The sequence below is a fragment of the Leucoraja erinacea genome, chromosome 15 (assembly GCF_028641065.1).
Source record: "Leucoraja erinacea ecotype New England chromosome 15, Leri_hhj_1, whole genome shotgun sequence".
In the NCBI taxonomy this organism is placed as follows: Eukaryota; Metazoa; Chordata; class Chondrichthyes; order Rajiformes; family Rajidae; genus Leucoraja; species Leucoraja erinaceus.
This window is the reverse complement of record NC_073391.1, coordinates 3,226,502-3,298,590: the sequence shown is the minus strand read 5'-3', so window position 1 is coordinate 3,298,590 and position 72,089 is coordinate 3,226,502. Positions and strand designations below refer to the sequence as shown.

Below are 72,089 nucleotides of genomic sequence, written 5' to 3'. Positions count from 1 at the left end.
TTGATCACCCAAAGTGCCGGCGGGCAACCTAAATGGCGAGTCATTTTGCCCTTCTTCAGACTGATGGGTTTCAGCCTGAAACGTTGCCTATTTCCTTTGCTCCATAGATGCTGCTGCACCCGCTGAGTTTCTCCAGCATTTTTGTCTACCTTCGATTTTCCAGCATCTGCAGTTCCTTCTTAAACATAATATGTGAATGCTTCATTGAGCATAATTCCGACTGGTAACTACGCACTTCGTCCGAGCATTATCGCCTGTGTCATGCAAACCGTCTTAAATGACCACCTGAAACTGTTATTTGGCAACCTAAAAAGCTGCCTAGGTTGCCCGGCTGGCAACTGCGACAAAATGTTAACATGCCCTGAAGATGTCGGATCACATGTGTGTAAGGTGGCAGCTCCATGTGTGTAAAATGGCAGCTCGCATGCGTGTAAGATGCCGGATCACATGCGTGTAAGGTGGCAGCTCACATGCGTGTAAGTTAACCGTTCGGAATGGTACAAACCCTTTGACCATCCATCTGCCAATCCCCCTCACCTGTATCCATCTATCACCTGCCAGGCTTCGGCCGATCACTCACCTCTCTTCCAACTTTCTTCCCCCAACTCCAAACTAAAAATGTGTCATGAACCAAAGCAACACCTATCCATGGTCTCCAGAGATGCTGCCTGACCTGCTGAGTTACTCCAGCACTTTGTGTCTTTTTTTTCCCATGCAGTCCTTGATCCAGCCACCTAAGAAGGATGATGGCCACATTGAGTATATTTTCTCCCCTCCCTTTGTCTGAGACCCGTTGATTCTGTGGACAAGCTCCGTTTGGTCCTCCTGACGGTTGAGGTATGGCCCATAATTTTACCATAAATAGCAACAGTGCGAGGACCATAATGAAAATGGAGGGCCATTCTCACATTCATACCTTTTGTTTCAAATGGGCTATTCACTTAGCCAGTTCCTGCTGCATGTCCTGGCTTCTCTGAACCAAATTCCAAACAGCTTCTGGTATTTGAACTTGAAGGTTAAGAAAATGAAGCACTAGTGGGAGGTACACAAAAATGCTGGAGAAACTCAGCGGGTGCAGCAGCATCTATGGAGCAAAGGAAATAGGCAACGTTTCGGGCCGAACACCTTCTTCAGATCCGAAACGTTGCCTATTTCCTTCGTTCCATAGATGCTGCTGCACCCGCTGAGTTTCTCCAGCATTTTTGTGCACCTTCGATTTTCCAGCATTTGAAGTTCCTTCTTAAACAAGTATTAGTGGGACACTTTTTACTGCAATTGACACATGCCCTCAAGAACAGTTCAAACATATTGCAGATGTTCATCAGTTTTGGACCAACAATGGGTCCAAGAAGCACGTCGCAATATTTTCTACATATAGGGAATTTACTGTCTTATCTACCTTTCAATGCCCACCAACAAGACAGAGGAGAGAGAATAGTTTTGCAAGAATTAGATTTTGTGCTATGTCCCACCTGTTAATTTGGACTGTGGTCACGATTATCCCTGACATCTATCTCTGCTACATTGACGACTGCATCGGGGCTACCTCCTGCACCCATGCAGAACTCACGGACTTTGTTAACTTCACTACTAACGGGCGGCACAATGGCGCAGTGGTAGAGTTGCTGCCTTACAGCGCTTGCAGCTGTAAGGCCCGGGTTCAAGACCCGGGTTCAATCCCGACCACGGATGCTGTCTGTATGGAATTTGTACATTCTCCCATTGACCGCGTGGGTTTTCTTTGAGATCTTTAGCTTCCTCCCACCTCCAAAGACGTACAGGTTTGTAGGTTAATTGGCTTGGTATAAGTGTAAATTGTCCCTAGTGTGTATGGGATAGTGTTAATGTGCGGGGATCGCTGGTAAGTGCTGACTCGGTGGGCCGAAGGGCCTGTTTCCGTGCTGTATCTCCAAACTAAACAGATTTTCGTCCTGCACTCAAATTCTCTTGGACCATCTCCGACATCTCCCTACCGTTTCTGGATCTCACCGTCTCCATCATAGGAGATAGACTATCGACTGACATCTATTATAAACCTACAGCTATCTAGACTACACTTCTTCCCAACCTGGCTCCTGCAAATACTCTATGCCCTTGCCAATCATGTCGCTGAACAGCTACGCTCAGTCCACCTAAAATGATCTGATCTGCCAGCCACTAACACTTTAACTCCCCCTCCCATTCCCACACCGACCTCTCTGTCCTGAGCCTCCTCCATTGTCAGGGTGAGGCCCAGCGCAAATTGGAGGAACAGCACCTCATATTTCGCTTGGGCAGCTTACACCCCAGCGGTAAAACTTCAAGTAACCCTTGCTTTCCCTCTCTCTCCATCCCTCTCCCTTCCCAGTTCTCTGAACAGTCTGACTGTCCCCGATTACATTTTATCTCCGTTTGCTTTGTTGTCACCTTCTCCTGGCTAACAATGATCTATTCTACATTTTTTTTTAACTTCTTCTCTTTTGATGCCTCGCTTTCACATTTTACCCTTCCTTAGCTATGTGTTTCTCTTTCCGCTGACTCTCAGTCTGAAGAAGGGTCTCAATCCAAAAAGTCACCCATTCCTTCTATCCAGAGATGCCTGTCCCGTTGAGTTACTCCAGCATTTTGTGTCTATCTTCGGTATCTTATTGTCATATGTCCCAAAGCAGAAAAATGAAATTCTTACTTGCAGCAACACCAACAGATATGTAAACATGGTACTCTGTAAACACCATACTAAACATCAAAAAAGTTCAGTACACTGTATATCAAAAAACAATCAAACAACAATAGTGCGTGGTTCAGCCGCGGGCCAGCGGCTGCATCTGCTGGACTGGAGGGCGGCAGCTTCGACCACCCCCGGGCCGCGGTGTTTGAGCTGGCCCGTTTGCGGGCTTCGGTGAGCCGCGGGACTGGTTGTACCATTGCCCGGTGGGGTATCGCCTCAGCGCAGAGGGAGAAGAGGAGGGAAGAGACTGCAGTACTAAGATTTTTGCCTCCACCACAGTGAGGAGGTGCTTGGAGGACTCACTGTGGTGGATGTTAATTTGTGTTTGTTGTTGTTTATTATTGTATTATTGTATGTATGACTGCAGGCACGAAATTCCGTTCACACCGTAAGGTCTGAATGACAATAAAGGTAATTCTATTCTATTCTATTCTATTCTATTCTATTCTATTCTATTCTATTCTAGTGCAAAGGCAAAAACAATGCTCCCAAGTCTATTCAGTTCAGAGCTTATTTAGAGGTTTTAGTGTTGAATAGTCTGATGATTGTTGTGAAGAAGCTGCTCTTGAACCTGGACTTTACAGTGTTCAGGGTTCTGTACCTTCTACCTGGTGGCAGCGGTGAGATGTAGATGCAGACAGGGTGGTGTATGTCTCTAATGATGCTGGCTGTCTTTTTGAGGCAACGACTCCTGTACAACCCTTTGATAGTGGGGTGGTCAGTGCCCATGATGGATCCCTGGACGGTGCAAGACTACCAAAGATCAGGTATGGATTGGGTGACTCACCTGACCAAAAACAAACTTGGCAACTGATTATGGAGATCATCTTGACAGATAGCACAATGGGCTAAGAGTTCGGCTGGCGACCGGAAGGTAGCCGGTTCAAATCCCGCTTGGAGTGCATACTGTCGTTGTGTCCTTGGGCAAGACACTTCACCCACCTTTGCCTGTGTGTAATGGAATGTAATTACGGCGGCAGGCGCGGGCACACCGCGACGCCCTGTGTCTCCCTTTCAAGGGAGATGCTAAAAATGCATTTCGTTGTCTCTGTACTGTACACTGACAATGACAATTAAATTGAATCATTTCATTTCATTTCATCTTAGAATCCAAATTTAACATCACGCAAGTCAGTGATTTCTGATCTTTTCCCTCTCTCTCTTCTGTTTTAGAGTAGTGTGCTTCCTCATGGATTCTGCCATACGTCATTCATAATTTATAAACTGCATATTAAGATACTTTATAAGGTGAATTTTCATATAATGAATGAATTAATTAATTAATAAGTTAATTGGCCAAGTATGTTCACATACAAGGAATTTGCCTTGGTGTTCCGCTCGCAAGTGACAACATGACATACAATAAGCAATTAAGAATAAAACATATAACATTAAACATTAATAATAAAACATTATAGTTTAAACATGTGAATGAAATAAAATACCAGAGCAAAAGGAGGCTACAGATTTTTGGTCATTGAGTAGAGCTACTGCTCGTGGAAAAAAGCTGTTTTTATGTCTGGCTGTGGCAGCTTTGACAGTCCGGAGTCGCCTTCCAGACGGAAGTGATTCAAAGAGTTTGTGGCCAGGGTGAGAAGGGTCAGAGATGATCTTACCCGCTCACTTCCTGGCCCTTGCAGTGTACAGTTCGTCAATGGAGGGATGGTTGCAGCCAATGACCTTCTCAGCTGATCGGACGATTCGCTGCAGCCTCCAGGTGTCGTGCTTGGTGGCTGAGCCAAACCAGACCATGATGGAGAAGGTGAGGACAGACTCTACGATGGCCGTATAGAATTGGACCATCATTGCCTGTGGCAGATAATTCAGTCACACTGAAGCAAGGGTCTTTGTAAAGAAATTAAATGTATTTCTTGCATATTTATTAACTTGTCAATCTGAGCTGTCTTTCCAAATTCTTATAAAAACATAAGAAGAAATAGGGTTGAGCCGTTCGGTCCTGTATATATCTGCTCTGTCATTCAATAAGATTGTGGGTGATATTTTACGTTAGTGGCATTTCCCAGCTGTAACATCATTTCCATCAAAGCAAGAATTTCATTGTCCTATCAGGAACACATGACAATAAACTCACTTGAACTTGAACTTGAACTCATTTGATTCCTTTAGTGTTAGAAAAATACTGGGGTGGGAGATTGCAACCTTCACATGGTCCACCCTGTTTCAACGAATGCAATCAACCTGGCGTGTACAAACAGAAGATCAAACAGAACATGTTGTTTTACACTTTAGGCTGTGCACGCCATACACAAGAAGAAGAAGAAAAAAAAATACTCAGCCACTCAACCTCTTCATGGTGAATTGATTCACTTCCTTCTGGATGAAGACCTTTATTTTCATTGCTGCCATGAACATTTGACCCCTTATTTTGAGACAGCGGCAATTGGTTCCAAACCACAAGTGGAAACATCAAAGCGGCATCTATCCTGCCAAACCCTGTAGGAATTTCATATTTTTCAAGGAGATTGATTTTGGACAGATATGTGCAAAAGAGGACACTACAGAGCAATAAGTTGAGGACTTTGAGAACAATGACAACTCTGAACTATTCCAGTAGGATGAATGAGTAATGAAATAACTTCCAGGATAGACTGATTTTTTTTACCAAGTTACTGATTTTTTTTACCTTCAGAAATTAGAAATTCAGAAATAAAGATAGCAGAATGAACCACTACAGCTGAAACAGTAAATTCACATATACATTGTAAGAATTCATGTAAGACTTTAGAAATAACTATTGGTATCTGGTAGATAAAAAATGCTGGCGTTATGGGCCTGTCCCACTTAGGTGATTTTTCAGGCGAACGCCAGCAGTCACCTGAAAAACAGGCGACTGGAATGGCGACTGTCAGAGTGCCACACACACAGACACACACACGCACGCACGCACACACACACACACACACACCTTCCTTCACCAGCCCGTTATGCAGGCGGGGGACAGGGCAAGTGGGGGGAGCACTGTCTGAGTGAAATTTACATGGTGTAAACCCAATGTGTTACAGACATACACCACGATGAACAGGAAGGTTGGCGTTAAGACGGTGAAAGCACAGTGTACGTGAAGAGTTACGTAAGTCCTTTAAAAGAGGGGGGGGAGGAAGTGGGGTTGAGGGGAGAGAAGGGGGGATAAGGGAAGGGGGGGGGGGGGGGTGAAGGAGGAGTGGAGACAACTTTTAAGAAGCCAGAGATACACGGCTGTGAAGCTCGGCGGACATTTAACAAAACCGGTTGGTTCCTTGGTTCTGAAAACTACTGCTTACCTTTATTTCCCAATGAGCCAATGAAATTCACCGGTCAGCACTGGCTGCAACCTACGAGAACCTTCGACCTCCTGGTGACCCACCTACGGCTCGAGAATTCTCGCTACTCTCCGTGGCGGCTTCATTCTGGTCGCCGCTAATTTCACAACATGTTGAAAAATTCGCGGCGACCATAATAAGGCCGTGACTAGTTCGCAGAATGCGGGAACTCCTCACGACCATGAAGGCGACTCCCCGGCAACCACCCGCGAACATGTGGCGACCGCATAGTCTCCTGCAGTCGCCTAAGTCTAAGTGGGACAGGCCCATTACTCAATGGGATAGGCAGCATCTCTGCAGAGAAGCAATGGGTGACGTTTCGGGTCAAGACCCTTCTTCAGACTCTGGTATTAGTTTATTATTGTCTTGTACACCGGGATACGTTGAAAAACTAACTAGATACATGAAACGCTTTGATTGGGTAGTATCATATTATACATGAATACAATCAAACCATACAGAATACAGTGTTCTAGCTTTATAGTTGCAGATTTAAAAATAGAGTAAGGTCTACAAAGAGGTATGTTGCGAGATCGAGACAACATCCTTAGTTTATTAGCAGTTTACTGCTCAGTTGTCCGATAGCAGTGGGGAAAAAGTTGTTCCTGAGTCTGGTGGTGTGTGCCTTTAAACTTTTATATCTTCTGCTTGAAGGGAGAGAGAGGAGCAACCTTGTTCTGCGTAGGAGCTAGGACCCATGTCTGTGAGTGGATGGCGGGCCACATCTATCGCCATAGTTAATAAATGGAGGTAATAATAATACATACTAACTAAACTTTGACATATATATTTAAGCAATATTAAGTCAACTGAACATAGCAGTTAGTTTGAGACACTGGTATTAAAACTACCCTCACCCCTCTCTATCTGTCTGTTTGTCTGTCTCATAGCAGTTAGTGTGACACTTAGTGTTGTTTTTCGCTCCACAGTCTCTCAATATTAGGTGACAGACTGGAAGAGGCCGTATTTCTTTTGTTTTAGATATTTCTTTGTGTTTAACATATAAACACGTATGTAAACTTATATACGGGCTTGTAACTTCGCTGATACAAAAAAAGTAAGATAGAGAGAGAGTCGCTTTCCGCCACAGCTAATCGTAGTTTTGCCACGCTCGCTGTCTGCGCTTGTTCTAGGATTTTAGATGACAGAAGTCCTCAGAAAAAAAACCGCCTGCGGGCTGGATGATTTTGGATTATGGGCCGGATCGGGCCCGTCGGCCATAGGTTGCCGACCCCTGGTGTAAATGATCTTCATTATGTTGGTTGCTTTCCCAAGGCAGCATGAAGTGTAGATCAAGTCGATGGTGTAGAGGCTAGTTTGTGTGATGGACTGAGCTACATCCACAATTCCCTGCAATTATAACTATTCGGAAGAAATTGAAGTCAAATCAATTAGCTGCTCGTTTTAGTATTGAATTAAATCATCATCTAATATATATTAAAACTGTGTGGCTGCCGCCTGCCACCTGGCGTCCGGCTGCCTTTCTGCCTTTTGATTCGCTGCTCCTTCCTATCAGCTTCCAACATACTTCAAAACAAAGTTGCAAGACAGGAACACTCTGAACTTTTCACCTCAATGGGATATCACAGCAAGTGCTTCAACAGGAGGGGGAGGGCCAATTGGTATTGCAATTGGAACTGCTGCGGCAGGCAGGGAGGTGAAATTGTTTTTTTTTAAATCCACTGCTGAGGGAGGCAGGGGAGTGCTGGAATCTTACATTTGGGAACGGTTGGAGGAGACGGGTGCATGGTGGAATATTGGGTTGGGGGATCACACCATTGGGGGAGCAGACCCAACGGGTCTGCAATTGGTCTAGTATCACTTAAAATCGAAAGAATATCACAGGTCAATATCTTATCCCAGAATTACCACTACACAGATATAACTGGACAAATTTTTAAAAAAGGAAGCTGGCCTCGCCGCAGCGAGACTTCTGACGGGCACCCGTAAAAGGGACCACATCACCCCAATTCTGGCCTCTCTCCACTGGCTGGCTCCCAGTGCGGTTCAGAATCAATTTCAAGCTCCTCCTTTATGTATACAAAGCTCTTAACGGGCTTGCCCCCACGTACATCAAAAATCTGCTTACCCATCATACCACCTCCAGGTCCCTCAGGTCGACCGACTTGGGGTTACTGGCCATCCCGCGGTCTAGGCATAAGCTCAGGGGCGACCGCGCTTTTGCGGTTGCAGCACCTAGACTGTGGAACAGCATCCCTCGTCCCATCAGAACTGCCCCCTCCATCAACTCTTGCAAGTCTAGACTTAAAACATATTTCTACTCACAAGTGTTTCTTGAGGCCCTCTGAGGGTGCGCAGTATGTATGTATTTATGTATGTATTGTTAGATCTATGTTCCACTGTATGTAGCACGTTAGTACCCGCACTGATGTAAAGCACTTTGGTCAACAAGAGTTGTTTTAAATTTGCTATAGAAATAAAATTAACTTGACTTGAACTAGTACATTTATTGCATATGCAATCTCTCTTTTATTGATTTTGTAGCACATACTAACTCCCTCTAAGGTACTGGAAAAATAGTCAGCCATTCAAATAAAAATGTAGAACTTTATTCAGTTAAGGAAAAATGTACATGTCAGGGACAGAATTGTCTTGCAATGCTTTCTCTCCAGGCAGTTAGGCTTTCTTGAGACATTAAACATTGTTGTTGGAACGTACATTGGTCACATGATATTTGATCAGTGCTTTTGAACAACATGAAGTCAAGTCAAGTCAAGTCAAGTCAAGTTTATTTGTCACATACACATACGAGATGTGCAGTAAAATGAAAGTGGCAATGCTCGCGGAACAACAAAACAACCAAACAAATTATAAACACAACCAATAAGGCACACACATAACATCCCTCCTTCAATAAAGGAAAACAATAGGAAAACCATCAAAATAACTATCCATTCTCTGCATATTTTGGTACAAAGACCTCTGGTTGGCTTTCCACACTTTGTCGTGCCTTGGTTTTCCCTGTTCCATCTGTATGTTCACCCGTGAGCTATGTAGCTGAAGTTATGCTTTTATTCAAGCACCCTTCATTGTCATGGCATGGTATACCTTTGCCTGTCCTATTTGCTCTTCTGTACTTATTCAAAGTATAGTGTAGTAGTATACGTATAGGTATCAGAAGATATCTTGCAATGAAATTCACAAGGATATTTTATTTATCTGCTAATTGCCTTCACTTCATAAAGCAATTATCCTGCTTGCATATCTGGGACTGTTATTTCATTTCTGTGCAGACTGCAATGTGTTTGGAATGCATGTAAAGCTTTCTCCTGGCTATTGTAAACATTGTAGAGCAATTTGCATCAGATGTGGCTTGGTTCAATAAAATATTTTAAATAACAATCCAGCTCCCCAGAGCAGAATCTGCCTTTGTGAAATGGGCTGAGTTGGGGATTGGTTCTTGATGGGCTTGAATTTTTAGACTGCCTTCAATTCATATTAAAATTCCCTTCTAAACATCACACATAAAGGCAATATACAAAGAAATATAAAATCTTTGAATTCCAAAAGAAAAAATAGAGAAATCTCACCTACACCTTCAGCCTCTTGATGGGGTGGGAGATTGCAACCTTCACCTGTTTCGACAAAATCAACCGATGTGCACAATCAAATAATATCAAATAGAACAAGTTGTCCGACAACTTTAGGCTGTGCACGCCATACGCAAGAAGACTCTTGACCGTGCCGTTTCACATGGGCTCACTGCTCCCAACATCTTTGGCACAAACAAGGTTATCCTTGATCAGAGGTCAAGCAGCATCTGTAGAGAAAGATAGCTCGTGTTTCAGTTCAATAACCTTTCATCCGAACCCAAAATCCTAAATGTCTGGTTTTTGACCCATGAACTATCACAATTTATCTGCAACTATCAACCAGCTCAATCTCCGATTGTGTTGCCCTGAAGGCCCGTAGAACCCATGCTCCTCTGCTTCCAATGATGCAGCACACGCACTTAACTCCAACAGGCGGAATTGTGAACCAGTATTACAGACACCCTCTAACACAGTGGTCCTTAACCTGGGGGTCGTGACCCCCCTATGGGGGTCATTTGGGCCTTTGCCGGGGGTCATGAAGGGGTCACAAATAACATATCAACTTGTTGAGCCCATGTTTAGGAACCTAACAAGGGTACATACCACATATAGTATTTTGTTCAGGTATGCGCCTACTGGTGCCAAAAAGGTTAAGAACCACTGCTCTAACAGATCTAGATAAGCAACATGAATAAGGCACACACATCACATCCCTCCTTCAATAAAGGAAAGCAAAAGCAAAACCATCAAAATAACTATCCATTCCCTGCATATTTTGGCACAAAGGCCTCTGGTTGTCTTTGTTGTGCCTCGGTTTTCCCTGTTCCATCTGTATGTTCACCCGTGAGCTATGTAGCTGAAGTTATGCTTTTATTCAAATACCCTTCATTGTATACCCTTGCCTGTGCTATTTGCTCTTCTGTACTTATTCAAAGTAATCAAAGTATAATGGAGTAGTATACGTAAACGTAGCAATAGACAATAGGTGCAGGAGTAGGCAATTCGGCCCTTCGAGCCAGCACCGCCATTCAATGTGATCATGGCTGATCAGCCCCAATCAGTACCCCGTACCTGCCTTCTCCCCATATCCCCTGACACCGCTATTTTTAAGATCCCTATCTAGCTCTCTCTTGAAAGCATCCAGAGAACCTGCCTCCACCGCCCTCTGAGGCAGAGAATTCCACAGACTCTCCAGTCTCTGTGAGAAAAAGTGTTTCATCGTCTCTGTTCTAAATGGCTTACTCCTTATTCTTAAACTGTGTGGCCCCTGGTTCTGGACTCCCCCAACATCGGGAACATGTTTCCTGCCTCTAGCGTGTCCAAACCCTTAACAATCTTATATGTTTCAATGAGATACCCTCTCATCCTTCTAAACTCCAGAGTTTACAAGCCCAGCTGCTCCATTCTCTCAGCATATGACAGTCCCGCCATCCCGGGAATTAACCTTGTAAACCTACACTGCACTTCCTCAATAGCAAGTATCAGAAGATATCTTGCAATGAAATTCAGTGGACCAGGACCATGCCTAAAATAAACGTAACGGTAGAGTTACTGCCTCACAGTGCCAGAGACCCGGGTTCGATCCTAACTGTACAAAGTTTGTATGTTCTCCCCGTGACCTGTGTGGGTTTTCTCCGAGACCTTTGATTTCCTTCCACACTCCAAAGACGTACAGGTTTGTCAGTTAATTAGCTTTGTATAAATGTAAAATTGTCCCTAATATGTAGGGTAGTGTTAATGTGCTGGGATTGCTGGTTGGTGTGGACTCCGTGGGCTGAAGGGCCTGTTTCTGCACTGTATCTCTAAACTAAATTTAACTAAATATAATCACAGGGTTATTTTTTCTGTGACAAACTGTTTCCCTGAGTTCCTCCATCTAAGCCTCCGACAAGTGCCATGAAATTCGACTGCAAATGCAGCTGTTCCTTCTCCAGTCGTCCAGGGCATACCAAGAAACCCTCCCTCAGACTGAGTTCCAAATTGACAATTTCCCTGTGTTTTCTCTCCTAATACTTCATTATACTCATCTTTGTCTATGTTATTAATCTCCTGCACTGTTGGCCCAGTTCCTTCTTATCTCGATTCCTTTTAACAGCCGACTCCACCCTTTACAAAGCTGCTGTGTCATTCTTTTCCAATGATGCAACCATTTCTTGTTCCTAGTAATTTTATGCCGTGAAAACCTCTTTTCCCTGTTCACCTCCTGTTCTTTTGAAAATTGTGAAATGGGAAGTAATTCCAAATGCAGGTTAATTACTGAAAATTTAAAAAATCCACATATGCTTGCGTGGGTGGCAGAGAATAGATAAATATGAATTCTATGTTTTTACATGTAAATATTCTAATTATAACTTTGGTTCTCTGAAATTTGTTCAACTCCGGTCAGAGAAGAATAATTGAAACAGACAGTGAGATTCTCGGCTGACAGGAAAGTGATAAAGCATCTGCAGATGAATGAATAAATGGAAAATAAAAGGCAAACTCTGGAGTGAGTCAAATGTGACATTGGCAATAGTTATAATGGTGACTCATTCTTCCCACACAAAATAAGTCAAGCAAACACAACTTCTAAGATTTCGTTTTGTGATAACAATGAGCTACTAAAAGAAGGAACTAAGTTATTTGCAAGTCTTCATTTAGTTAATGACATTTCTCCCCACTGGAAGAATGACTTATAATTAGAATGGCAATTCACTGCTTAAAAATGAAGGGCAGAAAATGGCTCATAATTTGCAGTTGTAATGACAATAATTGTATTACGCAAATGGAAAATACTTCAAACATGGCAAATCTGAAATGAAACCAGGGAATACTGGAAATTCCTTTGCTAGTTAGGTGACATCTGTGGAGGATGAAACAGAATTAATGCTTCAGGTCTATGAAAGGGTAACATTCATTTTCTAAAGGTGTCAACAACTCTAAGATTGTCATGAATGTGCAGTTTTACATAAAAACCTCAGTTACTGGCAGTGGATGAGTCTGTACTTGGAACCTCCCCCATCTCATATCAAAGGGTTGGCTTAGGCCAATCAAATGGAGCTGCATTCACAGATTCAAAGAGTCCACCAGCATTAAAATAAATGTATATCTTGAGCTTGGATACATGAAATCAAAGTCAGTTCTCAATTCCGTACTATGCCTTATCTATTACTTGGTCATAAACGTTTATATGTCTATCTACATATAATTATCGTAATTTCTGTCAAATTACTCGATTTTAATGTAAATCGTTCATTTGTATTTAAGATTCCAGTTTAATCATATTTGCATGTTCAGCACTTTATTTATATTCTTTCCCACTTGAAAATATTGATTAAAACTTGCACTGGGAGGATGCTGTGAGAATGTTTCAGTATTGGGCGATCAGTCGGCTTGATGACATTGCAGCCGAAGAGAGACAAAAAATGCTGGGGTAATTTTGTTTTTTTCGGTTGAAACCAGCATCTGCAGTTCATTCCTACACATGACATTGCAGCAGAGTTTTCTATCTGAATGCACACCTAACAGCTGCTGAGTCGTAGACTAAGAGACTTTCTCGCCAGAATTAATTGGATCTTGGCCTTTTTATAGAACTAGACGGCCGGTGGACCTGTTGGGTCCCTGTCACATGGAAGTGCCGTTCCCCCAACGCAATATTCCACCAAACTGCGCATGCCGCGTTCAAAGTTGTGCCGTTGACGGCAGAAATTGAGGACCCGTGGAGGCGTTTGTAAAATGGAACAAAGCTTACCCATGGAGTCATTGGGTCCCCGTTGTGAGACCAGGCAAGTACAGGCGAAAGGGAAAAAAATGGCGATTTGAAAATATGCAAAGGCCCTAATTGCGCAGGCGCGGATACCGGGCCCACTGCGCACGTGCGGGGCTGACGGGTCTTCCCCAACTGTGTAGGCACGTCCAGCAAGTAGGGGCCCTGTTATAAGTTAATTTAAGTTTTAAATGTCAATAACTTGTAAAATATAACATCAATCCGAATTAAACTTGACTCATGCACATCGCAGGACAATGGTGAGTAAGGTGGGCCTAAAATTGTCACGCTATCGTGTACCATTTCTGCAGAGTTTTGAACACAAATATATGTATACTAGACCAAGTGCAGACCCGTTGGGTCTGTTCCCCCAATGTGCGGTTGTGGGGGGGGGGGGAGGGGGGGGGGGGGGGAGGCGGCATGCAGCGTCACACACACTAACTCTCCCCCCCCGCACTCATTCTAATTACACCCCATGATATTATATTAATATTATTAATTTGCTCCTTTTACCCCATAACCACACTATCTACTGACGCATAGCCCCCAACTTGCAGACACATCTAGAGAAGGGGGGTGGGTGTAGAGAGGGAGGTCAGAGAGAGAAGGGCAGAGGCAGAGAGAGACGGGAGGAGAGAGAGAGGGTGAGAGTGAGGGGGAGAGAGAGGGGGAGAGGAGAGGGGTGCTGAGAGGGGGGTGAGGGGGAGAGGTAGGGAGCAGGGAGGAGGGGGAGGGTGGGGGGAAGAGGGGAGGGGGTGTGGAGGGGAGGGGATTTAGGGGAGGGAGGGAGAGGGGGGGGGTGGAGGGGGGAGGAGAGGAGAGAGAGAGAGAGAGGGGGAAAGAGGGGGAAAGAGAGGGAGAGAGAGAGGGGAGAGGGGAGGGGGGGAGGGGGGAGAGGTGGGGAGCAGGGAGGGGGGGTGGAGGGAAGAGGGTAGGGGGGGTGTGGAGGGGAAGGGGGTTTAGGAGAGGGAGGGAGGGTGGGGGAGGGGATGGAGGGGGGAGAAGGGGAGAGAGAGAGGGGGGAGAGAGGGGGAAGGGGGAGGAGAGAGGGGGGAAGGGGGAGGAGAGAGGGGGAAGGGGGAGGAGAGAGGGGGAGGGGGAGGAGAGAGGGGGAGGGGGGGAGAGGAGAGAGAGGGTGTAGGAGATGAAGGGGGGCCCAGGGGAGGGGAGGGGGAGAGGAGAGGAGAGGCGGGGCAGGGGGGGGAAGGGTGGAGGGTGAGGGGGTAGGGGTGAGGTGGAGGGGGGGGGGGGTTAGGGCTTGGGATGGGATGGTGGGGGAGGTGGGGAGGGGAGGGGAGGAGGGGGAGGAAAACGAGGGGAGAGAGAGAGGAGGGGGAGGGGGGAGAGGTAGGGAGCAGGGAGGAAGAGGGGGGGAGGGGGGGGAGAGAGGGGAGGAGGGGAGAGAGGGGGGGAGGGGGAGAGGGGGGGAGAGGGAGAGGGGGGGAGAGGGAGAGGGGGGAGGAGAGGGGGGAGGAGAGGGGGGGAGGAGAGGGGGGGAGGAGGAGGAGGAGGAGGAGAGGGGGAGGGGGAGGGGGAGGGGAGGGGGAGGGGGAGGGGGAGGGGGAGGGGGAGAGGGGAGGGGGAGGGGGGGAGAGGAGAGGGGAGGGGGGAGGGAGAGAGAGGGGAGGGGGGAGAGAGAGAGGGGGGGTGGGGAGGGAGAGAACGGGATAGAGGGGGGTGGAGGGGGGAGGGAGAGAGGGTCTGTGCTAGGAGAGAGGGGGTAAGGTGAGGGGAGGGGGAGAGGTGGGGGAGCAGGAGGGTGGAGGGAAGGGGTAGAGAGGGGGGAGAGGAGAGGGGGAGAGGGGAGAGGGGGAGGGAGGGAGGAGAGAGAGAGGGGGAGAGGGGGGGGGAGAGGAGGGGGGAGGAGAGGGGGGGAGATGCCATGAAGGAGGAGAGCTGGGGGAGAGGAGAGGGAGGAGAAGGGGGATTTTTGAGCGGGGAGGAGGGAAGGGGGAGAGGAGAGGGGGGAGGGGAGGGGGGCGGGGGAGAGGAGAGGGAGGGAGAGGAGGGGATGGGGAGAGAGAGAGAGAAAGAGAGAGGGATAGGGAGAGAGAGAGAGAGGTGGGGAGAGTGAGGGAGAGAGAGAAAGAGAGTGCCTTTTTACTTCAACCCAAATCCCCCAAACAACCATTTGCAGGCAGTGCTTTTTTATTTCAAACTAACCATATTTTCATTTTCAAACCACATTAAGGGTACTTACTCACAGGTGTGAAGAAATTTGTTCCGTGTCATTCAGAGTGACAGAGACTAATTGACAGAGCTCCATCTTGATGAGAGACTGACTGAGGCACACCACTTCCTGGTTTTATAGTCCCTCCCCCTCCCTCCAGCAGGGGCAGCAGAGAGAATGGGGAATTTTGTAAAAACATTAATATCTCTGTCATTTTTCATCGACGTGCAAAATCCTCAGCACACATGCGGCGGAGGGGGGCTCTGAGCAAGGTGGCCAAAAATGACGGCCGTAGGTGGCGGCGTTCTCTCGGAAATCGCAGCACAGAAGGCCAAAAGCGGTCAAGAACAGAGATTTAGTAAGATAGATAGATAGATAGATAGATAGATAGATAGATAGATAGATAGATAGATAGATAGATAGATAGATAGATAGATAGATAGATAGATAGATAGATAGATAGATAGATATGTACAAACAAACAAGATGATAGTTTTAGTAATAGATGGAGGATGGATGGATGGATGGATAGATGGATGGATGGATGGATGGATTAATATAGTCTGAAGAATGGACCATTGTGGGCTCCACCTTTCCTCAATCATAATTAGGCAGATAGATAGATAGATATAGATATAGATAGATAGTCAGTAAGCAGGAAATTACAACGGCAACGAGGACATTTTAAAATGCATCCTTTCAAGACTGACTACGGTGGGCCAGTTGAATTTCAACAATTGCTCCTTGTTTTTTTTCTTCCCAGACATGGATTTTCAACAAGTTTACTCGTCTTTAATATCTAAAGTGATTTTGTCCCTTGATGAGGCAGTTCAAGTGGGTTTGTGGTGTCAGTGGGATGGATTTACCTCGGCCCCATTTCACCAGTCCACGGGTTTCCAGATACAAATGGGCTAGCTAATGCCCTGCTCAGTTGTGTCAAGCAACACACACTAATTACAGCACTCCCACAATCACATATCCCAGCCCCGCTCCAGTCGCTTCGCTTCATTTGGCTGTAATCCAGGTCACGGATAAAGCTTGTTGGGGCATACACGCGAGCCCTGAGCAAAACATACAGCGCTCAAGTCACTTATTTTAGCTGAAGTAGTTCTCACATGGCGATTTCACTGGGGAACACAGCTGTGCTTTGCTGTGCCACAAAATCTATAGTCACACAGGTCAGCCCTTCGACTCGTACGTTTCCTCCCACGGATCCTTCCATTGATACCCCCTCAGATACCCGCACCCATCTCCATTCGGGGTAATTTGCAGTGGCCAATTAACTTACCAGCTCACACATCACTGGGGCATGGGATGAAATCCGGGTCACGGGGAAAGCCCCATTCAAACAGCACCCAAAGTTAGGGGGTTGTTTAATCAGGAGGAGGAGCCATCTTGGGGAACGGCTGCTAACCAGTCCATCCATTTAATTCACTTTTATTTTGAAGTTTTTAGTAAGTCCGGTGCTTCGGCTGTTGGAGAAATGGACTTTTTAATGTGGGGGGGAAGGGGGTAATTTTACTTCTAGGTCCCTACCTGGTCGGTGAGGCAGCTTTTTCTCCGGGCTGCCCCGTCGTCCCGTCCTCGTGGCCTACCAGCGGGCTTGGAGCGCCGTTTCCTGGCGGGGACCGCCCAGTACCTCGGCTTTGGTGGCGGCACAGCGCTGGAGCGCTATCGCGGAGCGGAGCGGGCGATGCCTTGCCTGGGTCGCCGCGCTGGATCGACGCGCTGGAGCTCTGGTGAGCTGTGACCGCCGAGATCAACACCTCCGGGCTGCGGGTCTGCGGAGCGGAGCGGGCGGCGCTGACTCCAACATCGGGAGCCTGGGAGCTCCAAACCGGTGCGGCCTTGTTGGCTTTGTAAGCCGTGGTCCCCTGCTAGCAAGTGGCCGTTCCAGGTGGCCCAGCCGCTGGGAGGACTCTCCTGACGCTGGGGTAACACCACCCAGCCAGAACGGCCAGGAACATCGGGCCTCCGTAGAGGCAATAGCGGTGGCCTCAATAGGCCTGACTTTGGGGGAACTAGAGATGGGGACTGGACATTGTGCCTTCCTCCCACAGTGGTAACCAGTGTGGGGGGATGATTTTTTTGTGTGTAAGTTAATATGTTAGTCTGTGTCCAAGATGGCTGTCGGAAGGTAAAGTGGACGCTGGCACGCTTTAGCTGCCGCTGCTCTCTTCACATTGTGTTTTTTGATTTTTTGTCTTTGGAGCGATTTCTGTCTTATATTTATGTATTGGTGATGTCCTTATTATTTATTTTACTCCGACTATATGTTTTTTCTCTTTTGTTAATTTCTGTAAGATGTCCCTGAGACTTTGAAAGGCGCCCGCAAATAAAATTTATTATTATTATTATTATTAATTTAGTTTATTGTCACGTGAAACAGCGGTACAGTGAAAAGCTTTTGTTGCATGTTAACCAGTCAGTGGAGAGACAATAGGGAGGTTTCACGGCAGTCGGGTCACGACCCATGACCCGTACTGTTGCTACGCTACTCCAAATGGATTACACGCGATGAACTGCAGGTAGGCACTTACCATTGTTTCCAGCGTAGCGGGCCCGTTAAAACCCGCTGAAATTGTCAATTTTTGTGCTGTAAATAATTATGGATATCGGGATAAGCGTATGAGACATTTAGCCTACTTCAGAATTCCAAAAGTGAGGAGAAATGATGGCAGATTGAAGCAAAAGCTGAAGGGGACAACAACAGCTTGGCGAACATTAGCCGTTTGCTCACTGCATTTCATCAACTAAGGTGTTTTCTCTTGATTCCTTTGGCATCTAAAAAGTTTCAGAAGTGATAAATCTGGCTGTAATTTTTTTAAATCGCCCATAATTCCCGTTGGTTTTTACGAACAAAATGAAAACGCATCTGAAGAAAAATTTACAGCCAGATTTATCGCTTCTGAGATTTTTTAGATACCAAAGGAATCAAGAAAAAACACAAATAATGCCTTACTTGATGAAATGCAGTGAGCAAACGCGATAATTCCCAATATTTTCAATGTTTATCAAGCACTTTAGCTGCTGTTGTCCCTTCAGTTCTCGTTTCTCTATACCTTCATTTCGCTTCACTTTTGGAATTCTGAAGTTGGGTACGTCTCTCACACTTATCCCGACTCCCACAATTTTTTTCAGCGCAAAAATTCAACATTTTGGCCGTTTTTAACAGGTAGGTAAATACGCGTTTCTAGCATTAATAACATGTACCGGAAGTGACGGATGTCCTCCAGTTGGATTTAGCGGATCCGTGCGTCGAGCCCTCTGACCCAGTGACCTTTCGTGTAACCCCCCTATACATGATTGCAGTGTACACATACGTGATAAAGTGAATAACGTATAGTGCAAGATCAAGCCAGTAAAATCCGAACAAAGATAATCCAAGGGACTCCATTGAGGTGGATAGTAATTCAGGACTGGTTGTGGTATGATGGTTCAGTTGCCTGATAATAGCTGGGAAGGAACTGTCCCTGAATCTGGAGGTGTGCGTTTTCACACTTCTATACATTTTGACTGATGGGAGAGGGGAGAAGAGGGAGTGGCCGGGGTGCGACTGGTCCTTGATTATGTTGCTGGCCTTGCCGAGGCAGCGTGAGGTATAAATGGAGTCAATGGAAGGGAGGTTGGTTTGTGTGATGACATGAAATGTCGGCAATTTCTCAATCCTTGCCATGCTACTCGACCCACTCCAGCAAATTGTTTGTGGCTGCAAAAGTCAGGGTTGAACCTGGGACCCGAGAGCTGTGAGGTAGCCGTGTTAGCCGTGTTAGAATTTAGAGTCAGTTGGCAGAACATGGATTCTGACAGAAAACACACACTCAAAATACTGGAGTAACTCGGCGAGTCAGGCAGGCAGCATCCATGAAGGACGGGGATGTGCAGGAAGGAACTGCAGATGCTGGTTTACACCGCAGATTGACACAAAATGCTGGAGTAACTCAGTGGGTCAGGCAGCAACTCTGGAGAGAAGGAATGGGTACACAGTTTGGGTCAAGACCTGTGAGGGGAGGGGGAATGAGAGATATAGAAGGTACAGAACAAATGAATGAAAGATATGCAGAAAGCAATTTGATTAAGGAAAGGTGGAGCCCACAATGGTCCATTGTTCAGACTGAGAGTCACGGGAGAGTATATGGAAGGGTAAGGTATGAAAATGACAGATCAAAGCAGATGATCAAAGGAAATGTAGAACAGTGGAAGAGGACAAGAAGGCATACAATCAGTAACGTTTTATTCAGGACAGTAAAACTTGTCAGACAAATGGGGTGGGGGAGGGATGGAGAGAGGGGGGGAATGCAAGGGTTACTTGAAGTTAGAGAAGTCAATATTCATACCAAAGAGACACAGAATGGTGGAGTAATTTAGCAGGACAGAGCATCTCAGGAGAGAAGGAATGGGTGACGTTTCAGGTTGAGACCCTTCTTCAGACTGAGAGTCAGGGGAGAGGGAGACTCGAGATATGGAAACGTAAGGAGTTAAAATGACCGATCAAAGCAGACGATGAACAAGGAAATGTAGATCAAGGGTCACTGTTATCTATGGGGATGGTGGCAATGATGAGGCATTAAATCAGTAAAAATTAATCAGGAGGACAGTGAAACTAGTCGGAGAAATGAGGTGATGGAGAGCAAAGATATATAAGGTAGACTGCCCCTCTATAATCTTTGATGGCGAGAGAGGGGATGCAAGGGTTAGTTGAAGTTAGAGACGTCAATGTTGATCCCGCTGGGGTGTAAGGTGCCCAAGTGGTGGTGTTGCTGCAATTTGCGTTGGTCCTCACACTGTGACAGTGGAGGAGGCAGCGGACAGAGGTCGGTGAGTGTGCGTGTGTGTGGGACATGGCAACGTGGGGGGGAGGGGGAGGGGGAGTGAGGTGGGCGGTGATGCGGACCCGCGCATGCGCCGCGGCCCGAGATGCGCCACGGCCGGAAGCGCGAGCGCGCGCGGAGATTTGAATTGGTTCCGTCACAGAAAGGCGGTTGGAGAGCGACCGCTCGGCCCCTCAGAGCCCGTCCTGTCCCGTCCCGTCCCGTCCCTTGCTGCTAGCCGCCGCGGAGTCGCGCTCGGCCCGGGCCCAGGCCAGTCCCCGTCACTGTGCCCCCTGCGGAGCGGCGGGTAATGACCTCCAAGAACATCATGAGCAGCCGCCTGGGCTTCGGCTTCGGCAAAGCCGCCGTGTCCAAGACGGACGGCGACATGGAGAGGCTGCGGAAGGAGAACGCGTTGCTGAGGAGGTCCATGGAGGAGCTGAGCAAAGGGCGGTCGTGGGAGAGGGAGAGGAACCGGCTGCTGGAGGTGGGTCCCTGCTCGGCGGCAGGTCTGTCTGTCTGTCCGCTCCGGGGGATGCCGAGGCTTGGTGGGTGGGTGGGGGTGGAGGCCGAGGAGCGGGTGAAACGGGCTGTGGTGGTGGGATGTTGTCGTGTAATACATAGAAAATAGATGCAAGAGTAGGCCATTCGGCACTTTGAACCAGCACCGCCATTCAATAGTCACAGTCAGTACCCCGTTCCTGCTTTCTACCCCATATCCCTTGATACCGTTAACCCCAAGAGCTAACTCTAACTCTCTCTTGAAACCATCCACTGAATTCGCCTCCACTGCCTTCTGTGGCAGAGAATTCCACCGATTCACAACTCTCTGTGTGAAAAAGTGTTCCTCATCTCCGTTCTAAATGTCCTACTCCTTATTCTTACCCCTGGTTCTGGACTCCCCCAACATCGGGAACATGTTTCTAACTCTAATGCATTTCGTTGTCTCTGTACTGTACACTGACAATGACAATTAAAATTGAATCTGAATCTGATGTTTCCTGCGTCTAGAGTGTCCAATCCCTTAAGAATGTTGTATGTTTCTATAAGATGACCCTCTCATCCTTCTAAATTCCAGTGAATACAAGCCCAGTCGATCCATTCTTTCATCGTATGTCAGTCCCGCCATCCCGGGAATTAACCTCGTGAACCAATTTCCCCTCAATAGCAAGAATGTCTTTCCCCAAATTAGGAGACCAAAACTGCACACAATACTCCAGGTGCAGTCTCACTGGGGCCCAGTATACCTGCAGTAGGACTTTAGCTTTCTTCACTGCCATTCGCTTTCTTCACTGCCTGCTTTACCTGCATGCTTGCTTTCAGTGACTGATGCACTAGGACACCCGTTGCACCTCTCATTGTACCTCTCCCCTTTTTCTAATCTGACACCATTCAGATAATAATCTGCCTTCTTGTTCTTGCCACCAAAGTGGATAACCTCTCTCCTAACCATTCTACTTGTTACCTCCTCAAAAAATTCCTGAAGATTAGTCAAGCATGATTTCCTCATCATAAACCCATGCTGACTTGGACTGATCCTGTCACTGCCTTCTAAACGCGCTGCTATAGGGGGGTTGCACGTAAAGTCATCAGGTCAAAGGGCGTGATGCATGGAGCAGCTCAATCCTTCTGGAGTACAAGGCAGCTTCCGGCATACACTGGTAACACTTTCTTACCTGTTAAAAACTTCCAAACTGGTCATTTTTTGCGCTGTAAAAATGTTTGGAATAGGGGTAATGAGAGAAAACCACCAAAATCACTGCTGCTCACTGACTTGCGAAAGAGCAGAGTGCCGGTGGATTGAGGGCAAGTCCCAGCTCACGCCCGGGGCTGGAGGGTGACTGAGTGCTCTGAACCCGAGCACCAAGGTGTAAGCGGCCGAGGGAGCGGATCCCTCGGGACAGCCCCCACTCTCCCTCCGGGGTCAGCGCTGTCTGGCCACAGCTGCCCCGTCTCCCCTTGTGAAGTCCACCAGTGTGGAACCAGTCAGTGTGGAGTCTGGATGCTGGGACGCAAGACGAGCCCACTGCACTGGTAAGTGTTTACATGACGTTCACTGCTTGTACTCCAGAAGGCGTTTCGTGGCAACAGTGCGGGTCACGGGTTATGATCTCGACTGCCATGCAACCTCCCTATTACATCTTTAATAATCCACTCATCTTCCCCACTACCGATGTCAGGCTAACTGGTCTGTAATTTCCTATTTTCTCTCTCCCTTTTTTCTTAAAAAGTGGGGTTACATAATCTCGCCTCCCCCCCCCCCCCCCCAAACTCCAGTAGATAGTGATAAAGACGGCATACAGTATGCTTGCCTTCATTGGACGAGGTATAAGAATCAAGAAGTTATGATGCAGCTCCAGATGGCTTTGGTTAGGTTGCATTTGGAAAAATGAGTGGTTATGTTGCCCCATTACAGTGGAGGTTTTGAAAAGGTTGCAGGTTGACCAGAACGCTGCCAATGTTAGGGGCTATTTAGCTACAAGAAGTCTTTGGACAGTCTGAGAGGAGAGTGGTCCTCATAGGTGTATATAAAATTATGAGAAGCATAAGGTAGACTGCCAAAACCATTTTCACAGGGTAGAAATATCAAGGACTAGCGGGCATAGCTTTAACTTGAGAGGGACGATTTTTGTTTACACAGAAGGTGGCGTGTGCCTGGAATGCACTGCCAGGGGTGATGGTAGAGGCAGATATGCTAAGGGGCATTTAAGAGACTTTTAGAATGGAGGGATCTGGATCATGTGTGGGCAAATTTTATTAGTTTATCTTGGCTTCATATTTGGTACAAGCATTGTGGCCCTGTTCCAGTAAGAATAAGGGGTAAGCCATTTAGAACGGAGATGCGGAAATACTTTTTTACACAGTGAGTTGTGAGTCTGTGGAATTATCTGGCTCAGATGGTGGTGGAGGCCGGTTCTCTGGATGCTTTCCAGAGAGATAGAGTTCAGGAACGGGGTACTGATTGTGAATGAACAGCCATTTTCACATTGAATGACGGTGCTGGCTCAAAGGGCCGAATGGCCTGCTCCTGCACCTATTGTCTACGTACCAGTTATTGTCGGATGGTTGAAGTCGACACACCACGTTTCACCCCCCCCCCGATCTAAGAACTGCTAAATCCCCAAGGTCATCACGCTAGACTCAGTGGGCCAAAGGGCCTGTTTCCACGCTGTTATCACTGAACTAAACTAAGGTGTCTGGATGTCACTGGTAATGCAGAAATCTATAAAAAGTTCAAGCTCTCAGTCCAATGCAGAGATATCTTACATTTGTACTATTACATTAATTTGGAATTTAAACACAATTTTGCCCCACTTTGGCAGGTGCTTCAAAGTTACGCAGACTGTTTCCCTTGGAGAAATGTTTTAATGAAACGAAATATTTTTACATGTGCAGTATTTGATGACACTTGGTGTCATTTGGTGCTTCAGTTTCAGTTTAGTTTATTGTCATGTGTACTGAGGTACAGTGAAAAGCTTTGTTGTATGCTATCAAGTCAGCTGAAAGACAATAATAGACAATACATGATTACAATCAAGCTATTTACAGTGTATTGATACATGATAACGGAATAAAGTTTAGTGCAAGGTAAAGCCTTTAAAGTCCGATCAAAGATTGTCCGACAGTCACCAACAAGGTAGATAGCAGTGCAGGACTGCTCTCTAGTTGTGGTAGGATGATTCCGTTGCCTGATAACAGCTGGGAAGAAACTGTCCCTGAATCTGGAGGTATAGTTTTCACACTTTGAGGTGAGAAGAGGGAGTGGCCGGAGTGTGACTCGTCCTTGATTATGCTGCTGGCCTTGCCGAGGCAGCGTGAGGTATAAATGGAGTCAATGGAATGGAGGTTGGTTTGTGTAATGGTCTAGGCTGCGTCAACAATTCTCTGCTATTTCTTGCAGTCTTGGATGGAGCTGTTCCCATCCGAACTGTGATGAATCCTGATAAAATGCTTTCTTATGCGCATCTGTAGAAGTTGGTGAGAGTTGTAGGGGACATGCCAAACTTTCTCAGCCTTCTAAGGAACTAGAGGCAGGATATCATTTTCTAAATATGAAATTTTAAGACTATAGATTTACAAAGATTTTGTTCCCTTTGTCTCCAGAAAATTCTTGCTCTTGAAACTACAAAACAAAAGCACATCCAAGAACTTGAACAGAAAGATAAGCAGATTCTGTCTTTGAAAGATCAACCGTCAAAATCAGGTGGGAAAGAGGTGACTAGAATACGTAACCAGCTTGCAGAACAAAATACAGATGCCAAAAAGAAGGAGCAACTCTTCAAGTCCTTGAGTGAGGAAACTGAAAATCTGAAAAATGAATTGTCCGCAATCACTTTAAAATGTAAAGAACTTGAAAACAAAGTTCCAACTCATCAACCCTCGGTAAAATAGTTGATTTAACTATTCTTACATTTATAGATGTATCTAAAGCTTTCCTAATGCTGTGTTCTGCTGCTAATACTCAGCCTCTGACAGCCTCTTTTATCCATGGTCTTCATGTAGCTGGTCCAATTGAGCGTCTGGTCAGTGGTGTTGATGGCAGTGGAAATGTTATTGAATGTCAAGGTCAAGGATGATCATTGTCTGGCAATTTTAGTGGAATGAATGTTACTTCCTTTGGATCAGTTCATGCCTAAATGCCTAGTTCTTGTTGTATGTGGGCAGGGCATGTGCAAATTAAATTGAGGATTCTTACATGGTTATTGGTGACATGGTTGAAGATGGCTGGTCCTTGGACATTGTCCTGCGAAACTCCTTCAGTGATTTCACGGGATTGGTGTGATTGACCTCTAACAATCAGAACCATCTTCTTTCGTGCAATGTATAACTCCAGCTACTAGAGGGTGTTCCTTTTTGACATGCATTGTTCACACGCAATCAAAGGCTGCCTTCATTTCCCCTCATTTGGTACATATATGGACCAAGGTTGTAAAGTGGTCGGGTGCTGAGTGCGCCTGCAAATCCTGGGTGGGGTATTAGTGAGGAAGTAAAATTGATAGGATGTCTATGGCACTGATTAAGAGTAGACTTTTGAGCCAGTAATTAACAGTTTTGGACTTGTTCTGCTGTTTGGTGATCAGGGCATATCTGTGCATATTACATGTTGTTGGGTTGGTATCAGTGGTTTAACTACAATGAATGATCTCATGCCCTTAGCTGTATCTGGTGAAAGCTGAGATGAATCATTTATTCTGCACTTCTGGTTGAACATTGTTGTGAACATTAGAGCCTTTGCTTCAGGATGCACATGTTGGGGCCTTTCAATGGGAATGTTCTTTAAGCCTCCTCCTTCGACCACCACTAATCATGACTAACTGTGTGGTGATTGCAGGATCTCAACCTGGTCTATTGGTCCTGTGCGCTTAAAGGATTTTATTTATTGTAATGTAAGATAGAATAGTAACAGTAGAGGGAGAAATTTGATGTGAAAGCTTTTGTGGTACAGTGTCATGATATGGTTGATGAAAATTACAATATAGAATCAACTGCTTGTAGCAAATAAATATTTAATTGCAAGGGAGCTAATATTAGTGAGATCAAGGAGGATTTACAGCTGTAGGATTGGGATCAATAATTGGTAACCAAAGCATCATTGAATAATGGGAGGCCTTCAGAGAGGAAGAACCCTCAGAATAGAAGAGGTATGACAATCGGAATTAGCATGGATTTATTAAAATTCAATGTGTTGGTTGATGAATTAGTGCACTGATGTTGTTTACTTGCTTGTTTAAAAAGCATTTAAATAAGGACATAACAAATTTGTTTGCATATTTCATTTACCTTTTTTTAACGTTTTTTTCTGCTAGACCTACTTTCATCAAAGATTTGTGTGCAATAATTTCCAAGTGTCTGCCCTTGCAGCCTTTTACAGTTATCAATTAATTCACATTACTGGTCCTTATTCTACCGTTTTAATGTGTGTAATTGCATCGATCACTGAATGGTTCCAGAAGTCTGATACATTTCTCTTCAATGACTCCTACAGTGCTATATTTATTTCCTTATGATGTAAAAAACGAGTCAGCTATTGAGTCTATGCCATCTCTCTACCCTTTATTTTCATATAATCTGTTGTTTTATGTACACTGATCATCCTGCCTACAAACCTAATTAACCTACCACCCAGCATGTCTGGGGTTTGGGAGCAAACTAGAGCAGCTGAGGGAAACCTGTATAATATCAAGCAAACTCCACCTGGGCAGCCCCTGAAGGCAGATTCTTGAATTCCGTACATATTTACGACAGTCACAATGATTTGCTTTTGGCTCATTCGTTATTCCATGTTTTTCAAGTGCCACTCGATTATTTTTCTTGGATAAATATTTTTCCTGAAAAGCTTCCCACACCACACCTCATGCCAAGATATATCTCGCCTCTATAAGTAAACAATGAAGAAGCACGACATACATACAATAAAATTAGGCTGGCTTTGACAAACAGGCTGGTGAGTTTAGTTTATTATTATCACGTGTACCGAGATACAGTGAATCTGTGTGCTGTCCAGTCAAAGAAAAGACTATACATGATTACAATCGAGCTGTCTACAGCATACAGATAAAGGATACAACATTTATTGCAAGATAAAGTTCAATTAAAGATAGTTCAAAGGTCTCCAATAAGGTGTCGGAAAGAACTGCAGATGCTGGTTTAAATCAAAGGTAGGCGGATGCTGGAGTAACAGGCAGCATCTCTGGGGATCTTTCGACCCAAAACATTGCCCATTCCTTCTCTTCAGAGATGCTGCCTGTGCCGCTGAATTACTCCAACATTTTGTGTCTATCTCCAATAAGGTAGATGTAAGGTCAGGGTCGCACACTAGCGGATGAGAAGATCGTTCATTTGGCTGATAAAAGTTGGGCAGAAACTGTCCGTGAATCTGGAGGTATGCATTTTCAAACTTCTGTACTTGCTGATGGTAAAGGGGAGAAGAGGGAGTGACTGGGGTGAGACTGGTCCATGATTATTCTGGTGGTCTTGCCATCACAGTGTGAAGTGTAGATGGAATTGATAGAAAAGAGGTTGATTTGTGTGATGGTCTGGGCTACATCCACAACTCTGCAATTTCTTGAGGTCTCGGATGCAGCAGATCCCAAACCAGGCTGTGATGCATTCTACAGGGCATCTGTAGAAGTTGGTGAGAGTTGTTGGGGTCATGCCGAACATTCTAAGTCTCCTAAGGATGTAGAGGCGTTGGTGTGCCATTGATTCGATTGGCTGCGCCTCCCAATTGCTGGTGATATTTATCCTATAAGATTAATCATGAACTTCATCTTGAACCTATGTCCTCGATTCCCCTACTCTGGGCATCGACCCGATCTATTCCTCTTATGATTTTGTGTACCTCCATACGATCTCTCCTCATCCTCTTGCGCTGCATGGAATAGAGACCCAGCCTACTCAACCTCTCTGCCTGAAGAAGGGTCTCGACCCTAAACGTCACCCATTCCTTCTCTCCAGAGATGCTGCCCAACCGGCTGATTTACTCCAGCATTTTGTATCTACCTTTGATTTGAACCAGCATCTGCAGTTCTTTCGAACTGAACCTCTCCCTATAGCTCACACCCTCTAGTCCTTGCAACGTCCTTGCAATTATTTTCTAAACCCTTTCCAGCTTGACAATATCTTTCCTATAACATGGTGCCCAGAACTGAACACAATATTCTAAATGTGGTCTCACCAACGTCTTATATAACTGTAACATAACCTCCCAACTTCTATACGCAATACTGACTGATGAAGGCCAAAGTGGCAAAAGCCTTTTTGACCACCTTATCTACCTGTGACTCGACCCTCAAGGAACCATGTACCCCTGAACATTGAGGTGCCAGTCCTGCCCCATCTCTTAATCAGGTTTCACTCATGGCTACAACGTCCCAATCCAGGCCCTCAGCTCATCGGCCTTGCCCGCCAGGCCCCTTGCATTAAAATACGTGCAGTTTAAACCAACCGTCCTTCCTCGCTCTCTGCCTTTCACCTGCCTGTTCTGTCCACTAACCTTTCCCACACCACCATACCAACTTCTAGCCTCTCACATGCCTCTGTCATGCTTGTTGAATGTTGTAGAACAGAGGAATCTAGGAGTGCGGGTACATAGTTCCTGGAAAGGGTAGTTAATAAGATACATGGGTAGTTAAGCCTTTTGGTATATTGGCTTCATCAGTCAGAGAATTAGGCATGGAAGTTGAGGTCATGCTACAGTTGTACAAGACATTGGTGAGGCCACATTTAGAATATTGTTCAATTTTGGCCACCCTGTTATAGAAAATATGTGAAGGTGAAAAGGGTGCAGAGAAGATTTACGAGGATGTTGCCAGGACCCGAGGGCCTGAGCGAAAGGAAAAAGTTGAGCTGGGCTGCACAGCAGGAGTCTCGACCCGGCGAGCAGCGCGGCAGATGGCTGGCCCTAGGTGCCGCTGCCATACTCGACCGCGGGCGTGGCTTGCCAGCCGTGGGAGAGGGAAGCCACCAAGCCCGGCCCCCATTCGTCCCGTGGACCAGAGAAGGAGTCAAATACAGGGCTGGTAAGCAGACTGGCCACAGGAAGCCGTGCAGTGTTTCGGTGAGTCTGTCGCTGGAGGCTCCACAACAGCCTGGGGTTCAGCTGGACCAGGCGCTTTTCCTAGGAGTCTAGTGCGTGGACTGGCCTGCTGTGGCTCAGCGCGGAAGAGCAGCGGTGAAGGACACGACCGACCTCACTTGGCCAGGCTGGACCCTCAACACCGCCAGGACCCATCGGCCTCCCGTGGTCAGGTTAAGAACGCTACACCTGTAAAAACTGGAACTTGATGATGGTGTCAAATCCAGGAACTAAACTGGCTCAATGTACTAATACTATACAATTGTACTATATCTGAGATGCTTATCTAAGATATATCTAAGTGCTTATGTAAGTACAAAAAAATGCTGGAGAAAATCAGCGGGTGCAGCAGCATCTATGGAGCGAAGGAAATAGGCAACGTTTCGGGCCGAAACCCTTCTTCAGACTTCAGACAGTCTGAAGAAGAGTTTCAGCCCGAAACATTGCCTATTTCTTTCACTCCATAGATGCTGCTGCACCCGCTGAGTTTCTCCAGCATTTTTGTGTACCTTCGATTTTCCAGCATCTGCAGTTCCTTCTTAAATGCTTATGTAAGTATACTTGTACTGAACCTTATACAAAATGAAATTCACTGTACCTTGTACAATAAAGTGCCATAGAAATTGACGAGCTAGGTCTTTATTCCCTTGAGCACAGGAGGATGAGGGGTGATGTTATAGAGGTGCATAAGATCATTTTGAGGATTAGATAGGGGAATGCAGAGTCATTTACCCAGTGTCTGTTTTAAGAGCGAGAGGGCACAGGTTTAAGCTGATGGGGGAAAGATTAATAGGAACCCGAGGAGCAACGTTTTTACACAAAGGGCTGTAGGTATATGGAACGAGCTGCCAGTGGAGGTAGTTTAGGCAGGTACTATCACAGCATTTGGCCAAGTGCATGAATATGATAGGTTTGGAGGGATATTGGTCAAACGCAGTCAGGTGGGACAAGTGTAGTTTCGGCATGTTGGTCGGCATGGCAAGTTGGGCCGAAGGATTTGTCTGTACTCAATAGTCATAGTGTGAAAACAAGACTTGACTGCTGAAGAAGGCTTGAGGTGCTCTTTTGGAGTAAAATCCATTTTCAGCATTAAAAACAAATACTTAAAATTATCAGGCTGCTGAATTTGAAATGAAAAAGAAAATGGTAATATGGGGATGTGCTGACTGATTTTATTAAATATTACCTGTCCTTTATTTTTGTGGCCTCAACATGATAATTTTATTTTTCATAAATTATAGAGCCAAATTGCATCATCACAAGAATTTAGAACTGTTGAAGCCCAACTGACAGATGTAAGTACAAATCACAAAATATTATGCATATCTAAGATAAAAACAGAATTGAAAGGTAACATTCAATTCTGATGAAAGATCTTCAACTTAAAGCTGCCAAACTTTCCTTCTACAAATACTGTAACACCTGCAATGTCACTCAAAATTAATGTAGGAGCTATAAGTAGTGAGTACATAGTGTTATTTACATTTGTGTGCAAACATAAAACCGGTTCGTTTTTCCAAGTAGTGCAGAATTTCATCATGTATCGTTAACTTTTGGACTCCCACTTGGTGACAGATGATCTAATTTACACAACTGGCTTTATTCAAATTAATTTAAATCATTTTTCATGATAATATTAATTGAAATGATTTATGGCTTTCATAATGACTGTATATATAATCCATTTGTTTAATTGTAGTGTTATGGTGAATGAAGAATTATAGCAAGTGTGGGTGGGATTATAGATAGTTGTAGGAAATTAACATTTTTGACTTCTGGATAGGCCTAGGGAACAGAACTCGTAAGTAACTTGGATACTGCCTGTTCCTAGTTTTTCTGTGAGGGATGTAGTGACATCAAGCTCTTTTCGTCATAATACCACTTCCCAGGTCCAGGGTTAAATATGCCAAAGAAATACCACGTTTCTTTTGAACAAATTCAAGTATTATTTTGGAGATGCAATAAACTGCAGTTGCTGGAATCGTGAGTAAAACACAAAGTGCTGGACAAACCTAGTAAGTCAGACAGCATCTGTGGAGGCAAGTGATAGGACTGGGGGTTTGGAGGAGAAAGCTGGCAAAGGGGTTGGGGCTGAACAAAGCTGGGCAAGTGATAATGGATATGGGAGAAGGGGGCAGACTTTGCCCCACCCCACCTCCCTTTTCCAGCTTTCTCCCCCCCCCCCCAACTCTGTGATCTGTCTATTCCCTCCACAGATGCTGCCTGACCCGCAATGTTCTTCCAGCACTTTGTTTTTGTTCAGGTTTAATTTTTGCTACTACAGGTGCACAACCTTTTATCCGAAGATCCAAATAACGAAAACCTCCGAATAGCGGACATTTTTTCAGTCCTTGAAGAAAGGTCCTTGAAAACGTTCACCGAGGGCGGCCCGCAGAGGTGACAGCGGAACCTCCGGTCGGTCCTCGAAGAAAGGGGAACTAAATCCCCATTCATAAAAGAGAAGGTGAGGGTATATTGCGCGGGAGGGTTAATAATTGACAATCTGCTGCTGCCTGCCCGCTGAGATAAAACGTTCCCACGGTAGACTCGCGATACACAGTGTATCGTGGGTCTTGCATGGGAACTTTTTAACTCAGCGGGCAGGCAGCAGCAAATTGTCGCTCCCTTCAGTTTCACCCCACCTACACCCCTCTGCTTCCCGGCCATGTGTGTGACCCCTTCCCTCCCCTCTCCATTGCACTGGCGCGGGGGCTTTGCACTGTCTTCACGTTGGAGCCAGTGCCAGTCACCAGAGACGTCAGGACCAACGGGACACTGACCCCCAGGCCCACTGCAAGCACGGAGAACCCAGAGACCCACAGCCAGCAGCAGCCCAGCCCCGTTCCAATTCCAGAGGAACACGCTCTCCGCTGTCCCCGTAGGGACAGAAGCTGATGGCTCGGACTGTGACGTCTCCGGCCACCCCCCTGTACAGGAGCTGAGACTGGGAACTGTGGGGTTGTTTGCAGTTGCAGAGGGAGGGGGCAAGGGCGGTACAGTTCCCAGTCTCAGCTCCATTCCAGGGGGGTGACCGGAGACGTCAGGGCCAACGGGACACCGACTGCAAGCACGGAGATCCCATAGACTCACAGCCAGCAGGAACTCTAGCCCAGCCCCGCTCCAACTCCAGAGGAACCCGGGTTGCGGATGAGGGGGCGCATCTCGGGCTGTGGGCGAACTGCCACTTGTCGCTGTAGCGGCGCATCGGGGAGCGGGTTCCTGTTGGTCCTGACGTCTCCGGCCGTCCCCCTGGACAGGAGCTGAGAGACGTCAGGACCACCAGAAGCCGCTCCCCGATGCGCCGCTACAGCGACAAGTGGCAGTTCGCCCACAGCCCGAGCTGCGCCCCCTCATCGGGCCACCGACCCCCAGGCCCACTGCAAGCACGGAGATCCCAGAGACTCACAGCCAGCAACAACTCTAGCCCAGCCCCGCTCCAACTCCAGAGGAACCCGGGTTGCGGATGAGGGGGCGCAGCTCGGGCTGTGGGCGAACTGCCACTTGTCGCCATAGCGGCCCATCGGGGAGCGGATTCCTCTGGAGTTGGAGGGACAGGGAGACACAGCGGCTTTTGAGAATGGTGGGCAATCACTTCCAAAGTTCTGCCCACACAGTCAGTACACCTCTCCTACACTTGTCTCCCGCACTAAGATCATCTCGCAGAGAATGATCCCAGCCTAACCCTCCCTATTCTCTCCTATTCTGCAAGAAAAACTACATTGAAGACTCAAACTCGCGATCGAGTAACTGCCGGGATCGAGGCGCAAACTCGCGACCTTGCGAATACGAGCCGAGCACTCTACCACTGAGCCAGCCGTTAAAATCTACGCTAAAAATCTTCCATTCCGAAAGCTGAAAAATTCTGAATTACGAAAAGTGTCTGGTCCCAAGGCTTTCGGATAAAAGGTTGTGCACCTGTATAAGGCAATCTGACATGAGTGCTCTTGATGCAATAGAAACATGAATATAATTTCCACATTTCTTTCTTTCACCCGCAGAATGGTAACAAATCTGCATTTTCATTTTTATTTTTAATTTAGTTAAATATTTTGCTTTAAATATGTATAGAGGCAGGGAAGACAATATTTTTTATTTTGTTTCTCTTCAGAATAGCAATGTTCACATTTTTATTACTTACTGTTAGAATAGTTCTTAAGTTCTCCACTAGATGTCACAAAATAGCATCAAATTATTTAGATGTTGGACATTTTAATATTATATTATTTGGTATGGTGGAAAACATTAGTATCAATTTAGATTATTTATTTATTGGTTCTCCTACCAAGACATAATTAAATAGACAATCAAATTGTCTCTTGGTTGTAACTAGTTTGTCTTTGCACAGTGATTAGCTAATGTTAACACTAGCCAGATATATACCTGTTCCATTTTGACAAGCAAGCTGTACCTGGTGCAGTATATTGGTAATGTTCACTGTTAATTCCATATTGTTGATAATTAAGCATTGCATAAGGCAGCATAATTGTAAGATTACTTCAGTTATCAAGTAGGAGGCTTTGCTATTTGAGGCAAATGGGAGAATCTACGCATTCTTATTAAATCAAGTGACTCCACAATAATAAGCGAGTTCGGTATTCTGACTGCACATGCCCAGGTCATAGGTCACTAGCGGTAAAGTCTCAGCAATGGTGGTGCTGCAATGTGTGCAGGCCTGTGTTTCGTCTGGGCTCGGGGTGCTCTTGATGCTGCTGGGCCGTCCCCATCTCGCCCAGGGTGGCCCTGGGCTGGCATAGCGGCCCCGGACTTGCAGCCACTGACTCCAGCTCGGCTCTGCCGGGTTGCCCGGCAGCCCTCCACCTAAACCCCCGTCCCCTCAGTCTGACACCGAGATCCTGCTGAAGATGGGCAGCCACCGGCTGGATGAAGTGGCAGCGGGTACCGTATGGGCAGAGCGCAGCTCGGCCAGGCCATGGGCAAACTGGTACATGTCGCTGTAGCGGTCCATCAGGGAGCGGGTTTCTCTGGAGTTGGAGTGGCGTTGGGCTGGAGCCTGTGGGTTTGTGCTGGCGGTGGGCCTGGGGTCCGGTGTCCCATCCGCATGGTTCGACCCTGGCTGCAAATGAGGCGCGGTTCTGCGAATGAGAGCTGGTCCAGTTTCTTCCCCCCCCCCCCGCGCTGAGATCTATTTACCGTTATAGCTTACAACCTTTGACAGATTCCATGCATTTTTCAGAATACCGAACTCGCTTATTGATACTAATAGTTTCCACTGCTTGTTGCAAATATTTGTGAACGTTTATAACTTGTAGCAGAGTAGTAACTAACATGACAAAAACAGGTTATGGTTTGGTCAGTGAACAAGAGAAGTAAATATAGTTGCTCCGTTTGTTGAATCTTGTCTTTTCAATTTTTCTTTTTTTTTTCAATTTTCAATTTGTCTTTTCAAGCGTTTCAAAGGAAAATCATATGTTAAATTCACAGAATTTATAGATTTTATATAAATCTAATGACCTTTGCGTGTGCCTAATTTTTTGCAACTTAATAAAATGCACATGTTACTTGCTAATGCATGTCATAAATAGCATTTTATAATTTTCTCCATCAGGCTCTTGAGAAAAACAAACAATGGCTAGTTTATGACCAACAACGAGAGGCCTATGTTATGGGGCTGCTGGCCCGGATATTTGAGTTGGAGCAGGAAACTAAAAAACCTTGTGATACTAACACAGCAAGTATGGAGCCACAGCATTCCTGTTTGAGATTTTATTTTAATGAACAGCCCTGTGTACAATAATAGTGTCTTTCAATACTCCTTTGTGGCAAGCATACAAAATAGAGCATTTTTAGTGTGCGATACTCCTGTAATTAAAGATCAAGTGTTAAAAGGGAAATCTATCTTTGAGCCTTAAAATGGAAGCACCCATTTTCCCTATTTCATTCGGCAGTATTTCTTCTGTTGTAAATGTGAGCTGCACATCTTGATCTTAACAAAATGCATAAGTAATCTATAACTGTCTCTGAATAATGAAAATGAAGACTTTTAGATTTTGAATGACTGGTGTAATTCATTGAACTTTCTCATCTATTTTCAGGCAATTAATTAATTTATATTCCAGGCCTGTTATTTACTGTGAAATATACTTGATCCATTTGGCCTCATACTAGGCTTATTGTATAAAAAATCCTTTAAATGCTTTGCTTGTAATATCTTTTTCCCTCTGGCTCAAGTGGACTTTCACTAGAATCTGTAAAATATGTTCCAGACTTCTTAACTTTTATCAGTTGAAACACAGTTCCCTCATTATCCTTGCAGGAAACATTTTTGGGTGAATTCTAGTTCTTGAATGAGTCTTTTTTTTTTATTAGAGGAACATTTCCAATGTTTTCAGTCAACTATAGGATTAGAGTACAGATCTCATGTTTACTATCAAATATGTATGTATTCTAATCACACTCTCTATGCATTTTTCAACTTATTCAACTAATTGTCCAAGTCTACATGTAACAATGTTTGGCATGTTCGATTTTTTTTTTTGTTCCTGTGATTGTATGAATCTTGTCAATGTAGCTTTTTTTTGCCATGTACCTTTATGGCTTAAATTACATTTCCACGTTCATGCAGGTCAACTGTCAGAAGATAAACAGAAACAATATGAGCAACTAATTTTATCTGCTAAAAATGGTTTTGAAGTACAACGTGAGATTGCAGAGGGACTCAAGTTGGAGCTTTCTGATTTGAGAAAGCGTTATGAAGAGAAGAACTTGGAAGTCAAGGCCATAAGTATCAAATTACAGACAGAACAAGGCTGCAACCAATGGAAGGCTGATGAAGAAAGGAAGCGTTCAGCTGAAAAGATGCAGAAACTTCTAATGGAATTGGAGACCTTAAAAGCCCAATATGAAGAGGAGAAAAAAAGATCAACTGACCTCTTGTATCAGGTTAGCATTTTATTAGATCTAATACTGTTTTGTTCTGTTCTATAGTTCTACATTAAAATACATTTTAGCTGCCGTCATTTCTCATACTTTGTGAGCCAACAGCATAGAACTGTATAATCAGAAATTCATGAGAGTTGGGGGGCAGAATTGAGTGTAGTCGCTATTACAGAGGAGAAGGTGCTTGGATGACTTAAAGGTCTGAGATGGTTGTCACCTGGACCAGATGGACTACACCCCAGGGTCGCTAGAATCAGGAGTGGTTCCAGATTACTGGAAAATCGCAAATATAACTCCACTGTTGAAGAACGGAATGAGGCAAAAGAAAGGAAATTATAGGCCAGTTTGTCTGATCTATGTGGCTGGTAAAAGTTTAGAGTCCAATGGGTTATTTGGAAGCATATGGTGAAATCAGCATGGCTTTGTTAGGAGGAGATCTTGCCTGACAAATCTGTTGGAGTTTTTTTGAAGATACAAGCAGTATGGACAAAGGAAAGTCAGTGGATATTGTTTACTTGGATTTTCAGATGGCCTTTGATCAAATGCCACACGTTAGACTGCTAAATAAGATAGTTGCTGGCTTTCTGAGCAAGTTTGTGGATGATACAAAGAGAAGGGGCGAGTAGTGTTGAGGAAGCAAGGACTCTGCAGAAGGACTTGGACAGGTTGGGAGAGTGGGCAGAGAAGTGGCAGATGGAATATAGTGCAGCAAATTGTGGAGCCTGGCATTTTGGTAGTAGGAATAAAGGTGTAAACTATTTTCTAAATGGGGAGAGAATCCAGATATCGGAGGTGTAAAAGGACTTGGGAGTTTGGTGCAGGATTCCCAAAATGTTAATTTGCAAGTTGATTGGTAGTACAAATGCAATGCTAGCAATTATTTCCAGAAGGCTAGAATATAAAAACAGGGATGTAATGCTGAGACCATAATGTGCTGGTCAGGCCGCATTTGGAGTATTGTGAACAATTTTCTGCACCATAGTTAAGGAAAGGCACTTAATGTTGTACTGTTTATCTGCACACTGGACAGCTTGATTGTAATCATGTCTTTTTGAATGAATAGCATGCAACAAAAGTTGTTAAATGTACCTCAGAACACGTGACAATAAGGACGTAAACTAAACTAAGTTAAAACAGTTCAGGTATTTCACCTGTATGTAACATAACACAATTATCAGAAATTCTAGCCAAGTTGGCTAGTTTCTATTTACGAACTTGAACCACATGCTTTAAAAAATTGATAACTTTATCTGAATATTTTAAATTATTTTCTGTTCATTTGGACAATGTGATTGACTTAATCCTTGTCTGAATCTGATTAAAAGTTATTTCAATCTGTCTTTACATTTTACTTAATTAAACAACTATATTCTTAATATTGTTTCTTTAGATCCAGCTCCTTCAAAGGTCCTCCATAAACCAACAAGAAGAACAATCAAGAAATAGAATAATGGAACAACAGGTACTGTTATGAAATAATGCTAATATAGATTCAAGCTTAACTTTCAGAGAACATTTACAAATTCTCAGTTCGAGGTTGTCCACTATAACCAAGGAATGAACGTTAATGGGATTGTACACAAACGGATTTTGTGACTGATATGCTTAACACTTGGCACTTGTCTTGGCAGTAAAATACATGCCTGAAATGGTCAGTATCCCAAGTGAAAGTAGTTTCAGGACATTATCTTTTGAAAGTCAAACCATATATTACTAATTTACAAACTGAAATGAAGAAAAGCAGCATGACACCTTGGGTCTTGGATGGTTTTGTCAATGCTGAAGAACGTGCAAGCCATGGCGATCAGCGAGTTGCTATCCTTTCTTTGCTCTTTCAACGTGCCATGTGTTCTTTCGGTTATAGGATAGGTTTTCTACTGGAAATAGGATTTGAGTATAGGAGCAAAGAGGTACAGGGCCCTGGTGAAACCACACCTAGAGCATTTTGTGCAGTTTTGGTCTCCTAATTTGAGGAAAGACATACTTTATTTATAATTGCATCAGTGTGCTGGGTCAAGGACTCTCCCGCACCAGCACACCTTTCCTTGGATATGAACCCAAAACTGTTCACAATACTCCAAATGCAGTGTGACCAGTGCTTTTTAAAGCCTCAGCATTTCATAAAGCCTCAGCGTTTTAATATTCTAGTCGTTTTGAAATAAATGCTAGCATCACATTTGCCTTCCTTACCACCAATTCGACTTGCAAATTAACGTTTTGGGAATCCTGTACCAGCATTCCCAAGTCCTTTTGCACCTCTGATTTCTGAATTCTCTCCCCATTTAGAAAAATCAATAGTCTACACCTTTATTCATATTACCCAAATGCACGACTCCACACTTTGCCACCTTTTTGCCCACTCTCCCGACCTGTCCATGTCCTTCTGCAGAGTACCTGCTTTCTCCCCACTACCTGCCCCTCCACCTATTTTTGTATCATCTGTAAACTTGGCCACAAAGTCTTCAATTCCTCATCCAAATCATTAATATACAACATGAAGAGTAGCGCCCCAGTACCGACCACAGCGGAGCCCGCTTGTCGCTAGCAGACAACCAGAAAAAGGCCCCTCTGCCTCCTGCCATCCAGCTAACCAGCAATCCATGTTAGTATCTTCCCTCTGATGCCATGGGCTCTCAACTTCTTTATCAGCCTCACGTGTGGCATCTTATCAAACGCTTTCTGAAAATCGAGGTAAACAACATCACTGACTCTTCTTTATCTATGCTGCTATTTATTTCCTCAAAGACGTCCAATAGGTTTGTCAGGCAAGGTCTACCTTTCACAAAACCATAATGACCGCCTATTTTATTATGAACTAAGTACTCTGTAACCTCATCCTTTATAATGCACTCTAAGATGTTACCGGCCGCTGAAGCCAGACTAACCGGCCTATAGTTTCCACTCTTCTGCTTCACTCCCTTCGTGAACAGCGGAATAATATTTGCAATTTTCTAATCATCTGGAACCACTCCTGACTAGTGATTCTTGAAAGGTCGCTACACACTACTTACGACTCCACAATCTCTAAAGCCACCCCTTGGGTGCAGTCCATCCGGTCCAGGTGACTTATCCACCATCAAACCTTTCAGCTTCCCCTTAGTAGCCACTCCACTCATTTCCGTCCCCTGACTTTTGAATTTCCAGCACGTTGCTGGTATCTTCCACTGTGAAGACTGATGCAAAAAAAACCATTGAATTCATCTGCCATTTCTTATTTCTCCAGCATCATTTTCCAGTGGTCCAATGAAATATTTTCTGGTGCAGACAGATTAGTGAATTATCGTGCAATATGATAATCAATCCTGTTCACAGATCTTTCAGTAACCATACTAGTATGCAGTTATAGCATAATATTATTTCCATTGACTAGTCCTGTTGCCACAAAGGATCTGTGGACATTCTCTTGAAAGTTGCTTTGTTCTGGGAAAGATTATTTAACATGAAAGCTAATTCCTTTTTATAAATTTTCTTCAGTTGTGAAATTTCATTTTTTGTTATAGATGCAGAACATTTCCTCAGACTTTGAAAATGAGAAACATGAACGTCAAAATCTGCAGCATCAGTTACACAAAGTCTTGAAAGAGCTGCGCAAGGCACGAGAGCAAATCGCGAGGCTTGAGAATACTGTAAGGATCCAGATAATTTACTTGAATACTATCCATTGTAAAGGCTGGCTATTTTTTTCATATGTGATGTTCATATTATTTCATATTGTGATGACAAATCCTTGAGGTATACTGTGAGGAGAACAATAGCAGGCTTCCAGGATGGATGAACACATGATTCATCACGTATTGAATAACATGAAAATTAATACTGCAAAATAGTAAATGTCACATTTGTTGAGACGAGGCAATATAAACTGGAGAGCACAATTGCAAATGGAGTATAAAATAGAGTAGGAAAGAACTGCAGATGCTGGTTTAAATCGAAGGCAGACACAAAATTCTGGAGTAACTTAGCGGGACAGACAGCATCTCTGGAGAGAAGGAATGGGTGATGTTTTGGGTTGAGACCCTCAGACTGATGTCAGGGAAGTGGGTGGGTACTCCATATAGAGTACTCCATATCAGTGACAATAACAATATGTACAATGATCATAATGCGGTTTTGGACTACCCAGTCTTGAGTCAAAATAATTGGTGAAAAAAACCGTTATAAATCCTTGCCCGGTAACACCACTGGAATGCATTTTATTCAACTTTGCTTAGATGTTTTTAAAAGTACATATTTTAATTTCAGCAAATAGAAGACAACCGCCACCGAGAGCCAGTGTTGAACAGAAACAATGAAGATGAAGAGAAAGTAAATTTTCCAAAATACAAAAATCATCTTGATGAGAGCTTCCTGGAATGTCCCAAGTGTAAAGCTCAGTACCCCACCAGCCAGCATCGTGATCTGCTGCAGCATATTGATGATTGCAATAACTAAAATCCATGTATTTTTTTATTTTCTCCAGCTTCACTCTCAAAGCTTGCAATCTCAAAGATCTGGCAGGGGATTTTTTGGGACATTAGATGGGTTTGATTATTAGAATACACACATGCATGGTTGAGCTCCCTGCGATTGTTTAGCATATTGCCTTTTTTTTTGCAATGGCTATGGAATTGAACTCCCTTCTTGAAATGGTCTGAGTGGGAACATTTATAGTTTATCATGCCGAAAAATAACATATAAATACCTGCATTTATAAATATGTCAGAACATTTCATCTTTGATGCACGATCTTTTAATCTCATTAATGCTTCCGCCCTATGAGTCAGTGAAAATCTCGAACTGCCATCATTTCTGTAGTTATAGCAAGCTGATAAGGCAAAGTAAAATTGGGGAAATGGGTGTCATGTTATGGCCAGAGTTCTGCTTCACTGAATAATTAAGCACTCCAGAGTTTGCTGCCATTCATTAATATATTCCTCAGTAGAACAAAGGAGCATTTAAAATTTGCTTCCCCGTTCCCCCCCACCCCCCCTCTGCATTTGGTTATTGATTTGCACGTGAAAGTATAACTGAAAGAATTCACATTGCTTGCCGTGAGTACGTTTGCTCAAATGTCTAGTTTTATGCATTATTTTTATACTTGGGAATATAATGTTTTGATGAAATAAATATACTGCTCCTCAATAGTTTATTGTAACTTGAAGCTGCAATTCTTTTCCTCCGTAAACCTGTTCAACTTGGACACCAAAAGTACATTCTTTTAAGAGTATTTGTGTTCATTCACGGTTCCATTCTTTAAATCTGCTGACCAAGCAAGGGGAAATGCGAACCACAAAAGCCAGCTGCCTTTATTGGTTAGTGGCTATTTCAGAGCCTGAATTTTGGAACCTTTTGTATTTTTTTTGGGCCGTCGTGGTCAATTATGATATTTGGAAGTCTAAGAATCAAGTTATTTAAAAAACACATTTGACTTTATCCACTTACAGCCAATTATTTCACACAATTGAACTTATCCGAGAGGTTTGAGTGTTCGAAATATGAAGTGACCATGGTTCAGCAACCATACATTAACCTTTTGTTCAATTAGTTTTGTCAGAGAATGAATGACGATTAGATTACCAAATGCAATTGTTTCAATTGTCCGGTTTTATTGCAGGAAGCACTGAGATGGAAAAAAAATTACTGCAGCTGTTTTCAAGTTACAGGAAAATATTATGACAAAGTACTGGATAAATACTACTGTTGAAAGTATTCTAATTATTTTAGAACAATTTGTTAGAAGATGTGTGCTTTTTAGAATGTTTATTTAAATGTTCCTTTGGAATAGGATATAAACGTAAAATCTTTTGGGTAAAGGATTTGTGAAAATTAAATGATGCCGGTTCCTCTTTCCATATTCTGAATGTTTTTCTGTTCAGAAATGCACTGTTATATTATGAAATGCATCATAATTTGAATCTGTTCTACTTTGCACTGTACTTTAAGCCTAAAATGGGCAAACGGGTAGGACGATTCAAGTTTGGCCTCCATCCATGTGTGTGCTGCAGTGCCAGACCACAATAACTTTCTTCCAGATCTTTGAACGTTTACTTTACAGTAATTTAACAAATATTTTTAAAAGGTCTGTATTTAAATTTTGTCAATGGTCTATTAGCGGCCTATGTAGTATGATGCCAACCAATTGCTAAAGTTAATGTATTTTTGAGCCCGTCACAACAAATGGCCTAATGGTGCTTCCTTGCACAATATTGTTGGAATGTGCCTGGTCTCGAACATCATTCCAGGGAACAGCTAGGATAATAAAATTGGGGAGGTTTGCGGGTGGGAATTGTGATTTTCTAATACACTGAAATGACCCACTTTATTCTAACTCCAAACACATTTTCAGATACCTCGTGAAGTTTCTCCTCTCGACGCGAATATAGTGCTACTAAATTAGTTTGAATAATGATATTTGAGTTCAAACCAGGAACCTCTGGAAAATTAAGAATTTTTACAAAACTTAAATTATTTAGGTGAAGTCAGACGGGTTGTATAAAGTTTATACGTAAATTTTCTACTTTATAGCTATTTGTCTATTTTTATAACTATATATACTTGTAGTAAAAGGTTTCACCCTGTTTGATTTCTTTGTGCTTGGGGTAATGTTTATTTGTAAAACATAATATTGACAGTGCATTTTTATGTAACTTTTTAAATAAATATCAGATTTAATAATTTGTTTAATCATTTTTATTTCCGTGCATCGATGAAACATGTTAAGAGTAATTTGCTGTTGATTTTCAGCCTAGCTAAAAAACGAAATATATTCTGAAATATATGGCTTCAAGTAACTTAAACTTGTTCAGGCGATCCCAAAGCAACATTACTGAGGCCCTGGGTCGTTCCCAACCAAGTTTGTCTAACTGAACCTCACAGCCTTCAGTATGGGGCTGGTGTCAGGTGAGCAACCCATCTATGTCCTAATGTAATTTCCTTTGATTCAAAGGTAATTGATGTGGGAACCTTAGTTACGTCCCTCACTTGTGTCCTTTTTGAAGTTACATGTGACCCCATATCTACTTTCGCCACCCAAGAAGAATGGTGAATGGAATTTAATGAAGAAAAGAGTGAGGTGTTGCATTTTGGAAAGTCAAACCTGGGCAAGACCCACAAAGTAAATTGCAGGGCTCTAGGGAGTGTTGGAGAACAGAGATATCTACGAGTGCAGGTACATAGTTCCTTGAATGTGGCATCGCAAGTAGACAGGCTGGTCAAGAAGATTTTCGACATATTGGCCTACATCAGTCAGTGTTAAATATAGAAGTTGGGAGGTCATGCTAACAGATGAGCAAGACATTGGTGAGGCCATATTTAGAGCATTGTGTTCAATTTTAGTCACCCTTATAGAAAAGATGTTAAACTAGAAAGGGTGCAGAAAAGATTTACAAGGATGTTGGCAGAACTCATCCTAAGCAATACGGAGAGGTTGAACAGGTTCGGGCTTTATGTCTTGGAGCGCAGGAGGATGAAGGGAATTTTATGGAAGTGTGCAAGACCATGAGAGGAGTAGATAGAGTAAATGCAATGTTTTACCCAGAGTAAGGGAATCGGGAACCAGAGAACAAAGGTTTAAGATGAGGGGGGAAAGATTTAATAGGAACCTCGGGGGTCACTTTTTTACACAGTGGTAGGCGTATGGAGAGAGCTGTCGAAGAACCTATTTGAGGCAGGTGCTATCACAGACTGTAAGAAACATTTGGATAGGTACATGGATAGGATATATTTACGAAGGAACTGCAAATGCTGGTTTACACCAAAGATGAGGAGGAATTTCTTTAATCAGGATGGTAAATCTATGGAGTTTGTTGCCACAGTAGGCAATATCCATCAATGGATATTTTTAAGGTGGAAATTGAGAGGTTCTTGATTATTAAGGGTGTCAGGGGTTATGGGGAGAAGACAGTAGAATGGGGTTGAGAGGGAGAGATAGATCAGCCATGATTGAATGGCAGAGTAGACTTGGTGGGTCGAATGGCCTAATTCTGCATCTATTGTATCCGCGGCTACCAGCGATCCCAGCACATTTAAACTACTCCACACACACTAGAGACAATTTACAATTTTACCAAAGCCAAATAACGTCTTTGGAGTTTGGGAGGAAACGGGAGATCCCGGAAAAAACCCATGTTTCGGCCCTTCGAGCCAGCACCGCCATTTAATGTGATCATGGCTGATCATCCACAATCAGTACCCCATTCCTGCCTTCTCCCCATATACCCTGACTGCTATCTTTAAGAGCCCTATCTAGCTCTTGAAAGTAGCCAGAGAAACGGCCTCCACCGCCCTCTGAGGCAGAGAATTCCACAGACTTACTACTCTCTGTGTGAAAAAGTGTTTCCTCATCTCCGTTCTAAATTGATTATTCTTAAAACTGGCCCCTGGTTATGGACTCCCCAAACATCGGGAACATGTTTCCTGCCTCTAGTGTGTCCAAACCCTTAATAATCTTATATTGTTCAATAAGATCCCCCTCATCCTTCTAAATTCCAGAGTTTACAAGCCCAGCCGCTCCATTCTCTCAGCATATGACAGTCCCGCCATCCCGGGAATTAACCTGGTGAACCTACGCTGCACTCCCTCAATAGCAAGAATGTCCTTCCTCAAACTCGGAGACCAAAACTGCACACAATATTCCAGGTTTGGTCTCACTAGGGCCCTGTGCAACTGCAGAAGGACCTCTTTGCTCCTATATTCAACTCCTCTTGTTATGAAGTCCAACATGCCATTCGCTTTCTTCAGCACACAGCTGAAGGTCCTGTTTTCGCGCTGAATCTCTACATTAAACTAAGATATTTATCATTATTTATAGTCTTCCTTTGTTTTCCACCAATTGTATTTTTTGTATGACAACAGCTGCAATATGTATCAGTACACATCAGTAATCAAACGCTTCATCAACAATATTTATTTAATATTTTGCAAACAATGAATCATATTTTTATCAAAATTGATATAGCTAAACAGGTCAGAAAATATTGTCATTGTTTGTTTACAAAAGTTTACTGAGCTTTATATAGGTTCAGTGCAAACAATCCAATAACTTAATTAGCCCAGAGAAACATCGTTATTTCCCTCAAGTTATCTTTAAAACGCTTTTATCCCCATTGTCAAATAATATCAGATTATGCAATAGATAGACGCAAAAAGCTGGATTAACCGACCGGGCCAAACAGCATAATTGGAGAAAAGGAATAAGTGATGCTTTGGGTCAAGGACCTTCTTCAGACCCAGAAGGGTCTTGACCCAAAACGTCATTATTCTTTTATCTAGAGATGCTGTCTGACTCGCTGAGTTACTCCAGTTTTGTGTCTATCTTAGGTTTAAACCAGCATTTGTAGTTCCTTCGTGCACATTGGATGATGCAATGATGGGTGGAAGATGACAACATACAGGTATTTGCAGAATAAACAGAGCTCATCCAGATGTGTTTATTTACACAGCTGAACATAAATATACTAAATCTTTAGCAGTCACCCAGCAATGTTTCTCACTCTTTCTTCACTTGTTCTTCACAGTCTCACTGACTTACTGGCCAGTGTTGGGGATTCTCTGTCATAAGTCTGGAATTTGTTGCGTAAAGCAACAATAAGCTGCTGCTGAATCCACCAATCTGATATGTTGCACTGTTGTCTACGCTGACAGATGTATAATGAATTCTGTTCTGCAAAAGTGAATATTTAATTTACCCATGTGAAGCAAAATGCTTGCTTTTTGCAATCTAATATACTGTTGCTTGCATCATGCACTCTCCTACATTGAAGAAACCAAACACAGACTGGAAGACTGTAGGAAGGAACTGCAGATGTGGTTTAATCCGAAGATAGACATAAAAAAACTCAGTGGGACAAGCAGCATCTCTGGAGAAAAGGAGTAGGTGATGTTTCGGGTTGAGACCCTTCTCCAGACTGGCAGACTGCTTTGCAGATCATCTACATTCAACCCAAAGTGAAGATACACTCCTGGCGAGAGTTGTGCAAGTCAGATTTGGCGGCCAGTATGAGCAAGGATGGACCCAGCAACGGGCGTTTCCATCCGACGGCCTCCAAGAACAAGTACAGAACCAGCGGACGACAAAACCGCCAAGAACGAGGTGCCGGCAGCTGATGAAAACAAAAATACGACGATCACCAAGAATGAAGGGCCATTGGCCATGTGTGGCGGCAGACCTGGATCGCCGGTGTGAAGAAGGGCCTGGCGGGCTGTTGGGCGGGAGAGGGACTGGGGTATTGCCTCCAACACCTTCAAGGTCGCCTGCAGGAAGCACCCACCGGGACAGGTAGTCGAGCAAGGAGGGGGGATGTCGGGTCGCAGGTCTGCAGAAGCCTGGGGCTTACCTGGATCAGGGGCGCTCCAGTACTTCCAACATGTAGACCAGACTTTGGACTTGTTTCTTTCTTTGTAAACAATGCCAAAATAAGACAACTGTGCATTTGCGGGTTGGGCAAAAGAATTTCACCGTGATGTGCAGACGTGACAATCAACAACAATTGAACATCACTTCTGCAGTGCTTGTTTCTCAGTTACAATGTGGCTTTGCTTTATCAGGTTGTCCCAGAGAGTTTGAGCTGTTGCTTCTTTCAACAAGTATTGCATAAGAACATTTGAAAATTGAGTGGGGTTCTTTGCCTCTCATGCTTATCCTGCCATTCAATATGATCATGGCTGATCTGCCCTGGGGTTTTTTTTTCTTCCTCCTAGGTTCCAATACTCACCAGCTCCCCATTTCCTGATTGTTGTTTTGAGGCAGGTGGTAGTGCTGCTGCCTCACATGAGACCCAGGTTTGTTCCTGACCTCAGGTGTTGTATGTGTGGAGTTTGCAAATTCCACCTGTGACTGCGGAAGTTTCCTCCCACATTCCAAAGACCTGTGGGGTTGTACGTTAATTAGCCTCTTCAAATAGAATAGAATGCCTTTTATTGTCATTCAAACAGCTTGGTTTGAAAGAAATTGCATTTTCTACAGTCTTGCATTACTAAAAAAAACCTAAGACCCACACTTAAACACAGTTTACACAAATATCCATCACAATGAATCTCCAACACCTCCTCACTGTGATGGAAGGCAAAAGTCTTATCTCTTCCCTTTGTTCTTCTCCCGCGGTCCAGCAGTCCAACTGAAGCGTTGAGGCGAATAGGGGCTCCCGATGTTAAAGCCCCCGGCGAGCGATAGTAAGTCTCGTGGCCGTTTAAGCCGCGCCGGGCGATGTTAGGCCCAGCTCAGAGTCCTTTAAACCCCGAGATTCCAGTGGGAGAAGTTGCCGTTGCGGGAGCTCTGAAAAGCGGTCTCCCACTAGGGACCTGGAACTCCCGATGTTCCTGTCCCCCGGGCCTACGTCCGGAGCCTCCGAAGTCGGGTCGCAGCCGCGCGCCACCACAGCTCTTCCCGTTCCGAAGACGACCAGCTCCGCTACTGGAACCTCGGGTTGGTCCCGGCCGGAGGCCGCAGCCGGCTCCAAGAAGTTAGGCCCAACGACATTGGAGACCTGACAGGGAAAATGTCGGGTCCCTGAACAGGAAAGATACTAATGGTTTCCCCCCCACCCCCCACGTATACACAGCTAAAGAAAAATAATAAAAACTAGAGTCAAGACATACATTTAACAAGACAAAATTTGAAAAAAAAGACAGACGACTGTAGTCGAGCCGCTGCCGTTAGGCGCTGCCACACCCTCTTGTGTATAGGGAGTGGATGAGAAGGTAGGAAAACAGAGCTATTGTGATCAGGTGATTGATTGTCGGCCTGGAGTCAGTGGGCTGAAGGGCCTATTTCCATGCTGTATCTCTAAATTAAACAAAATAATTTATCTACTTTAAATACCCCCCCCCCCCGTGATCTGATCTTCATAACCCTCGGGGTTAAAAGAATCCAGAGATTCCACCATCTGCCGGAAAAAGTTGCCCAGCTCCCCAACTTTGAATGTCATCCCTTAATGTTGCCCCCTCTTGAGATCAATTCTGTCATTACACCTCGGGATCTTGTATGTTTCAATGAGGTCACCCCCTCATTCTTTTAAGCTTTAAAAGAACACAGATTTTGTTTCTATAGCCACTTGTGACAATTCTTTTATTGCCTGTAATTGGCCTGGATCTTTGATGGTATGAGATTGGTTAGGATAGACTGGCAAATGGTACTTAAAGTGTTGACGGTGGGTATGCATTGGCAAAGGTTTAAAGATCGCATGGATTGATTACAACCATTGTTCACCCCTGTCTGCTGTAAAAATAAAATGGGGAAGGAGGCTCAACCATGGCTAACGAGGGAAATTAGGGATAATGTTACATCCAAGAAAGAGGAATATAAATTGGCCAGAGGAAGCAGCTAACCGGAGGACTGGGAGAAATTTAGAACTCAACAGAGGGGGACAAAGGGGTTAATTAAGAGGTGGGAAAATAGAGCATGAAAGAAAGCTTGCAAGGAATATAAAAACTGACTGTAAATACTTCTATAGATTTGTGAAGAGGGAAACATTAGTGAAGCCAAATGTAGGTCCCTTACAGTCAGAAACATGAATTTATAATGGGAAACAAGGAAATGGCAGAACAGTTAAACAAATACTTTGGTTCTGTCTTCACGAAGAAAGTCACAAACAATCTCCCAGAAATACGAGGGGACCGAATATCTAGTGGGAGGGGGAAACATAGAAAATAGGTGCAGGAGTAGGCCATTCGGCCCTTCGAGCCTGCACCGCCATTTCATATGATCATGGCTGATCATCCAACTCAGATAATATTGCAAATGTGCACATTTTTTACTCAATGCGGCAGAAAGTTATCACCCAACCAGGGATTTGAACTCTGCACCCTCAGATTAAAAGTCCAATGCTCTACCGACTGAGCTATCCGGTAACTGGAAATCCACATTTGTCAGGAAACGATGTTAGGAAAATTGTTGGGACGGAGGGCAGATAAATCCCCAGGGCCTGATGGTCTGTATCCCAGAGTTCTCAGGAGGTGGCCCTAGAAATTGTGGCTGCATTGGTGATGCAGTACAATGTGGATAAATGTGAGGTTATCCACTTTGGTGTCAGATTAGGAAAAGGGATAGTGCAACAAGTGTGTCCTTGTACATCAGTCACTGAAAGTAAGCATGCAGGTACAGCAGGCAGTGTAGAAAACAAATGGCATGTTGGCCTTCATAGTGAGAGGATTTGAGTATAGGAGTAAAGAGGTTCTTCTGCAGTTGTACAGGGCCCTGGTGAGACCGCACCTGGAATATTGTATGCAGTTTTGGTCTCCTAATTCGAGGAAGGACATTCTTGCTATTGGGGGAGTGCAGTGTAGGTTCGCCAGGTTAATTCCCGGGATGGCGGGACAGTCATATGACCCTCACTGTCCATCTTCAAATCCAGTGTTAAAACACATTTGTACTCCCTGGCTTTTGACCATGCCTGAGGCTTTGCTTCTGTTTGTGGTGTTTTTGATGTTTCTTTATTTTACATGTCTTTTCCTACTGTTTCTTTTGATTGTTATTTTTGGTGTGTATTAACTTTTTTGTCAATGATTAGTGATGTACAGCACTTTGTTGCAGCTATGTTTGTTTTTAAAGTGCTCTATAAATAATATTATTATTATTATTATTATTATTATTATGAAAGAATATTATATTCATTGGAATTTAGAATGATAAGAGGGCATCTTATAGAAGCATAAAATTATTAAGGGATTGGACAGGCTAGATGCGGGAAAAATGTTCCCCATGTTGAAGTCCAGAACCAAGGGTTACAGTGTACAGAATAAGGGGTAGGCCATTTGGGACTGAGATGAGGAAAAACTCTTTCACCCAGAGAGTTGTGAATCTGGGGAATTCTCTGCCCCAGAAGGAAGTAGAGGCCAATTCACTGGATGTATTCAAGAGAGTTAGATATAGCTCTTGGGGCTAACGGAATCAAGGGATACGGGGGGAGAAAGCAGGAATGAGGTACTGATTTTGGATGATCAGCCATGATCATATTGAGTGACAGTGCTGGCGCGAATGCCCAAATCGCCTACTCCTGCACCTATTTACTATGTTTCGATGCCAATATATCCTTTTTCAAATTAAGGGGACCAAAATGGTGAAAGGGTACTCCAGGTGTGGCCTCACGAGTTAGCTGTACACCAACAATAGTTTACTATTTCTAAATCCCAACTCCCTTGCAAAAAGAAAAGTACGCTATATTCCTTCCTAACCACTTGCTGCATTGGTCTCTTTATTAACTGCATTAGTCCCATTATTAGCAGGGTGGCACGGTGGTGTAGCGGTAGAGTTAGTGCCTTACATCACCAGAGATCCGGGTTCGATCCTGACTGCAGGTGCTTGTCTGGATGTTCTCGTGACTTGCGTGGGTTTTCCCTTCCCAAGATCTTCCCTTTCCTCCCACACTCCACAGATGTACAGGTTTTAACTTGTTTTCATATCCAAATACTTATTTCCATACACATCTCCAATCAGTTTGTAACCATGAGTAATTATATGACCAGTGATATAGAAATGTCAGAAGAAGGGTGTAGACAATATACTGCAGCATGATTCACCTCAACAGAAGCACTAAACCTCGGTTGTTCCAGTCGGCATGATACACAATTTGATAGCGACAGGGACTTGGATATCAAAAAATGATCTTGTGAATGCAAAACAATATAGAGTAACGCCAAAGATTGTTCTCTGAACCACCTAAACACTCAAAGCCTCCATCATGATATGGGTTATTTTCCAAGTCACACACCATCCTGCCCTGGAAATTTCTCAGTGTGTCATCACAGGGTCTAATCTCTGGAACACCTTCACTGACGACACTGTGGAAGTCCCATTCCCAGAAGAACTGCAGGGACTCAGGGAGGGAGCTCACTATTACTTTCTCAAGGATAATAAGGAGTATGTAATAACTGCTGGTTTAGTTACCATTGTGTACATAGAAAATAGGTGCTGGAGGAGGCCATTTGGCCCTTTGAGCCAGCACCGTCATTCATTGTGATTATGGCTGATCATCCACAATCAATAACCCTTCTCCCCATATCCCTGGATTCTACTAGCCCCTAGAGCTCGATCAAACTCTCTTTTAAATCCATCCAGCAAATTGGCCTCCACTGCCCTCTGTGGCAGAGAATTCCACAAATTCACAACTCTCTGGGTGAAAAAGTTTTTTTCTCATCTCAGTTTTAAATGGCCTCCCCTTTATTCTTCGACTGTGGCCCCTGGTTCTGGACTCCCTCAACATTGATAACATTTTTCCTGCATCTAGCTTGTCCAGTCCTTTTATAATTTTATACGTTTCTATAAGGCTCCCTCTCATCCGTCTAAATTCCAGCAAATACAAGCCCAGTCTTTCCAATCTTTCCTCATATGACAGTCCTGCCATCCCAGGGAACCTACGCTGCACTGCCTCAATAGCAAGGATGTCCTTCCTCAAAATTAAGAGCCCTTTTTCGGACTGAAAGTTGAGGGAGAGGGAGACACAGAAATAATGAAGGGTGGGGTGTGAAAAGGAGACATCAAAGGAGACAATGCTCAAGGAGAATGTAGAACAGACTAGACTAAGTGGGACTAGACTGTCGGATTGTGCACAGATCTTCTACGAGCTTCTGACCAGTTGATACTGAATCACCTAGAGAGATGTGAATCTGTGGAATTCTCTGTCACAGAAGGCAGTGTTGGTCAATTCACTGGATGTATTCAAGCGAGAATTAAATGTAGCCCTTGGGGCTAATGGAATCAAGGGATATAGGGAGAAAGCAGGAACGGGGTACTGATTTTGGATGATCAGCCATAGAGTCATAGAGTGATACAGTGTGGAAACAGGCCCTTCGACCCAACTCGCCCACATCGGCTAACAATATCCCAGCTACACTAGTCCCACTTGCCTGCGCTTGGTCCATAACCCTCCAAACCTGTCCTATCCATGTACCTGTACAACTGTTTCTTAAACTGGGATAGTACCTCAACTATCTCCTCTGGCAGCTTATTCCATACACCCACCACACTCTGTGTGAAAATGTTACCCCTCGGATTCCTATTAAATCTTTTCCCCTTCACCTTGAACCTATGTCCTCTGGTCTTCGATTCCCCTACTCTGAGCAAGAGACTCTGTGCATCTACCCGATCTATTATTGTCATGAGTTTATAAATCTCTATAAGATCTCCCTTCATCCTCCTACGCTCCATGGAGAACCAGCCTACTTAACCTCACATCAAATGGCAGTGCTGGCTCGAAGGGCAGGATGGCCTATGTTTCTAATTGTTACTGATTCATGTTTGTCCACCATATTCCACCCCTAAATATATTTGCATTTACATCACAATATCCATAAACCCTTATCTATAAGTGGATTAACCTCAGACACAATCATCTGCTCTCTGCAATTATGATATTTATTCTGGTGGATGACTTTTTCAATGTCATGCAATATAGCCATTGAGGTCCAGGAATGTTTTTGTAAAATGACTGCTCCACGATGCTTTATCTACCACAGATGTGAAGTGACTGAATATGCGAGCTCAAGTAACAAGCAAGAGACAAACAGTCAAAATTACTGTTTAAGGGAGGAAAGATTATTTTCCCAGTTACCTATTTAACATACTATTGTGATGATTTATAGATATAATTTATATAATATGAAGTTGGAAATAGTTACAAGCAGGCTCGTGCCATTAGTAATTAGTCCGGGTAGGCAGTGGCTTTTAAATATCTTGGAAACCGCGCATGCGCAGTTTGTTCTCTCGACTTTTATTAAGTAATTTGTCTTCAATAATAATAATAATAATAAACTTTATTACGGACTTAAGGTCCAGACAAGGGGCAACATTACATTAAAAATGCATTGCATATCAAATATCATAAATACATATAAAATCATGGTCTCTATCTATCTATCTATCTATCTATCTATCTATCTATCTTTATATAAAACTGTGTGCCCGAAGTCCGGCTGCCTTTCTGCCTTTTGATTAGTTTCCATCGTGCGATGTCACAATGCCCAATGCTCGCAGATGTCCAATCACAATGCCCAATGCTCGCAGATGTCCAATCGGAATGGATCCATTTACATGTACGGCTTCCGGCTGCATTTCTTCCTTTGATTCACTGCAACTCCGAAACCAGACGCAGAATCGCCGACATCTTTTCCATTTCGGTAGAGATTTCACTTTTCTTTCTAAGTATCCGCTCCTCATTACATTTCGTCGTGTTTAAGTACACGTTTTTAATCAAATTCTTTCCCCCACCCCAATATTTCAAAAATAAACTGGCTTCTCACCCATAGAAGCAGCACCAGCCCCAGCCCATGGTGAACGTTCCATCGTGTGATGTCACAATGCCCAATGCTCAAAGACATTGTTGACATAGAGGGAGTACAGAGAAGGTTCACCAGACTGATTCCTGGAATGTCAGGACTTTCAAATGAAGAAAGACTGGATAGACTCGCCTTGTACTCGCTAGATTTTAGAAGATTGAGGGGGTATCTTATAGAAACGTATAAAATTCTTAAGGGGTTGGACAGGCTAGATGCAGGAAGATTGTTCCGGATGTTGGGGAAGACCAGAACAAGGGGTCACAGTTTAAGGATAAGGGGGAAATCCTTTAGGACAGAGATGAGAAAAACATTTTTCACACAGAGAGTGGTGAATCTCTGGAATTCTCTGCCACAGAAAGTAGTTGAGGTCAGTTCATTGGCTATATTTAAGAGGGAGTTAGATGTGGCCCTTGTGGCTAAAGGGATCAGGGGGTATGGAGAGAAGGCAGGTACAGGATACTGAGTTGGATGATCAGCCATGATCATATTGAATGGTGGTGCAGGCTAGAAGGGCCGAATGGCCTACTCCTGCACTTAATTTCTATGTTTCCCTCTCCCTCACCCCTCTCCCTCTCCTCACCCATCCCTCTCCCCCCACCCCCTTCCCTCTCTACCCCACCCCTTCCCTCTCTCACCCCTCACCCTGCCCCCTTCCCCTACCACTCTGTCCCTCTTCCACCAGTCCCTCTACCCCCCCTCCCCACTCTCCCACTTCTCTCCCCTTTCCCCAACCCCTCTCCCTCCTCCCTCACCACTCTTTCTTCCCCTCCCTGTCACACCCCTTCCCCTACCCCTACCTGTCCCTCCCCTCTTCCACACTCCCGCCTACCCCTCCCTCCCTCCCCACTCTTCCACTTGTCTCCCTCTTCTCTTCTCTCCTCCCCCTCTCCCTCTCCTCACCCCTCTCCCATCCCTCTCTCCCCCACCCCTTCCCTCTCTACCCCACCCCTTCCCTCTCTCCTCCCCGCCCCCTTCCCCTCTGTCCCTCTTCCACCACTCCCCCTACCCCTCCCTCTTCACTTCTCTCCCCTTACCCCACCCCTCTCCCTCCCTCCACCCCTGTCTCCTCCTTCCTTTCCCTCTCTCCACACCACTCCCCCTTCCCCTACCCCTCTGTCCCTCTTCCACCACTCCCCCCTGTCCCTCTTCCACCACTCCTGCTACCCCCTCCCCCTCCCCCCCTCCCCACTCTTCCACTTCTCTCACACCTCCCCCCCCACACTCTTTCCCCCCTCTCCCCCTCCCATCCCACTCTCTCCCCCTCCCTCCACATTCTTCCCCCCTCTCCCTCCTCATTCCCTTACCGTGCACAGTCTCTGTCTTTAAGAAGGAACTACAGATGCTGGAAAATCGATGGTCGACATAAAAAAAGCTGGATAAACTCAGCGGGTGCGGCAGCATCTATGCAGCGAATTGAATGGTCAACGTTTTTGGCCGAAACCCGGAAGAAGGGTTTCGGCCAAAAACGTTACCGTTTACCTTCGGTCCATAGATGCTGCTGCACCCGCTGAGTTTATCCAGCATTTTTGTTGTTGTACCAGCCCTCTCTCTCTCTCTCTCTCTCTCTCTCTCTCTGCCCTTCTCTCGACTCATGCACGCCCGCTCCAACCTCTCTCCCCCATCCTCTCCCCCCCCCCCTTTTCCCCCCCCCTCCCCCTCTCCACCCTCGTCCTCCCCTTCCTCACACAATATTTTTTGTGGGGGCGGGTCCACAGTGTGTGGTACTGTTTGTGGAGGCGGCCACGCACTCTCCATTCAAGAAGACGCTCATCTGTTTGTGGAGGCACGTACTTAGTATCAAAGATCCTATAGCAGAGTGCTCTGCTATAGGATCTTTGCTTAGTATGTGAGCAAATATCTTATAGCGGAGCTCTCCCTTTGGTGCAGGAGGCGCGCGCAGCATCTGAACGTTCAGCGATTATCCGAATTCTTCACTAACCATCATTCTGACTTTGCTTGTGAAGAGAAAAGTCCTGAATTGCATTTGTCTGATGCAGGAAGATTGTTCCCGATGTTGGGGAAGTCCAGGACAAGCGGGACACAGTTTAAGGATAAAGGGGAAATCCTTTAGTACTGAGATGAGGAAAACATTTCCCCCCCCCCCCCCCCCCCCCCCCCCCCGCAAAACGCCTTTGGGGAAACAGACCCGATGGGTCTGCACTTGGTCCAGTATCACATAAAAACATCATAATTTATATTTAACAAAAACCCACAATACTTAAGTTAAAAATCCAGATTAAAAGATGATCAATGTCCTACAATGAGACAACGATACCAGTGTCTCCACAGCTGGGATTTGTAGCGTGTAGTGCTAACCCTTATGTTTGACAAGGCCACAATAAGCACATGTTCAGAGACATTTATCCTGCAAATGAATTTATACATGTGGTGTCTTAGGATAGCTTCTAAAGTACTGACTCTTGCAGCCACAAACATATTACTGGCACTACACCATCTAGGTTGCCTTAGCAGTGTTCTCATGGCATCGTTATATGCCACCTTTAGTCTCTGCATACTTGTCTTTAAATAGTTCGACCACAGGTGCGCAGTGTAGAGGGGTGTGCAGTATGCTCTAAATAGCGACATCTTCACCACATCTGCACACGCGCCAAATTTACGCAAGAGGATATTTGCCTGTACATACAGCATGCGTCGTTGCCTATAAATATCCTCATCATCTGTCATTTGTTCTGTAATAATAAGCCCTAGATATTTTATCTTACTACAGACACTAAGATTGTTGTCAGACAATTTAAAAACAGGATATTTTAAGTATTTATCCTCTTTGGTTCTACAGATCATAACAGCACTCTTATTAGCATTATATTTAATGTCATGTTCCACACCATACACGGAACATATAGTAAGGAGCTGCTGGAGACCAGCGCTAGATGGACTAAAGACCACAAGATCATCTGCATACATAATATGGTTCACTAAAATATTACCAATCATGCACCCAGTGTTACAGGCTTTCAATTGTTTAGACAGATCATCAATATATAGATTAAAAAGGACTGGGGACAAAATTCCCCCTTGTCTAACACCATTGCTAACCCCAAATGGGGCTGAGACCCTATTGCCCCATTTTACTTCGGAGTCACGTGAGTGACTACGTGAAGAACCCACCCAGCGCGCAGGCGCGGCATTACGTCAGCAGTGCAACAGCGGCAGCAGCTGGAGCCAGGCTCTCCAGCTGCAGCATAAAGACGAGACCTCAGGTAAGTGCCTTTTTTGTTACAGAGTCGCGCTAGAGAGAATAATGGCCTCTCGCAAGCGACCAGCCAGGAGGACTGCCTGCCCTACTCCACCCGAGGACGGGTCCATAGCGGGACGGCAGCCTCTCGCAGCGGAGGAGCTTTTTCAACGCTCCCGCTCACCCGACACCGAGCCGCCCCCAGTGCTGCAGATCTCAACGCCCCGCACAGGGAGGAAGGCGACACAGAAAACCGACCGGCCGGTGTCCTCCGATGATTCGGAGGAACGGGAACACTCTCCCCCACCGAAAAGGGGAGACGCTCGGATAAGCTGCATGAGGCAGCTCCTCGAGCGTATGATTAATGAGGAGATGCGGCATCTCCCAGGAGGACGGGCTTTGGCCTCCTCCTCTCCACACCCTTCTGTACCCTCTATGTTCGAGGGCAGTAAGGGAGGCCAGGACTGGGCTGGTCTATCCCAAGGGCAGGCGGAGGATATCGTCAGCATGCCGGGCGTGCCGGAAGAAGAGCTACTGGGTGTAGTGGGCCGATATGCGGCACCACCAACAACTGGGATGGTGTTGCTACCCAGAATGGCGGCAACTATAAACAGGCTGTCCAACAACCCGCTGCAGGACAAGGCTGTCCAGCAGGCCCTTGACAACTACATCGCGCCCGAAAATTGCGAGGCGCTGAGGGTCAAGACGGTAAATGGGCAGATCTGGAACCAGCTGGGGCAGCACATAAGGGCTCAGGAGGTCAAAATGCAGCGAGTCCTGAAGCTCCACTCAGCAGCCGTCACCACCTTTGCTCGGTCCGTTGGGGATGAAGACTTGACCATACCCCAGCAGGATGCCCTCGCACTGATGTGCAGCACCACGTATGAGCTAAACAACCTACGGCGGGACAACATCAGGCCTGCCCTCAACCCAACATATGCCGGCCTCTGTAAAGCTCCAGCGCCCGAACGACAGGCGCTGCTATTTGGTGCGGATCTGGCCAAAAGGCTCAAGGAGTTGGAAGAGGCGGCAAAACCAGTAGGCCTCATGAGGGCAGGGCCAGGACCGAGCAGGGCGAAGACACCCAGTTGGCCGCACGCCTCGGCAGCCACCAGCAGATACCGAGCTGGTGAAAGCCTGGTGACCGCCTCCCACTACCCCCAGTGCTCTTTTTTAGAGCGGGGCCCAGGGCGGAGCCGTGGGAAGATGCGCCGCCCCACCGCAGCACCAACACGGACAACCTTGGGCCAAACCCACCGGAAACGACCCCACAAGTGAACATGGAGGTAGGTGGGTCTGGTTCCTGTCAACATACACAGACAAAGGGTGTAGTATTAACAGGGGGACGTTTGAGGTTCTTCAAGCATGTTTGGTGCTCCCTTACTAACAATCAGTTTATACTCAACAGTATTAGTGGATACAAGATTGAATTCAAACCAGGCGTAGAACCGCCAGTTCAGCACATGCCCCAAAGGGTGTTCCTTCCCTCGGCAGTTGAGAAGGTAGAAGGACAAGCTGAACTTGATCGGCTCGTGGCTAAAGGCATCATAGAAATGACCACACACGAGCCGCAAGAATTTGTATCAAATATTTTTCTCAAAACCAAAAAAGATGGTGGATGTCGCATTATTATTGATCTGACATCACTCAATCAGTCTGTTGAGTATCAACATTTCAAAATGGAGACATTTGTCACTGCCAGACAACTGATCTCCAAGGGATACTACATGGCAAGCATAGATATCAAAGATGCTTACTATTTGGTACCCATTCATAAAGATTACTTTAAATATCTGAAATTTATCTGGAGGGGCCAGCTATGGCAGTACCGAGCTTTGCCCATTGGTTTAACGACAGCTCCCAGACTATTTACGAAAATTCTTAAAGTGGCCATGAAGAAATTGAGAGAACTAAAACATTTAGTAGTGGCCTATCTGGACGATGTTCTCATATTAGGAAGAACACGGGAACAAGCTGTCGCAGGAGTGTTAGCCACTAAACAACTCCTTGAAACTTTGGGTTTTATCCTCCACCCAGATAAATCAATATTGGAGCCTACTACTAGCATGGATTACCTAGGCTTCACTATTGACACGATTCACATGACTGTCACTCTGCCCAGAGACAAAACAGTTTCACTCATTGAAGCTTGTAGCCATTTAATTGCCACACCGCAACCTAGAATACGGCATGTAGCCAGAGTTATTGGCTCTATAGTAGCAGCATTTCCGGCTGCCCAACATGGGCCCTTGCATTATCAAAATTTACAAAGAGCAAGGACTCATGCATTACGCCTTCATAGGGGGCATTATGATCGCAAAATGGATTTACCCGCTGAAGCCAAATCAGAACTTCAGTGGTGGGTTGACAATATTTGGCACAGTCACAGTCCTATCACCGTAACCAATCCTAACATAACCATTGCAACGGATGCCAGTGCTTTAGGCTGGGGAGCTACTAACTCCAAAGACAGCACAGGTGGCAGATGGACTAACTCAGAGGCATCGCTACTACAATCACTGGGCATTAACTTTTTGGAAATGCTCGCCGCCTTTTATGGGCTAAAAGCATATGCATCTGGTATGCGACACGTGCATGTTAGAATTATGATCGACAACACTACGGCAGTATCTTATATCCAGCACATGGGTGGCATTAAATCAGTATCATGCGACAAATTAACTGCTATAATCTGGCAATGGTGTGTCGAGAGACATATTTGGCTATCAGCTGCCTATTTACCAGGCAAACTAAATTTAGTGGCGGACACCAGGTCACGAAAATTCAACGACAACATCGAATGGATGTTGGACCCAAAATTATTTGCTAAAATTATCAAGCAATATGGTACGCCAGATATAGATTTGTTTGCGTCTAGGTTAAATCACCAACTACCCATGTATGTGGCTTGGGAACCAGACCCAGAGGCAGCAGCGGTAGATGCCTTCACGCTGGACTGGGGAAATTTCTTTTTCTATGCTTTCCCTCCCTTCTGCCTCATCAGTCGGGTACTCCAGAAAATTCAGGCAGACTCAGCCTCTGGCATTCTGGTCGTGCCCGACTGGCCTACCCAACCATGGTTCCCAATGTTCCACGACATGGTGCTAGAGACACCAATGGTCCTTCAACACCACCCCCAATTATTGACTCACCCGGTAACTGGCATTAGCCATCCATGCCCCCAAAAATTGAAACTCCTGGTTTCCACATTTTGAACAGGCCTTACCGGGGATTGGGGTTATCAGACAGAACAATCACCACCATGTCGGCATCCCTGCGAGTTTTTCCACCAAGAAACAGTACCTGACCTTCATCAGGAAATGGGAACAGTACTGTCTGGACGCAGGGACATCCTACACGACGACGACTTCGATCTCGGATGTGCTGGAGTTCCTGGCCCACCTGCACCATGATCTCAAGATGAGCTACAGTGCCATCAATACGGCTCGGAGCGCACTGTCCGCATACCTCATGCCGATAGAACAGCATAGTGTGGGATCCCACCCTCTAGTCATCAGACTCCTTAAGGGGATCTTTAATACCAAACCCCCTACACCTAGATACACTCACATGTGGGATGTGAGTGTAGTTCTCACACACCTTCGAGGTTGGCCTCCGGTGGGATCCCTGAGCCTGGAACAGGCCACTTACAAAACCCTCATGCTCATGGCGCTTGTCTCAGCTCAAAGGGTTCAGTCGCTCCATCAGCTTAATCTGAACTACATGGTGACCACCCCAGATACCATTACTTTCACCATGCCGGGGTTGGTAAAACAAAGTAGACCAGGTACATCAAACTCCCCGTTGATCTTCCGGGCTTACCCTCCAGAACCTAGGCTGTGTGTGGTGACCCACCTTCATCATTATCTAGACACAACCCAAACGCTAAGAGGGAGAGAGAAAGCCTTATGGGTTAGCCACAGAAAGCCTTTTGGACGGGTAACCAGCCAAACATTATCCAGATGGTTGAAACAGGTCCTCAGCATGGCAGGGATTAACACAAATGTTTTTAAATCCCATTCAACCAGGGCAGCGTCCACCTCAGCGGCGGATAGGATGCAGGTTCCCCTCGACCACATCCTCAGAGCAGCGGGATGGTCAAGGGAATCGACATTCCAACGATTTTACAACAAACCGCTGATGGAACAGGACGTCTTTGCGGATACTGTTTTTACAAACCGCAAAGTTATGATTTAAAGCCCATGGGAGCTATTTTGTTTTTTGTTATAGTTAATAAATATTTCTTTTATAACTAAACAAACTTGTTGGTCTCTAGCTACCACTTCCTCCCTCGATGATCTTTCGGCAGTGAGTGATATAACTGTTACACGGTTTGAAATCACAGACCTTTGAAGTCTTCACGTAGTCACTCACGTGACTCCGAAGTAAAATAGTAAGATTAAACGAGTACTTACCAGTACGAAGTTTGATCTGTATTTTATGAGGAGTTACGATGAGGGATTACGTGCCCTCCGCTCCCACCCTCATTATATAGATCAAATTCGGACTAATGTCTCGTTGGTCTTCACTATCTTTACTTCAACTAGTGTCTATCTGTGATTCCACACCGCTGCTTGGAAGTATGCCGCGCCTGCGCGCTGGGTGGGTTCTTCACGTAATCCCTCATCGTAACTCCTCATAAAATACAGATCAAACTTCGTACTGGTAAGTACTCGTTTAATCTTACTATTTTATTTGCATAGTTTGGTGGGCATACCAGTAGGCCAGAATTCTAACAATGTATTCAGGCACCCCTCTTTGACTCATTTTACCAAACAGCTTTCTGTGATTAACTCGGTCAAAGGCTTTGGAAGCATCAATAAAGAACATAAGGATTGAAGAGTTTTTGCCTCTTATAGGTAAAATAGGGCCTATCTCTTAATAAATTATTTAAAAACATATAGCTCAAAGGAATTTACTTACCATATTATTGTACACGAAATACATTCTTCTCTCTTTGTTTCCTGTTGTACCAAGCTGTTTTAAATGTTCTAATTATTTTTGTTCCTTTGCGCTGTTGAAGTTCTTTAAGTTCCAGCGTTGGTCTGCCATTTTTAATTATTTTGGTCTTTTTCTCGTAAGTTTGCTACGAGAAACTCTTCAGGTAATCACCATCCATCTTTGAAAAACCCGCCAAGAAAATTGCGCATGCGCAGTAGGCTGGTGCACATGCACGCAGTCCACGGTGTAAAGGTGGAATTTCAGCTGCCTTTACAGACCGTTGCCACTGATGGCTTGAAGGATCGTAGACGGCACGTGAGTAGCACATACTTCCGCGTTTTAAATGTACTGCGGATGAAAGGCACGGGAGAATTATGCCTACCTTAGAGATCGATCTCTTAGGGAAGCACAATTCTCCCGTGCCTTTACTATTTATGACCATTTTATATATGTTTTATATATATATATATACATAACCATTTTATAATTTTAGTCAGGGTAGGCACTGATGGCACGTGCCTAGTTACAAGGCACTGTATCTAAATTTGTAGTGATGCATGAATTGGAAATGAAATAAGCAGTGAAGGTGACAATAATGGATTTCAAGAGATGAACAAGATTCAAGAGAGTTTATTGTCATGTGTCCCAGATAGGACAATGGAATTCGTGCTTTGCTTTAGCACAACGGATATAGGCATAAATACAGAACAGATCAGTGTGACCATATACCATTGAATATATATATACAATATATACACACATAAATAAGCAATTAAAGTGCAATGGGCTATTAATGATCAGAGTTTTGTTTGAGTTGAGTTTAATAGCCTGATGGCTGTGGGGAAGCAGCTATTCCTGAACCTGGACGTTGCAGTCTTCAGGTTCCTGTACCTTATAGATATAGATAGATATGCCATTTATTGTCACTATACATGTACAGTGAAATTGAAAGCTGCTCGTACTCAGTGCATACATATAATTTAGTACAAAAAACAAGAAACAGAAAAACAAAAAACAGAAGGGAGAAGGGGGGGGGATAGGTGCACAATTCTGCGGCGCTATATACATATATACAGATGGAAGTCCGGGTGTTGGGCTGTGAAGTCAGTGCATGTGTGAATTTGAATTAAGAGTAGTTATAATTTTCGGAAAGCAACTATTTCTGAGTCTATTTGTCCTGGATTTGATGCACCTATAGCGCCTTCCAGAGGGCAGCAGGTCGAACAGTCCAAACGCAGGATGGGAGCTGTCTTTGATGATATTCTTTGCCCTGCTAAGGCAGCGGGAGGTGTAGATATCCATCAGGGAGGGGAGAGGGCAACCAATGATCTTCTGCGCTGTCCTAGTTACCCTCTGAAGCCTCTCCCTGTCTGCCATGGTGCAGCTGCCATACCATGCTGTAATGCAGTATGTCAGCAGGCTCTCGATGGACGAGCGGTAGAAGGTCAGCAGCAGGTTAGAGTCCAGGTTGTGCTTCCTGAGGACCCTCAGGAAGTGCAGCCGCTGCTGAGCCTTCTTGATGACCGCTGTCGTGTTGTCTGTCCAGGAGATATCAGCAGCGATATGGACGCCGAGAAACCGGAAGGTGTTGACCCTCTTCACACACTCGCCGTTGATGTGTAGGGGGACTAAGTCGGTGCTGTGCCTCCTGAAGTCGACAATGAGCTCTTTTGTTTTCCTGGTGTTCAGAGCCAGATTGTTTTCTGAGCACCAGGTTGTCAACTTCAGGACTTCCTCTCTGTAGGCTGCCTCGTCTCCCTTTGAAATAAGTCCGACTACAGTAGTGTCGTCAGCAAATTTGACGATGCGGTTGTTGTTGTGGGCCGGACTACAGTCGTAGGTGTAGAGACAGTATAAGAGGGGGCTTAGCACACAGCCCTGTGGGGAGCCGGTACTCAACCTGCGAGTGGAGGAGAGGTGGGGGCCGAGTCTCACAGTCTGGGGCCGGTTGGTGAGGAAATCCTTTATCCAGGCACATGTGACAGTGGGGAGCCCGAGAGTGACCAGTTTACCAATGAGAAGGTAGCGCATGGGGCATGGGAGATGTCACCAGAGCATGGGGTTGGAATCTGAAATGGACTGTATGTACATGTGGTGGGGGTTGGATCTATTGTGGTCTTCAAGAGAGAATTGGTTAAATGCAAGATTGAAAGAAAAAAAAATACAAGGCCACAAATGGTGGCAGGTGGAAATAAAGTTGCTCAGGTAGAGAACTGCTGCAGGCCTTGCATTGTAACAATTCTATGATTTGCAAGATATCCTTGATTCTTTGCTATGTGAAGATATAGATATATAGATATATCTATATCTTCACACTGAAGGTAGCGGGGAGATGATGTGTGGCCAGGATGGTGTGGGTCCTTGATAATGCTGGCACCCTTTTTGAGGCAGCGACTGCGATAGATCCCCTCGATGGTAGGGAGGTTACTGGAATGGGTGGACACATGACTACTGAAGTCCAGTGCAGAAGATCACAAAACATTACATATTTGTGGGGAGAGTGAGCAACAGCAATACATGTTAATCTGTCATTTCGTAGTTGGGCGAGTAAGAACTTGGGATGTTTGTGCACAGATCGTTGATGAAGGAGGATCATTTGGCAACACGTACATGTGGTATTAGACCCAGTATATGATACATTAAGGCATAAAGCATAAAAGATAGACACTTATATGTCTTCCTTTTTGCTGTGTTTCCAGTCCACTCTTTCCCTAAGACCGCCTTACAATAACATGCACAGACTGCAGTAACTCAGCGGGACAGGCAGCATCTCTGGAGAGAAGGAATCGGTGATGTTTTGGGTCGCGACCTTTCTTCAGACTCAGAGTCTGCCAAGTATCTCTGGAGACTCAGTGTCTGAAGAGGGATCTTGACCTGAAACGTCACCCATTCCATCTCTCCAGCGATGCTGCCTGTTCCGCTGAGATACTCCAGCATTTTGTGTCTATCTTCAGTTTAAACCAGCATCTGCAGTTCCTTCCTACACAACATGCACAGTCAGCTCTCCTGGTGTTGCTGTTGCCAAATCCTTTGAAGTGTATTTTGGTGCTGCCAAGCATCTCAGGAGATGTCATCCCAAATGTACACAATCATCAGTTATATAAAGACCTCATAATCTCAGGGAAAAATGCATCTTAGTTTTAGTTTTAGTTTAGTTTGGTTTGAGATACAGCGCAGAGGCAGAGCTATTGGCCCACCGAGTCCACACAGCTCAGCGATCCCCGCACATTGTCCTACACACACGAGGGACAATTTACATTAATTCCAAGTCAATTAACCTGCAAACTTGTGTGTCTTTGGAGTGTGGGAGGAAATCGAAAACCTTGGAGAAAACCCACGCAAGTCATGGGGAGAACGTGCAAACTCTGTACAGGCAGCACCCACAGTCAGGATCGAACCCCAGACTCTGGCCCTGTAAGGCAACAATTCTACCACTGCGCAACCGTGCCTAATCCACCACCCCATTCTTCAACAACACTATATTTGCCGTTTGTATTTGGAGAAATATTTCAATCCTTAATTCCTTGCCAACTCAGTTCAACAGTAGGATTGCTTAGATTCTCCTACTCTGGTTGTGGTTCTGACTGACCACAATGATGTGAGTCATAGGTAATCGACGTTCATTTTACTTCGGAGTCACGTGAGTGACTACGTGAAGATCCCGTCCAGCACGCATGCGCGACATAGCGTCTCACGCAGTGCAACAGCGACGAACGGGAGTGCGGGCTTTATGCTGGTATGATGAGCCAAGCCATCATACCAACATGCTTCAAAGCCACCACCATCATACCGCTACCCAAGAAATCCCCAGCCTCAACACTGAACGACTACCGGCCCATAGCACTCACGTCCATCATGATGAAGTGCTTTGAAAGGTTGGTCAAGGCCCATATAACATCCAGTCTCCCCTCTACACTTGACCCATTCCAGTTTGCGTACCGTCCCAACCATTCCACTGATGATGCCGTAGCAACAGCACTCCACCTAAGCCTGGCTCATCTGGAAAACAATAACAGTTACGTGCGGATGCTGTCATCCCCCAACACCTGGTGAATAAACTCGGCGAAATAGGCATCAGCATCCCACTATGCAACTGGTTACTGGACTTCCTCACTGACAGACCACAGACAGTAAGAGTTGGCAAAAACTCATCAGAGACCACCATCATGAACACCGAGGTCCCACAGGGATGTGTGCTGAGCCCTCTGTTGTTCATGCTGATGACACATGACTGTAGTGCCAAACACAATTCGAACCACATCATCAAGTTCGCAGATGACACTGCAGTGGTGGGCCTCATCAGCCATGATGACGACTCTGCCTACAGAGACGAAGTACAACAACTCATCAGCTGGTGTGATATCAATAACCTTCAACTCAATGTCAATAAAACAAAAGAAATAACTGTGGACCAGGAAGAAACAGACAGCACACACCCCACTCACCATCAATGGCAGTGCAGTGGAGTCTGTGAAAAGCACCAAGTTCCTGGGAGTGCACATCACAGATGATCAGACATGGTCCACCAATACCATTTCCCTAGTCAAGAAAGCACAGCAACGCCTCCACTTCCTTCGACGGATGAGGAGAGCCGACCTCCCCCCTTCTGCCCTCACGACTTTCTACAGGGGTGCCATTGAGAGCATTCTTACCAGCAGTCTCTCAGTCTGGTATGGCAGTTGCTCTGCTGCTGACCAGAAGGCCCTACAGAGAGTGGTGAGGACAGCGGAGAAGATCACCAGATCACCCCAACCTGCAATCCAGGACTTATACCCATCTCGCTGTCGCAAGAGAGCAAGCAATATCATCAAAGACACCACCCACCCAGCACACAAACTGTTCACCCTCCTACCTTCCGGTAAGCGCTACCACAGCATGCGGAGCAAAACCACCAGATTCAAAAACAGCTTTTTTCCTCAGGCCATCAGACTACTCAACACACTTAAGAAAATTCCATGAACAGTACCCAAACAAAGACAAACAAACTGTGAAAATAACTTTGGCTCAATGTCTCCAGTACGAAATTTGCACTTTTTCTATATTGCACCTTTCATTGTTGCACCCTTTTTAAAATACCTCAAGGTTTTTGCTACATTTTGGCACACTGTGAATATTTTAATATTTTAAATAATGTAATGTCTATTGTCTATTTTTATTGGTATGTTGTCTGTCTGTGTTTTTAATATTACTTGCACATTTGGAGTATGGGGAAACGTAATTTCAATCCTCTGTGTAACTACTGTTGCATAATTGAATTGACAATAAAGTTTACTTTGAACTTTGAACGGGCTCTCCAGCAACAAGTTTAAAAATGGGACCTCCAGGTAAGTAAACTTACTCTGAGGTCGTGTTTTTTCGAACGCTTGATCTGGTTTATTCACACAGGATCATGAACAAGGGAAAACAAGCAAGGAATGTCGTACCCCGTTGGACTCTGACGGAACAGGAGAGTTCCATCAGTGGGGGGCGACCGGCGGCACCTGGACCGCACACGCTACAGTCCACAGTCACCGACAGCATTTCCGAGCCGAGCCCAACGCCGCTAACACAGCCTGAACATCAGCAGCGGGCTGGAGGTAAGGCAAAACGGAAGTCGGACCGGCCGGTTCACTCAGACGAGTCCGGTACGGAAGACTCACCGCCCGAGAGCGGCAAAGGTGGCCGTTTGAGCCGAATGGAAAGGCTCACGGACCAATGCTCCAGCGAAATTTGCTCCGGGAGATGGGGCAAGCTCGACAAGGGAGCACAAACACTCCTGCCCCAGTGCATTACCAAGCACTGGCCTCAGCAGAGGGGAGCGTTGGCGACCAGGACTGGGCTGGTCAAGAACAGGGGTCACTGGCTGAAGATACCGGGTGTATGCTTGGGATACAGGAACAGGAAGAGCTGCTGGGAGTGGTGAACCGCTACGTGGCAACACCGCGAGCGGGACGGCCGTTAGAGCCTAAACTGGCGGCCAGTATTGACTACCTGTCCTTTAAACCACTGCAAGAACAGGTAGTCAGTGATGCGTTGGACCTCTACACACCTCCTGAAAACTGCATTTCGCTCAATGTGCCTGCCGTCAATAGTCAAATCTGGGGGTACATTGGGCAGAGTATCAGAACCCAAGAATTAAAACTGCAGAAAATCTTGAAGCTCCTGACGTCGGCTATCACCTCGTATGCTCGTTCCGTGGACGGGGTAGACATGACAACTAACCAACAAGATACCCTGGCTCTACTGTGCAACACACAGTACGAGATTAACAACCTCCGTAAGGAAGCAATAAGACCTGCCCTCAATCCTAAATTTGCAGGACTGTGTAGAACACCGACCTCAGAACCACAGATCCTGCTATTTGGCAGGGATTGCCCAAGCAAGTCAAAGACTTGGACGAAGAATCCAAAGCATTTGGCCTCATGAGGGCAGGACCTGGAACGAGCAGAACCACGCAACCCAGACGGCAGTACCCCATCGCATCCACCAGTCGGCGTCAACTTCATGGGACTGGTTAAAGCTCGGGGCCCGCATACCATCCCTGGAAGTATTTTTTAGGACGGGGCCCAGAGCGGGCCCCATGGAAAATGCGCCACCCCCCAACAGCACCACCCCAACAAGGAACCAGAAGAACTGAATACACCACCAATAACTATGGAGGTAGGTGGGTCTGGTTCCTACCAGTACATAAAAGATGGGGAGAGTGTGCTAACGGGGGAGACTACACCTGTTTATGGAAGCATGGAGGACTATCACACTTGTTAGTTATATACTTAACAGTATTCGAGGATATAAAATTGAATTCATTCAAGAAAACATGCCACCAGTTCAGCATGCACCACAAAGGGGTTTTACCCTCTCACTAAAAGAAAAACGGGACAAGCAGAACTGGTGAGGTTACATACAAAGGGTATCATAGAGAAATCTGAACATGAACCTTTGGAATTTGTATCAAATATATTTAATAAAACCAAAAAAGATGGTGGATGTTGCATCATCATTGATTTAACCACATTGAATACTTTCGTTAAGTATATCTATCTTCTATCTAATATATAAAAGTCTGTGCCTGTCGCCTGCCGTCCGTCTGGCTGCCTTTCTGCCTTTTGATTCGTTTCCATCGTGTGATGTCACAATGCCCAATGCACGCAGATGTCCAATCACAATGCCCAATGCTCGCAGATGTCCAATCGGAATGGATCCATTTACATGGACGGCTGCCGGCTGCATTTCTTCCTTTGATTCACTGCAACTCCGAAACCAGATGCAGAATCGCCGACATCTTTTCCATTTCGGTAGAGATTTCACTTTTCTTTCTAAGTATCCGCTTCTCATTACATTTCGTCGTGTTTAAGTACACGTTTTTAATCAAATTCCCCCCCCCCCCCCCCCTCCCAATTCTTCTCACCCATAGAATCAGCACCAGCCCCAGCCCCTGGTGAACGTTCCATCGTGTGATGTCACAATGCCCAATGCTCACTTATGTCCAATCGGAACTTAAGAGGGAGTTAGATGTGGCCCTTGTGGCTAAAGGGATCAGAGGGTATGGAGAGAAGGCAGGTACAGGATACCGAGTTGGATGATCAGCCATGATTATATTGAATGGTGGTGCAGGCACAAAGGGCCGAATGGCCTACTCCTGCACTTAATTTCTATGTTTCCATGTTTTCCCTCTCCTCACCCCTCTCCCTCTCGCACCCATCCCTCTCTCCCCCCCCCCCTTCCTTCTCTCCCCCCACCCCCTTCCTTCTCTCCCCCGCCCCCTTCCCCTATCCCCTCTGTCCCTCTTCCACCCCCCCCCCCTACCCCTCCCTCCCCACTCTTCCACTTCTATCCCCTTATCCCCCCCTCCCTCCCCCCCCCCCTCTCTCTCTCTCTCTCTCTCTTTCGCTTTTTCTCTCTCCCTCCACCCCCTCCCTCTCGAGAGAGAGAGAGAGAGAGAGAGAGAGAGAGAGAGAGAGAGAGAGAGAGAGAGAGAGAGAGAGAGAGAGAGAGAGAAGTAGTGTCCCCCTCTCTCCCTCCCTCCCTCCCCACTCTTCCACTTTCTCTCCCCCTTCTCTCCTCCCCCCCTCCCCTCTCCTCACCCCTCTCCCATCTCCCATCCCTCTCTCCCCCACCCCCTTCCCTCTCCCCCCCCGCCCCCTTTCCCCTATCCCTCTGTCTGTCTTCCATCACTCCCCCTACCCCTCTCCTCCTCCCTCCCCACTCTTCCCCTCTCTCCTCCCCCCCCCCCCTCCCCCTCCCCTCTCCCCTCCCCCCTCCCTCTCTTCCCCACCCCTCCCCCCTCCCCCCCCTTCCTCCCCCCTCCCCATCCCACCCCCTCCCCCCCCTCTCTCTCCCCATCCCCCTCTCTCACCCCCCAACCCCGCTCTCCTTTCTTTCCCAAATCTGTCCCGTTTTCCTCCTCCTCCTCTCCCCTCCCTCCCCTCTTCTCACCCCCCTCCCCCCACCTGTGTGTTTGGGGGGTGGTTAATGTGAGTTTGATGCCGCAAGCCCCCCCCCCCCCCCCCCCCCCCCAAATATTTTAATAAATACTGGTTTCTCACCCATAGAATCAGCCCCAGCCCATGTGAACGTTCCATTGTGTGATGTCACAATGCCCAAACGCTCAAAGACATTCTTGCCATAGTGGGAGTACAGAGAAGGTTCACCAGACTGATTCCTGGGATGTCAGGACTTTCAAATGAATAAAGACTGGATAGACTCAGCTTGTACTCGCTAGAATTTAGAAGATTGAGGGGGTATCTTATAGACTTACAAAATTCTTAAGGGGTTGGGTTGGACAGGCTAGATGCAGGACAGATTGTTCCAAATGTTGGGGAAGTCCAGAACAAGGGGTCACAGTTTAAGGATAAGGGGTAAATCTTTTAGGACCGAGATGAGAAAAACATTTTTCACACAGAGAGTGGTGAATCTCTGGAATTCACTGGCACAGAAGGTATTTGAGGCCAGTTCATTGGCTATATTTAAGAGGGAGTTAGATCTGGCCCTTGTGGCTAAAGGGATCAGGGGGTATGGAGAGAAGGCAGGTACAGGATACTGAGTTGGATGATCAGCCATGATCATATTGAATGGTGGCGTAGGGCCGAATGGCCTACTCCTGCACTTAATTTCTATGTTTCCCTCTCCTCACTCCTCTCCCTCTCCCACCCATCCCTCTCTCTCCCCCCACCCCCCTTCCTCTCTACCCCCACCCCCTTCCCCCCCCCCCCCCCTGCCCCCTTCCCCCCATACGCGCTCTGTCCCCTTCACCACCACTCCCCCTACCCCTCCCTCCCCACTCTACCACTTCTCTCCCCTTACCCCACCCCTCTTCCTCCACCACACCTCTCTCTTCCCTTCCCTTCCCCTCTCTCGCCCACCCCTTCCCCTACCCCTCTGTTCCTCTTCCACCACTCCCCGTCCCTCTTCCACCACTCCCGCTATCCCTCTAACCCCTCTACCCCTCCCACCCTCCCTTCCCACTCCTCTCCCCCTCTCCCTCTCCTCATCCCTCCCCCACCCCCCTTCCCTCTCTCCCCCACCCCCATTTCCCTCTCTCCTTACCCACCCCCTTCCCTCTCTCCCCCCCCCCCCCCTACCCCTCTGTCCCTCTTCCCTCACCACTCCCCCTACCCCTCTCCTCCTCCCTCCCCACGCTTCCTCTTCTCTCCCCCTTCCCCCTCCTCTCTCCCCACTCCTTCCCCCTCTCCCCCCACCCCCTCCCCTTCTCTCCATCCTCCCCTCCCTCCCCATCCCCCCCTCCCCCACGTCTCTCTCTCCCCATCCCTCTCTCTCACCTCCTACCCCCGCTCTCCTTTCCCTCCCAAATCTGTCCCGTTTCCTCCTCCTCTTCTCCCCTCCCCTCACTCCCCTCTTCTCACCTCCCCTCCTCCCCCCCCCCCCCACGTGTGTTTGGGGGGTGGTTAATGCGTGTGTGATGCCGCCCCCCCCCCCCCCCCCCCCCCCCCCCGCAAACGCCGTTAGGGAAACAGACCCAACGGGTCTGCACTTGGTCTAGTACTCTTTAAAATGGAAACATTTGTAACTGCCAAACAATTGATTTCCAAGGGATACTTTATGGCAAGCACGATTTATAAGATGCATACTATTCAGTACCTATTCATCGTAGATACCTAAAATTTACCTGGATGGGGCAACTATGACAGTACAAAGTGTTGCCTAATGGCCTAACATCAGCCCCAAGACTGTTTACCAAGATATTAAAACCAGCCTTGGCAATATTAAGAAAACAAAAACATATTGTCATGGCATATCTTGATGATATTTTGATAATAGGCAAAAATATCATTAGCTAATTCAGCAGTATTAGCTACTAGACAATTATTTGAAACCTTGGGTTTTGTCATACATCCATATACATCTAAGTTGACGCCATCCACAACTATGGACTATCTGGGATTCACAATTAACTCAGTCCACATGCCTGTAACGTTGCCAAAAGAAATCTCAGCAGAATTGGCACAAACGTGTAACAAATTAATGGTTAACAATCGACCAACCATCTGACAAGTGGCAAGAGTAATTGGGAAATTGGTGGCAGCATTTCCAGCTACCCAATTTGGACCTTTGCATTATCAAAACTCACAAAGAGCAAAGGTGCAAGCGTTAAAACAACATGCAGGTCACTTTGACCGAACCATAAAATTGCCCATTGAAGCAATATCAGAGATACAATGGTGGATAGAGAACATTTGGCATAGTTCCAGTCCCATCAGTATCAATAGCCCAACGTTAACGATACAAACAGATGCCAGTGCTCAAGGCTGGGGAGCAACTAATACCATATCCAGCACAGGTGGTAGATGGACTAATCTAGAATCATCATTACTACAGACACTGGGCATAAACTATTTGGAAATGTTGGGTGCGTTCTATGGTTTAAAAGCATATTGTACAAATATGCACCATTTGCATGTTCGTTTGCAGATTGACAATACCACA

General features: G+C 45.5%; 1 protein-coding gene across 1 annotated transcript; it reads left to right on the top strand.

The window, feature by feature from the left end:
* The first annotated feature begins 20,414 nt into the window (after nt 1-20,414).
* Nucleotides 20,415-42,428, top strand: cep55l (centrosomal protein 55 like). The gene is made up of 8 exons (XM_055646605.1): nt 20,415-20,794; nt 24,412-24,690; nt 30,127-30,180; nt 34,452-34,578; nt 35,469-35,785; nt 37,173-37,244; nt 39,283-39,408; nt 40,025-42,428. Exons 1-8 carry the CDS (start codon nt 20,618-20,620, stop codon nt 40,211-40,213), a joined length of 1,341 nt encoding a protein of 446 aa, XP_055502580.1. The 5' UTR covers nt 20,415-20,617; the 3' UTR covers nt 40,214-42,428.
* Nucleotides 42,429-72,089: the final 29,661 nt, after the last annotated feature.

Bases quoted from the DNA above. Each gene is read 5' to 3' on its own strand.
- cep55l (XM_055646605.1), top strand. From the start codon at position 20,618: ATGACCTCCAAGAACATCATGAGCAGCCGCCTGGGCTTCGGCTTCGGC. The intron at 24,691-30,126 runs GTAAAATAGTTG...CATAAATTATAG, and splicing joins TTCCAACTCATCAACCCTCG to AGCCAAATTGCATCATCACA. The intron at 39,409-40,024 runs GTAAGGATCCAG...TTTTAATTTCAG, and splicing joins TCGCGAGGCTTGAGAATACT to CAAATAGAAGACAACCGCCA.